Source organism: Heloderma suspectum, chromosome 2 (assembly GCF_057233095.1).
Source record: "Heloderma suspectum isolate Gila_16-S chromosome 2, 16-S_ref, whole genome shotgun sequence".
NCBI lineage: Eukaryota > Metazoa > Chordata > Lepidosauria > Squamata > Helodermatidae > Heloderma > Heloderma suspectum.
In genome coordinates, this window is record NC_139459.1 from 395,946,387 (window position 1) to 396,018,475 (window position 72,089).

Sequence of the window (72,089 nt, forward strand, 5' to 3'; positions counted from 1 at the left end):
AAGTTATGTGCTTTATGGGGTTACTGCGATTCCACTCAGTACCAATTTCATGAGCTCCAGTTATTCCCACTTACCAGGGACTGCCTCTGTTCTCTGGTACTGGGTAAATTGCTGTTCCATTTTGCCTTTGGGGGAAGATGTATGGGATGCTTCAACACTAAAGGACAGCTTGCTATGTCAGAAGCTGCAGCTAGCCAGTCCCCTTCTCAAATTTCAAGTGTGTGAAATATATGATAGTACAAAGAGATGGTTCTGCCATTTCCTTTATTAGAACAAACATCCACTTTTCTTTCCAAACATGTGAACAGAGAGAAGCTTCAGCAGACCACTGCTATCCCCTCTATCGCCGCCTCCATCACTGCCTATCATGATTATAAATGTCATTCTGGAAACCGAGTGCTATGAGGAACTGTTGAAAGAAAGAATAAGTATATTTAGCTTGGAGTAGAGAGGTTCAAGGGGAGATATCGTAGCTGTCATCAGATATCTATCATGCTGAAGACAGAGGCGACAAGTATTTTCATCTATTAAAAATGACATTGTGTGTGTGTTTCATGGGCAGTGCTAAATATAAAATATCTGAAATAGCTGGGGCAGAGGCCCATAGCATTCGTGATGGCACAGATTTGGACATAGGAATGTATATGTGCAAATAGATGTGCATACTTAGAAATATAGGAAGATGATAACGGAGTGACATCGACTAGACGCAGCTCCCAACTACACTGGGACAAGTGAGACTGCAAACATGAAAAATAATAAGAATCTATTCACTGTCAAAGGGAGGAGGGGATTAAGAAAGAGATGGCAAACTGTAAGTCCTGGAGAAGAAAAGTTGGAAAAGGAGAGGGAGAAGAAACCGCTTAGAATCGCAAGCTTCCTTCCCTCAAATGGGGCTACGTCTGCCGTGACTATCAAAAACAGTACTAAGACTTGAGGCATTGGCCTCAACCCCTATCAGCACCTCAGTCTGCCAAGAGATAGAAAGCAGCCTACTATTTAAAACCCCTGTGAAGGAGAATGCAGGAAAGCATAAATCTCTAGGACGGAAAGGAAACAGTCAGAAGGCACAATATGCTTTCCCTTCACAGTCGAATTGCCTTCTTCAACAGCTGGGTGAAATCTGCTTTTTATCTGCAGAAACTCTAATTTTAACTTTAGAGCATTTAAATAAAATTGAAAGGCAATTAGGAGCCTTAATTCAAATGTACGCTCACCCAGTACCCAAGTTAGAGCAAAGAGGTGAGAACAAGGAAGACACCATTGTTACATGCCCCCCTCTTTTAACCCTGAGCGAATGCAATATGTACAACACAAGACAAAAGGGAGAGTACAAAGAATAGTCCAAACAAATCAGGTCCTCATATGTTTCCCAAGGAAAGATGCACAGCTTTGGACCAATAAGAAAAGAATCCTTACCTCTCTGACAGAGTCCCTGAATTGTGTTATGCCCCCGTTGGATTTAAAACACTTCCACTTTCTGCCATCGCAAATGGACTGCAAAAGATTATTCCTAGACTTTAAAGCAACAACTGTGCCTTTGCAACTTTTCCACTCGGCACAGTACCTGAGAGGATATGGTATAACCCCTCAGAGAGTTTTTAAAGAGCTCGGAGTTAGAGCCCTTGCCACAGTTAGAAGGGTTATCTCTGGCACCACTTTCTCATCGACAATTCGGACAGCTGTGGAGGAGTCTAGCCATGATAAGAAAGATAAACTGCTAAAGAATAATTACCGTTAGCTGGCTGCTAACCACCCAGTCAAGCAGGATGGACTCTTAAAATTAAGGAACAAACTGCATGAGCTACTAATGCCAATGAGAATCAGATTACATGAAGAAGATCTGGCCTTGGAGAGAGATAGCAATACTTTAGAGCTTGACTCTTCTATCCAGACAAGTCTAGCCCTTACAAGCTCCCTGGACCTAAATTTGGGCACCCCTGATAATTAGGGATGGCGGAGAATTTCTCCCCGAAACTTCGGGGGGCTGAGCGCCAACGTGTTCGGCCCCCCAAAGAAGTTTCGGGGAGAAATTCTCCGCCCCCCCCGCCCCCGCACCCCCCCGGGACGGGACTTACCTTTCCCGAATGTCCCTCCCGGCGGTGGGTCCCGGCGGCGGTTCATCGGGTCTTCGTCAGGGGCGGGAGCGTCAGCCGGTCTTTCGACCGGCTGCCGCCGCCACCATTCCAATAAAAGTAAAAAAAACCCCAACGCCCCCGTGATAGGCTACGTGACGATTAACGTAGCCTATCACGGCTAGATTTGCAAAGTCAGCCATGATAGGCTACGTAGCCTATCACGGGTGACTTTAACAACAACAACAACAACAAAAAGCGCGTACGGCTAATGGCGGCCCCCATAGGGAGCCGCCATTCGCGTTCCTTATTTGGTCGCTGTAGTCTACGTAAAGCTGTGATAGGCTACGTTAATTGTCACGTAGCCTATCACGGGGGCGTTTTTTTTTTTAACTTTTTATTTCGCGGCCGGGCGAGGCAAGGCACCTCCTCCCTGGCCTGAATTTCGGCCGGGCGAGGCGGGAAGCCTCCCTCCCCGGCCTGAACTTCGCGGGGAGAGCAGCGAAGCACCTCCCCCCCACCGCGAAAAGCTGCGAGACCAGGTAAGTGGCTTTCGTGCACTCCTACTGATAATCATTTAGACTCTGATATGAAACCAGCTGATAATGTGGGACTGGATAATAGGCTGCTCCACTCCTTATTGATCAAGCAAAAGCCTATGGTAACAATGACCCCGGAAATAAGAGCCATTTCAAACCTACAATCGTATAGCAGAATGGCTAAACCTGATGCTGGAAATTCATCTGAGCTATGTATGCCACAGACTGCCGTAATGGATGATGGGGAAGTGGAACAAGAGATGGAGGCACTGATGGGGACAAGGGAGCTGACCCCAATAAGGCCACTTCCTGCAATGGAAAGGAAGAACTACAACTCCGATGTTATGTGTGAAACATCTTCAGTAGACCTAGAATGGATGCTGGATGAGATCCAGACCTGGAGGCCCTACTGAGAAACTTATAGAAGGATTACAAAATTCAACAAGTATTCAGCTTAGTACAGAGCCAGATGCTGCTGCAGAAGCAGCCTGCCAGGCCCCTCCGATACTCCAAGTCAGTGCCTCCAGACCTCAAGGGATGACTGGACACCATTTAAAATCAGGTGTGATATGTCCCCAAGTTGATTCCCCATTGGGAGAGAATTGGATGGACTCACCTGTCCCCTCAACTGGACTGGCCTCAGAGTTAACAAGCGAACTGAGTGAAGAAAAAAAAGGGTGCCCAGGAGTTGGCAAGTACCACCCCTGAGTCCCAGTGACACGCAAACAACCAGCATATAAATAGAATCAGCCTTACAACATGGAACATAAAAGGCTGGGCTGGAATCTTGCAGGACCCTGAATCAAAAGATGACCTTTTTTCCAAGGATATTGTACTGCTACAAGAAACATGGGTCCAGGGGAATTTGCTGTTTAATGGTTTTCAATCATACTCTATTGGAGCAGTCCCTGGGGAGGGACACGGAAGATGTAAAGGAGGTTTAGGAATCTTAATTGCTACGTCTTTGTGCGTAAGCACAAGGATGCTGCCATCCTATAAACAACACGCAATGACTGTCCTTGCTCATTTTGATCGATGGGATCTGTTGATAACAAATGTTTATCTTCCCCCTCAAAAGAAGAAATTACAGACTGGGGAAATTTGGGCAGAATTTGAAAAATACGTAGCAGATCTGCTCCAATCCTATCCCAATACATATGCAGTTTTGGGAGAGGTCCAAGTGGACATGCCCTATATTCCCAGCAAAAAGCTTATCCCCCTACACCTAGTATAAATGGCCTTCTATTGATTTGACAATCTAAAGATATAAAATCTAACGATTCTGGGCTTTTACTACATCAGTTGACTTCAAGGCTCAACCTGCACCCTCTTAATGGTGCATTCGGGAAAGACCATCTGGTGGAATTTACCTGTGTGGCGGGAACCAGAATGAGTCAAGTAAACTATCTTATTGTATCAACAAACTTGATTCCCTTTTTGAAGGACATGGAGGTCGTCCCAAAACTTCACAGTCATCTCCCGGAATGATTGACTTGGAAACCCCACACCCCTATCTACGAAGTGCTAATCTCTACATGCTTATGATACTCCCCTGAGGGGGAAGCTTACTGTCATGTCAAATGGGTCCCAAGGATAGACATGGAATTATGGGCTGTACTTGCATCAGACAACATGCAAAACATTAGGACATCTCTAATACTTAACACCCAAACAATGAGCCCGGTGGAATTATATCAGGAGTTAGCCCGAGAATTGAAACAAGCCTTCACTTGGAGAGCAAGGGTGCCTCAACAATGGCACCACCCACTCTTGAGGCCTTGGTTCAATAGGGAATGTGTTCAAGCAAAAAAAGCCTTCCAGAAGGCCTATCAAAAGTAGAAATTTAGTTCTGATCTGAAGGTGGCTCAAGATCTTCTTGAATAGAAAAAACCCTACAAACAGCTACTGCTACAAAAGAAAACAATGGCTTGGAAGGAGAACTCTGTGAAACTGATTCAAGCAGCCAAATCTAAGGATCCAACCATGTTCAGGCGGTTGATCAAGATCTCACCAATTTGTGGACCAACATTGCCAGACTGTTATATTCATCCAAAGGCTTGGGAGAAGCATTTCCATTAATTATACAAGGATTCTGACACTGCCACGTGGCCTGGAATATTGCGTTTGAAGATGCTCCACCTTGGCCCCCGGTCTTGGCTTCAGAAATTTATGATCTAGCTGCCCAGATGAAAATGGGCAAAGCACTGGGCAAAGATCTGATCCCTCCAGAGGTGGTCAAAAACAAGTTAGAATGGTGGGCCTCGGCTCTAGCGTCGCTATTCTCCTACATTGACATGACTGGGCAGATACCAGAAGATTGTGGCTCTGCCATTATTGTTCCAAGAAGGGAAAGAGAGACGACCCCGCAAGTTACAGGCCCATCAGTTTATGAAGTATTATTGGTAAATTATACGCCAGGCACATATATAGGAAGCTGAAAGACTGGCTGGAACAGGATATGATATTGGCGGAGGAGCAGGCAGGCTTCAGGGAGGGTCGCTCTACCATAGATCAATGCTTGGTGCAACAGCATCTCATCGACAAATACATCTCAAACAAGGTCACCTCACTCAATGTAGCCTTGATAGACCTTAAGGCAGCTTTCGACTCTATCTCGAGGGTCAAATCATGGAAGAAATTAGAGGCCTCTAACATTGATAGGCGCCTGCTCCTACTCATTCAGATTCTATATAGGGACACCTACCTTAAGGTCAGATGTAGTGCTCACGGCCATCTTACAAAGCCTGTCCCACCACAAAAAGGGGTCAAGCAAGGCTGCACTCGTGCCCCACTTTTGTTCAACTTCTACATCAATTCAATGGTAGACCAGCTAAACCATACCGATTTTCATCCCCCCAAAATTGCGGGGAGGCACACAACTACTATACTATACGCAGATGATGCCGCTGTTACCTCAAGGACTCCAACTGGGCTTACAAGAGCATTGCGGAAGTTGACTGAATACTGCGAGGAAGAAGATCTGATGATCAATGATCAAAAAACAAAAATCATGACTTTTGCAAATAGACCAAAAATCAGATCATGGATGATAAACCAGCACAAGACTGAGCAGGTCTCCCAATTCAAATATTTAGGGGTAGTCCTTCAGGCAAACGGTTCCAGGAAGGCTCATGGCAAAGATGTGGTTTTAAAAGCACAGAAAAGCTCATCAGCAATAGCACAATTTATGAGAATGAAAGGCAACCACTATATCCCTTTAGCCCTCCAATTATACCAAGCAAAAGTACTAGCGCAATTATTGTACGGCTCCCAATTGGGCCCTTTCCCGAATACCTAAGTATTAGAATGTATACAATCAAAATTTTTGAAGGCAGTGTTCCTAGAGATGTCCCCAATACAGCGATTAGGGATGTACGAAAGTGACTTACCTTTCTGAGGATTACATTGATGGTGGGAGGGAGGCATTCCGTCCCTCCCCCAGGAATCCTCGCTGGGGGTGAGGGGCTCCGTTCCTCCCCCCCGGAATCCTGGCCAGCAGGCTGTGCTCTGCAGCGATTCTGCGGAGCCGCCGGCCGGCTCCGCCAGCAGCCAGACATCCGACCGCTGGCTAGCAGGGACGCAAATGGCGGCGGCCGTAGCTGCCGCCGTTTGCGTCCCTGCAGTCAGCCGTGATAGGCTACGTAAATGTTTACGTAGCCTATCCCGGTGTTTTTTTAAAATCCAGCCATGATAGGCTACACAAATCTTTACGTAGCCTATCACTTATTTTGTTTTTTGTTTTTTTTAAACTGGAAATGGCGGTGGCAGCAGCCGGTCGGAAGACCAGCCACCGCCGCCGCCACACCGCTGCCGGAGCGGCCGCCGGAGCCACCGACGCCAGGAAGATCTGCCCAAGGTAAGTCTCATCCCGGTGGGGTGGTGGGGGAGTGGCGGGCCATTCCGCCACTGATTTTGGGGGGCCAAATGCGCTGGCATTCGGCCTCCCCGAGATCCGTGGTGGAACTTTCGTACATCCCTAGCAATGATAAGATTAGAGACTGGCCAGTTCAAAATTGAAGCTAGGGTTTGGGTGGCTATTCTTGTGTACCGGCTTAGACTGTCATATTTTCCTACTGGCCTTGCCCCATTAATTTTGCAAGACAATTTTAGATCCAATTGGATTCAGTCAATGGAACAGAAAATAGCTTTCTTGGGGCTTCCCTTGCGGACTTCATTAAATATGGGTTTTGAACAGGCAACGGAGACTATCAAGCAGCGCATTGCAGATACTGAGAGACAAAGTGACCTCAGTAGTGCCCGAGAATTCTATCTTAGGGAGGACTGCAGATACATCGTAATAGCTGCACCCTATCTTGAATGACTGGAACTGCATAATCATAGAAAGGCATTTACCTTGGCCCATCTAAATGGACTCCCCTCGGCAGATTTGGAGGGACAGTACAAAAAGATCCCCTGGTCAGACCGCCTTTGCCCCTGTGGCATGGAACTGATAGAAATTACAGATCACGTTTTGTTGTGGTGTATATTTGATAGCCCCTTCATGGATCACTGCCTTGTTGTGGAGAAGGGGCTTACATAACTCAGTGAAGCCAGAAGATATGCTGTCCAGGGCCACCCAAGATGGACAGGTCATGGTGGACAGTTCTGACAAAATGTGGTCCACTGGAGAAGGAAATGGCAACCCACTCCAGTATTCTTGCCAGGAAAACCCCATGGAACGTATCACAAGGCTAAAAGAGATGATGCCGGAAGATGAGCCCCTCAGGTCTGAAGGTGGCCAATATACTACTGGGGAAGAGCAGAGGGTATTTCCAAGTAGCGCTGTGGATGTGTCTGGTGGTGAAAAGAAAGTCCGATGCTGTGAAGAAGAATATTGTTTAGGAACCTGGAATGTAAGATCAATGAATCAAGTTAAGCTGGAGGTGGTCAAACATGAGATGGTAAGATTGAACATCGACATCTTGAGAATCAGTGAACTAAAATGGACAGGCATGGGCGAATTTAATTCAGGTGATCATCTTATCTACTACTGTGGGCAAGAATCCCTTAGAAGAAATGGAGTAGCATTCATAGTCAACAAAAGGGTGGGAAAAGCAGTACTGGGGTACAATCTCAAAAACGATAGAATGATCTCAGTACGAATCCAAGGCAAACCATTCAACATCACAGTAATTCAAGTCTAAGCCCCAACCACTGATGTCGAAGAAGCTGAGGTTGATCGGTTCTATGAAGACCTACAACACCTTCTGGAACTAACACCAAAAAAAAGATGCCCTCCTCTTCATCATAGGGGATTGGAATGCTAAAGTAGGAAGTCAAGAAATCACTGGGATAACATGCAAGCATGGCCTTGGTGTACAAAATGAAGCAGGACAAAGGCTAATAGAGTATTGCCAAGAGAACACGCTGATCATAGCAAACACTCTTTTCCAACAGCACAAGAGGCGACTCTACACATGGGCAACACCAGATGGTCAATATCGAAATCAGATTGATTACGTCCTTTGCAGCCGAAGATGGAGAATCTCTATACAGTCAGTCAAAACAAGACCTGGAGCTGACTGTGGCTCAGATCATGAGCTTCTTGTTGCAACATTTTGGCTTAAATTGAAGAACGTAGGGAAAACCACTAAACCATTCAGGTATGACCTAAATCATATCCCCTAGGAATATACAGTTGAGGTGAGGAATAGATTTAAGGGACTAGACCTGATAGACAGAGTGCCTGAGGAACTATGGACGGAGGTCCGTAACATTGTTCAGAAGGCAGCAATGAAATCCATCCCAAAGAAAATGAAAATGAAAGCAAAGTGGCTGTCTGATGAGGCTTTACAAGTAGCTGAGGAAAGAAGGGAAGCAAAAAGGAAGGGAGAAAGGGGAAGATATATCCAACTGAATGCAGAGTTCCAGAGAATAGCAAGGAGAGACAAGAAGGCCTCCTTAAATGAACAACGCAAAGAAATCGAGGAAAACAGTGGAATGGGAAAGACTAGAGATCTTTTCAAGAAAATCGGAGATCTCAAGGGAACGTTTTGTGCAAAGATGGGCATGATAAAGGACAAAGAAGGCAGGGACCTCACAGAAGCAGATGAGATTAAGAAGAGGTGGAAAGAATACACAGAAGAACTATACGGGAACATCTGAATGTCCCTGATAGCCATGATAGTGCAGTCACTGAATTTGAGCCGGACATCCTAGAGAGTGAAGTCAAGTGGGCCATAGGAAGCATTCCTAACACCAAAGCTAGCAGAGATGACAGTATTCCAGCTGAGCTATTTAAAATCCTAAAAGACTGATGATGCTGTTAAAGTGCTGCACTCAATATGCCAACAAATTTGGAACACTCAACAATGGCCACAAGACTGGAAAAGGTCAGTTTACATTCCAATTCCAAAGAAGGGCAGTGCCAAAGAGTGTTCAAACTACTGCACAATTGCACACATTTCACATGCCAGCAAGGTGATGCTCAAAATCCTACAAGCTAGGCTTCAGCAGCATGTGAACAGAGAACTACCAGAAGTACAAGCTGGGTTTTGAAGAGGCAGAGGAACTAGAGATCAAATCGCCAACATTCGCTGCATCATGGAGAAAGCAAGAAAATTCCAGAAAAGCATCTATTTCTGCTTCATTGACTACGCTAAAGCCTTTGACTGTGTGGATCATAACAAACTGTGGAAAATTCTTAAAGAGATGGGAGTACCAGACCACCTTACCTGTCTCCTGAGAAATCTGTACGAGGGTCAAGAAGCAACAGTAAGAACCAGACATGGAATAACCGAGTGGTTCCAAATTGGGAAAGGAGTACAACAAGGCTGCATATTGTCACCCTGCTTATTTAACTTATATGCAGAGTACATCATGAGAAACGCCGGGTTGGATGAATCACAGGTCGGATTTAAGATTGCCGGGACAATTATCAACAACCTCCGATATGCAGACGATACCACCCTAATGGCAGAAAGCGAAGAGGATCTCAAGAGCCTCTTGTTGAAGGTGAAAGTGGAGAGTGCAAAAGCTGGTTTGAAACTCAACATTAAAAAAAAGAAGATCATGGCATCTGGCCCCATCATTTTCTGGCATATAGAAGGGGAAGAAATGGAAGCAGTAACAGATTTTGCCTTTCCCCTCTGCAAGGGTGGCGGACCTATTAAAATGGTCCGCCCCCGGAGATTAATGGATTCCGATGGATTCCAGAGGGCTCTGGGGCATTTTTCTGCTGGTATGGCTGGTGCTCCTGTCGAAGCCTAGGTCGCTCCGTGGAATGCAGAGATGACTCGGGCGGTTGACACGATCGTGCCCAAGCGCCCTCTCCCTCTGAGCAGAGCCCAGCCAGCTCCTTAGTATACACCTGAGCTGAGGGCAATGAAGCAAGAGGGGAGATGGCTAGAACGCAGGTGGAGGAAAACTCGTGCTGAGTCTGACCGAACACAGGTAAGAGCCCACTATCGAGCCTACTCTGTGGCAGTGAGGGTGGCAAAGAGACAGTTCTTTTCCACCAGCATTGCATCTTCTCAGTGTCGTCCAGCGGAGCCTTTCTGAGTGGTTCGTGGCCTGTTACATTCTGGGTCAGGGAGAGAGACGGTGGAACCCTCGGTAGCATGCTGTGACAAGTTTGCACGGCTCTTTGAGGATAAAGTCGCTCAGATTCGTCATGAATTGGACACCACCATTAATGCAGTTCCATTGCTAGAGGCGTTCAGAGCACCGTCTGGTCCAGTTTTATTGGATGAGTTTCAGTTACTGAGGCCTGAGGATGTGGACAAGGTGCTTGGCCAAGTCCGATCGAACACTTGTGTGCTTGACCCTTGCCCTTCGTGGCTTATTAAATCAAACAAGGAGGGGTTGTCTGGCTGGGTCCAGGAGGTTGTAAATTCCTCCTTGAGAGAGGGAGTGGTGCCTGCCACTTTAAAAGAGGCGGTAATTAGACCACTCCTGAAAAAGCCTAACCTGGACCGAGAGGATGTTAACAATTATAGGCCAGTGGCCAACATCCCCTTCCTGGGCAAGGTGCTTGAGCGGGTGGTCGTAGGACAGCTCCAGGCACTGTTGAATGAAACGGATTATCTAGATCCATTTCAATCGGGCTTCAGGCCTGGTTTTGGAATGGAAACTGCCTTGGTCGCCCTGTGGGATGACCTCTGCCGGGTGAGGGACAGGGGGAGTGCGAACCTGTTGATTCTCCTGGACCTCTCAGTGGCTTTCGATACCATTGACCATGGTATCCTTCGGGAAAGGTTGTCTGGGTTGGGAGTTGGAGGCACTGCACTACAGTGGTTCCGCTCCTACTTGGATGGCCGATTCCAGAAGTTGGTGCTGGGGGATTATTGCTCTGTGCCATGGCAATTGTGCCTTGGGTTTCACAGGGCTCTATTTTATCCCCCATGCTGTTTAACATCTACATGAAATGGCTGGGGAGGTTATCCGGAGGTGTGCGCTGAGGTGCCATCAATATGCGGATGACACCCAGCTCTACCTCTCTTTCTCATCAAAACCAGGTGAGGCAGTGGCTGTTCTGAATCAGTGCCTGGGCACGGTAATGGACTGGATGAGGGCCAATAAACTGAAACTCAATCCAGACAAGACGGAGGTACTGTTAGTGGGTGGTTCGTCTGCCCGGCTAGGTGATATTCAACCTGTTCTGGAGGAGGTTGCACTCCCCCTAAAGGATCAGGTTCATAGTTTGGGGGTGCTCTTGGATCCAGAACTGTCACTTGAGGCACAGGTGAACTCAGTGGAATGGAGCACTTTTTATCAGCTTAGGCTGGTATACCAACTACGCCCCTATCTGGACAGAGATAGCCTAGCTACAGTTATCCATGCTCTGATAACTTCTCATCTGGATTACTGCAATGCGTTATACATGGGGCTGCCTTTGAAAACGGTCCGGAAACTTCAACTGGTCCAAAATAGGGCAGCAAGATTGTTAACAGGGACTGGCCTGCGAGCTCATATTACCCCAGTACTTTTCCAGCTGCACTGGCTGCCAGTCCATTTCCGGGCCCGATTCAAAATGCTGGTGTTAACATTCAAAGCCCTTAACGGCTTGGGGCCAGCTTACCTGAAGGATTGCCTCCTCCCATATGTGCCTGCCCGGACCTTAAGATGATCGTCAGCGGCCCTTCTCCGTGAGCCCCTGCCAAAGGAAGTGAGGCGGGTGGCTACTAGGAGGAGGGCTTTTTCTGCTGTGGCACCCCGGCTCTGGAATGAGCTCCCTAGTGAGGTTCGCCTGGCACCTACATTGTATTCCTTTCGGTTTTTATTTTCCCAGGCATTTTAGCATTTTAGCTTTCTAAATTTTTAGCTTTGCTGTTTTAACTCTGTATTTTAAACTCCTGCACTGCTGCTAGGTTTTATTGTGGTTGTATTATTATACTGTGGTTTTAATGTTCTATATATTTTAAATTGTTTTATTGTGGGTTGTTTGGTTTTAATTTTTGTGAACTGCCCAGAGAGCTTCGGCTATTGGACGGTATAGAAATAAATAAATAAATAAATAAATAAAAATATTTAAGCCGAAGTGACCCCCAGTCTGTGTTCCAAGGCAACACTTCTGATCCACGGCTGGGTGTCAAAGCTGGGAAAAGACCCTCCTCTCTCTGAGGTCTTGAAGAACTGCTGCTAGCTGGAATTAACAGGCATTCCAAGACAGCCCCACATGGAGCCTGTTACAGTTATACGAGCTTCAGTGATGGTCAATACAGTGAAAGGAACGTTTTTCCTCACCTGGTTGAGCCACGTGGGCCACACAAGATCATCCCTGTTGATGGAGAACTTTTGGTCTGGGGATCCCTGTTTTTCTATACTCCCAAATTTCACTCTCAACACAGACCTGTTGGGAAACACAATCCAATTCACGATGTCAAAGTCAACTGCCAGCTCTCCGCTTTTTTCCAAATACACTCTGCCCATGGAAGCATTGTAAAACCGGGAGTTCTTCAGGAAAGGGTGAAGCTAGAGTGGCAGAGAAAACACCAACATTTAAGGACACTGGAAACCCAGTTTGATATCTCACTTCTGTCCATTTCAAGCTTGGGTCATTCATTCATATCATTCAAAGATGTGTGTGTCTTTTTAACATTCGGAAAGGACCTGATTTCATTCCTGAACACCCTCAGCCTGCTTTAGCAGCTATTAGACATATAAAGCGGTGGTGAGATTACTGAAAGCTGGACCATCTTCCTTGGCCCTCCACAGGTCACCAATAAAAGTCAGGAAATACTCTCCTTTTATGAACTTTGGAATCCTATACCCCTGGGAGTAAGTCCCACTGGATTTCTTGCGACTTTCCTCTGAGTATACACACATCATATAAATGGTATAAAGAGAGAGACATTGTATTTCTTGCCTCAGGCAAGATTGTACGAGTTGATTTAAACAATGCCCTCAACACACAACTATTATCAGCTTGATAGAAAAGCATGTGGGCTCCAGCATCACACATTCCACAGAGAATAGAAGGAGAGAGGGAGGTGCCGGAGTCTCAAAAGCGCAGGCCCAGTCAGGAAGGCGCTAAGACAGCAAGCACAGCCTCCCTTGCCCAAGAGAACTCCCATGTACGTATCTGGTGGGAGTGGGAGTCCTATTCCCACAGTGGGGCTTTGGGAAAGGCCCAATGCAGACAGAGATGTATCAGTGTAGAGTTGTGCCAATGAGGGCGGGCTAGGACCAGTTGTGCTGTTTCAGGTCAAAAACCTGTGGTCCCTTCAGGAAGTGTGACTACAGAGTGGTTGCCAAAATGTTTTTCCAAGTTACTTTTGACAGAGAGAGGGTTTTTTTTTTTTTTTTTGGTCTTTAAACTGCTCTTTCCCCTTCACATTTCACCAATTTGTCCTTAAATTTGCAGGGTATATAAAATGAACATTTTTTCCTAGACCATGAACATTTTGGACTGATATGTCTAAACTTTTTGGACTTATATGGGTTAGAATAACCCACCTATCCACCTCAATTACCATTTTACATTCTAAAATGCTCCTTTTCCTGAAGGGGCTTAACAGGACACGCTGGTCTCATGTATAGGATTCTATGCTGCACCTTGCACTGCGGAGGCTGCATTGAGCTGGGGGTTGGAATGGGTGATCTCCAAGGCCCCTCCCAACTCTATAATGCTATGATGGTATAATCCCTCGAAAGGCCTGTGGAGTCAGAGAAGAAACAATGGAATGTTTCTGTTTCATTGGAGAGAGGATGACACTGCGACACTTTATTTTTCAGGAAAGGAGAGAAAGATACCTTGAAGATCCTATCCTTCTTGTTTGCCATCCATGATGTGAACAACAATCCCAGACTCTTATCCAACATCACCCTGGGCTACAACATCCATGGCAACTATTTCAATCCGAGAACGACTTCTGATGCCTTGGTGGACTTGCTCTGTACTGGGCATGCACACGTCCCGAACTACAAGTGTGGAAGAAGGAATCAGCTGTTGGCTGTACTTGAAGGGTCCAACTCTGATATCTCCATACAAATCTCATCCATGTTGAGCATCTACAAAATCCCACAGGTGTGTGTGTGTGTGTGTGTGTGGGGGGGGCATTTTAAGACTAAGAACCTGTCTGTAGAGCTTCAATGGTAACTTCCCCTCCCCCCAAAATTATGAGGCTGGAGGGTGTGTGATCTGGATTCATGGAGGGCACAAAGGGTTAACCCCCCCAGCACCCTCTCCCATGAGGGTCTCAACCTGTATTAGAAGATGGGCCACTATTTCATAAACAGGGGCTCTATTTGTGAAAGGAAAATCCTGCATTTGAGGGAAAGTCATGTAATTAACATTGTAGTTTTGTTCTTATTCATATGCTTATAGTCCAGAAAGCGATCATCATCACTGCAAATTGTATGTATGATAATATGTATTCTGCGTAAAAGGCCTTTTATGGAAATGGCAGCCATAAAGCCACCTATTAGAGGCATAAATGGTTCCTGGATGCTTGTCAAGCCATCCAGAAGCATGCTGGGGGCAGGGGGCGGTGAGGATTTGGTGAGCACCTGGTGAGCGTGGATGCAGTTAAATCCATCCATCCCTACTTACCTCCTAAGAGGCATAACATGGCCAGATTTCAGCCACATCTGATGAAGAACGACTGAGGTTTACAGAAGTGTGCTCATTTTGCGCTGATGTCAACTTACAGTTGCACCACTAGAGGAAGTATGGACAGAGTGAGCAGGAAGTTCTTGTCCCCATCCATGTGGTCTTCCTGTTGAAGGGTGGGATGAATGTTCATCCTGGTGACAACCACCTTCCCAGTCATTACAAAGCCATGTGTGGTAACCAACATTGGAGCTTTGATCTCTAACAAAATACAGCATTTCTCTCTTCCTTTCTTTGATAGGTCACTTATGCTTTTGTGCCTCATATCCAGAACACTAAGACTCAGTTCCCTTTTTTCTATGGAACTTTTCCTGAAGAAGGAACCCACTACCTGGAGATTACCAAACTTCTCCTGCATTTCAGGTGGACGATGACCATGCTCTTTGCTCCAGACACAAAGAATGGGGCCTTGTTCATAAGGACTTTGACCCCTGAGCTCATCAGGAACCATGTTTGTGTTGTTTTCTCACAGACCATTCCAGCTCTGCTCACACGCAAAGTCCCGTTCCAGGTTTCTTTGTTCATCAAGTGGAGACAAGTCAATGTTTTTGTTCACTACGCAGAGAGTCCCTCTTTTTTATATGAAATAGACACTGTACAACAGGTAGCTGAAAAATTTGTGAAACCGATTGTGGGGAAAGTCTGGATCATAACAGCTTTGTGGGATATCACCTTGGGTTTGATAAATACTGAATTCAATTCCCAGTACATCCATGGCATTTTTTCCTTCCTTATCCGCACAAAGAAAAGAACAAAATACAATGATTATTTGCTTTACAAGTCTATTATGAAGCAGTTTGTGACGAAAGCATTTAAGTGTTCCAGTTCAAAGCATAAATTGTATCTGAAAGGCTGGAATAGATGCCCAGAGACTAAGAAACTGAAGTTATTGCCCCAAGTGGACATTGATAGAATACTGTCTCTAGATAGCTACATCATTTACAGCACCATCCAGTCTGTGGCCCGTGCCTTAGATGCTGCCTATTCCTCCAGATCCAAGAGGGGATACAGGCTGGACGTTCAAAGGGTACAGCCATGGCAGGTATTCCCTTTTCCCTCACTGCTATCTCTGCATGGTCATAATGATCCATTGTGCAATTACAGAATCATTGTCTTGGGATTACTCTCTCAGAAAATGCCAAATGTAGCAGGGAGGTGAGATGTTGCGTATTCATGGAACAACCCCAACTGAGATACTCCTTGTCTGGGTCCCCCTTTTTGCTCCCTTACAATGGCCTCAGAGGACACAGCACAACTGGTCCTAGCCCGCCCTCATTGGCACAACTCTACACTGATACATCTCTGTCTGCATTGGGCCTTTCCCAAAGCCCCACTGTGGGAATAAGACTCCCACTCCCACCAGATACGTACATGGGAGTTCTCTTGGGCAAGGGAGGCTGTGCTTGCTGTCTTAGCGCCTTCCTGACTGGGCCTGCACTGTTGAGACTCCGGCATCTCCCTCTCTCCTTCCATTCTCTGTGGAATGTGCGATGCTGGAGCCCACATGCTTTTCTATCAAGCCAATAATAGTTGTGTGTTGGGGGCATTGTTTAAATCAACTCGTACAATCTGAGTACAATCTTGCCTGAGGCAAGAAATGCAATGTCTCTCTCTTTATACCATTTATATGATGTGTGTATACTCAGAGGAAAGTCGCAAGAAATCCAGTGGGACTTACTCCAAGGGGTATAGGATTCCAAAGTTCATAAAAGGAGAGTATTTCCTGACTTTTATTGGTGACCTGTGGAGGGCCACGGAAGATGGTCCAGCTTTCAGTAATCTCACCACCGCTTTATATGTCTAATAGCATTAGCTTCCCAAGCTGCTAAAGCAGGCTGAGGGTGTTCAGGAATGAACTCAGGTCCTTTCCAAATGTTAAAAAGACACACACGGCTTTGAACGATAAGAGGGAAACCCAAGCTTGAAATGGTCAGAAGTGAGATATCAAAATTGGATTCCATGTTGATGGAAACCAATGACCTAGGGAGGTAGTGGGCTCTCGCACACTGGAGGCATCGTAGATGAAGCTGGACAGCCATCTGTCAGGGATGCTTTTGACTTAGATTCCTGCACTGAGCAGTGGGTTGGACTCGATGGTCTTGTAGGCCCCTTCCAACCCTACTATTCTATCACTATTCTATGACTACTGCCCCTGTACAAATCTATGGGGCGACCACACGTGGAATACTGTGTACAGATCTGGTCACCGCACCTAAAAAAAGATATTGTAGAGCTGGAAAACGTGCAGAAAAGGGCAACTGAAATGATGAAGGGGCTGGAGCATCTCCCCGACGAGCTAGGATTATCATCTCCGGACAGCTAGGATTGTTGAGCTTGGAAAAAAGGAAGGTAAGGGGAGACATGATCGAGGTGTAAAATTAAGCATGGTGTGGAGTGTGTGGACAGGGAGACATTTTTCTCCCTCTCTGAAAATACTTGAACCTGGGGTGATCCATGAAGCTGATGGGTGGGAGATTCTCGAGAGATAAAAGGGGGGACTTCCTCACACAGCACATAGTTAAACTATGGAATTGGCTACCACAGGACATAGTGGTGGCCACCAATTTGGAGAGTTAAAATGATTGACATCCAGCCCTGAACGATAAGAGGGAAACACAAGCTTGAAATGGGCAGAAGCGAGATATCAAACTGGGTTTCCAGTGTCCTTAAATGTTGGTGTTTTCTCTGCCACTCTAGCTTCACCCTTTCCTGAAGAACTCCCGGTTTTACAATGCTTCCATGGGCAGAGTGTATTTGGAAAAAAGCAGAGAGCTGGCAGTTGACTTTGACATCGTGAATTGGGTTGTGTTTCCCAACAGGTCTGTGTTGCGAGTGAAATTTGGGAGTATAGAAAGACAGGGATCCCCAGACCAAAAGTTCTCCATCAACAGGGATGATCTTGTGTGGCCCACGTGGCTCAACCAGGTGAGGAAAAACATTCCTTTCACTGTATTGACCATCACTGAAGCTCGTATAACTGTAACAGGCTCCATGTGGGGCTGTCTTGGAATGCCTGTTAATTCCAGCTAGCAGCAGTTCTTCAAGACCTCAGAGAGAGGAGGGTCTTTTCCAAGCTTTGATACCCAGCCGTGGATCAGAAGTGTTGCCTTGGAACACAGACTGGGGGACACTTGGGCTTCAAGAATTTATTCATATATATTGTGTCATCAGTTTGCATGGCACGTCAGAGGGTGCAAGAGCACAGGTCCCTGCCCTGATGAGCTTACAGTCTAAATTGGACAGGAAAGGGAGGGAAGTGGATTTATGGGGGACACAGGAGAAGAATATGCAGTCATTTCATCTGGACATCAGTAGACCTATTTACAGGCTGCAAATCAAATGTGGGGCTTGAGGACCCTGGCTTCCTTTCTAGCTGTGCATCTCCTTCCTATAGAGAATCAGCACAACACATTTTCCTTGATGCTTCCTCTCTTTCTGTGTAGCCCCTGCCTCATTCCAGGTGTGTGGAAAGCTGTCGCCCTGGATTTGTCAAGGTGGTTCAGGAAGGAGAGCCCGTGTGCTGCTACAACTGTGCTGCATGCCCAGGAGGGACCATCTCCATTCGGGAAGGTGGGTGACTCTCGAGGAAACTTGGATCCTTTCTTGCACTATCCATAATTGATATCTCAAACTGAAATTTCAAATGAAAGGACTTGGAGGTGGCTAGAGGTTGTGGAAGGGGCAAGGATCAGAATCAACAGCCTACAAGTACCTTCTGCTCTTTAATGCTCATGCACCTTTCTTGCGTACAGGTTGAATAGGTAGGGTGAGAGTATACAGCCCTGCTGTACTCCTTTCCCAATCTTAAACCAGTCCATTTTTCCATGGTCTGTTCTTACCATTGCTACTTGGTCATTATACAGACTGTTCAGGAGGCATACAAGGTGACTTGGTATCCCCATACCACCAAAACCTTGCCACAATTTGTTATGATCCACACAGTCTAAGGCTTCAGAATAGTCCATGAAACAGAAATGGATGTTTTTCTGAAACTCCCTGGCTTTCTCCATTACCCAGCAGATATTGGCAATTTGGTCTCGAGTTCCTCTGCCTTTTTTAAACCCAGCTTGTACATCTGGCCATTCTTGTTCCATGAATTGCTGGAGTCTACCTTGCAAGATCTTGAGCATTACCTTCCTGGCATGTGAAATAAGTGCCACTGTTCGATAGTTTGAACATTCTTTGGTGTCTCCCTTGTTTGGTGTGGGGATATAAGTTGATTTTTTCCCAATCTGTTGGCCATTCTTGTGTTTTCCAAATTTGCTGGCATATGGCATGCATCACCTTGACAGCATCATCTCGCAAGATTTTAAACAGTTCAGCTGGGATACCCTCGTCTCCTGCTGCCTTGTTATTAGCAATGCTTCTTAAGGCCCATTCTACCTCAGTCTTCAGGATGTCTGGCGCTAACTCACTGACCACACCATCAAATCTATCCCTGATATCATTATCCTTCCTATGCAGATCTTCCATATATTCTTGCCACCTTTTCTTGATCTCTTCTGCTTCTGGCAGGTCCTTGCCATCTTTGCCTTTGATCATATCCATTTTTGCCTGGAATTTACCTCCGTTGTTTCTAATTTTCTGGAAGAGGTCTCTTGTCCTTCCTATTCTACGGCAGGGTTGTATACTCTCATCCTACCTATTCAACCTGTATGCAGAACACATCATGTGATGTGCTGGGCTTGATGAAGCCAAGGCTGGAGTTAAAATCGCTGGCAGAAACATTAAGAATCTCAGATATGCCGATGATACCACTTTGATGGCTGAAAGCAAGGAGGAGCTGAGGAACCTTCTGACCAAGGTGAAAGAAGAAAGTGCAAAAGCTGGGTTGCAGTTCAACCTCCAAAAGACCAAGATTATGGCAACCAGCTTGACTGATAACTGGCAAATCGAGGGAGAAAACGTGGAGGCAGTGACAGACTTTGTCTTTCTAGGCGCAAAGATTACTGCAGACCAGGAAATCAGAAGACGTTTACTTCTTGGGAGGACAGCAATGACAGATCTTGATAAAATAGTGAAGCGCAGAGACATCACACTGACAACAAAGGTCCACATAGTTCAAGCAATGGTATTCCTCGTAGTAACCTATGGCTGCGAGAGCTGGACCATAAGGAAGGCTGAGCGAAAGAAGATAGATGCTTGTGAAGTGTGGTGCTGGAGGAAAATTCTGAGAGTGCCTTGGACTGCAAGAAGATCAAACCAGTCCATCCTCCAGGAAAGATAGCCAGACTGCTCACCTGAGGGAATGAGATGAAAGGCAAAACTGAAGTCCTTTGGCCACATCATGAGAAGACAGGACACCCTGGAGAAGAGGCTGATGCTAGAGAAGGTGGAAGGCAAAAGGAAGAGGGGCCAACCAAGTGCAAGAGGGATGGATGATATTCTGGAGGTGACGGACTTGACCTTGGGGGAGCTGGGCATGGCAATGACTGATAGGAAGCTCTGGCATGGACTGCTCCATGAAGTCACCAACAGTTGGAAGCGACTGATCGAAGAAACAACAACTACAACAAACCCTTCTTGCATCCACCAGGACTGAGTCCAGTGTTAAAGCAGTTGATTCAGGTGAGGTGTCCAGAGAACTGCTCTTGGATGAGATCAATCATCTGGATCCATTTCAGTTGGATTTCAGGCCAGGTTCTCTAATGCCATAGAGAATTAGCACAACATATTTTCCGTGATGCTTTTGATCTTTCTGCTTAGCCCCTGCCTCATTCCAGGTGTGTGGGAAGCTGTCTCCCTGGATTTGTCAAGTTGGTTCAGGAAGGACTGTGATCTATGCCCAGAAGGGACCATCTCCACTCGGGAAGGTGGGTGAGGAAAGAGCAGCCCATGGCATTGTGCAAGGATTCACCCAGATATTTCCCATGGAAGAAATGTTAAAGCATTTCTAAACGCGATTCTGGTGTTTTACTATCCATAATGTATATCACAATGTGAGTAGCAAGGAATGCCCTCGGAGGATGGATGGGGCAGGGATCAGAATGGACAGACTACATGTGTCTTCTGCTCTTTAAATCGCATGCACCCCCCATGCCAAATATTGTTATGCTCACCCCACTTCTTTGATCAGTGAGAAGTTTCAAGGGTGCATCACAAGGACCGGGGGTTGGACACGATGATCTAAATGGCCCTTCCAGCTCTGTGATTCTGTTATTCTAATGCTTAGCAAGGTTCGATTTTTTACGTAAGGAAGTCAGGGGAGACAAAGTGACTTCTAAAACATGTATGTATGTATGTATTTATTTCATTTCTTTTTTGTTCACAAAAATCCAAACCAAAAAGCACACAGTAAAACAACATAAAATATGACAGCATTAAAACCACAATATAACAACCAGAATAAAACCTAGCAGCAATGCAAAGATTTAAAATATAGATTTAAACCACCAACGCTAAAAGACTAGGAAGTGAAAATACTGGGAGAATGAAAAGGTCTTCACCTGGCACCACAAGAAGTACAACCTAGTGCCAGGTGAACCTCTCTGGGGTGCTTATTCCACAGCCAGGGGGCCACAGCAGGAAGGGCCTCACTTCCTTTGGCAGGTTCTCATGGAGAAGGACTGCTGGGGATGATCTTAGGCTCTGGGCAGGAACATATGAGAGGAGGCGATCTTTCAGGTAACCTGGCCCCAAGCCATTAAGGGCACTGAATGTTAAGACCAGCACTTTGAATTGGGCCTAGAAATGGACTGGCAGCCAGTGCAGCTGGAAAAGTACTGGCATAATGTGATCTCATTGGCCAGTCCCTGTTTACAGTCTCGCTGCCCTATTTTGGATGGGCTGATGTTTCCAGACCATTTTCAAAGGCAGCCCCCTGTAGAATGCATTGCAGTAATCCACACGAGAAGTGATCACAGCATGGATAACTGTAGCTAGGCTCTCTCTGTCCAGATAAGGGCGTAGTTGGTATACCAGCCTAAGCTGATAAGAAGTGCTCCATGCCACTGAGTTCACCTGTGCCTCAAGTATAGGGATGTACGAAAGTCACTTACCTGGTCTCGCAGCTTGCTTCGGGGTGGGGGGGAGGCACTTCGCTTCTCCCCCTGAAGTTCAGGCCGGGGGGGGAGGCTTCCCACCTCACCCAGCCGAAATTCAGGCTGGGGAGAAGCGCCCCGTCTCCCCGGCCGCGAACTTCAACAGAAAAGTAAAAAACAACAACAACGCCCTGTGATAGGCTACGTGACGATTTACGTAGCCTATCACGGCTAGATCTGCAAAGTCAGCCGTGATAGGCTACGTTAATCATCACGTAGCCTATCACGGGTCACTTAAAAAAAAAAAAAAGCATGTACGCAAATGGCGGCCCCCATAGGGAGCTGCCATTCGCGTTCCTTATTTGGTCACTGTAGTCTACGTAAAGATTTACGTAGACTACAGCAACCAAATAAGGAATGCTAATGGCGGCTCCCTATGGGGGCTGCCATTAGCCGTACGCGCTTTTTTTTTTTTTTAAGTCACCCGTGATAGGCTACGTGACGATTTATGTAGCCTATCACGGCTGACTTTGCAAATCTAGCCGTGATAGGCTACGTTAATCGTCACGTAGCCTATCACGGGGGTGGTTTTTTTTTTTTACTTTTCTTGGAATGGTGGCGGCGGCAGCCGTTCGAAAGACTGGCTGCCGCCCCCGCCCCTGTTGAAGCCCCGCCGAACCGCCGCTGTGACCCGCCACCGGGAGCGACATTCGGGAAAGGTAAGTCCCATCTGGGGGGGGGGCTGCGGGGGGCAGGGGGGGTGCGGAGAATTTCTCCCTGAAACTACTTCAGGGGGCTGAATACGTTGGCACTCGGCCCCCTGAAGTTTCGGCGATAAATTCTCTGACACCCCTACTCAAGTAACAGTTCTGGATCCAAGAGCACCCCCAAATTACGAACCTGATCCTTTAGGGGGAGTGCAATCACCTCCAGAACCGGTCGAATATCACCTTGCTGGGCAGATGAACCACCCGCTAACATTACCTCCATCTTGTCTTGGTTGAGATTCAGTTTATTGGCCCTCATCCAGCCCATTACAGTGCCCAGGCACTGATTCAGAACAGCCACTGTCTCACCTGGTTTTGATGAGAAAGAGATGTAGAGCTGGGTGTCATCCACATATTGATGGCACCTCAGCCCACCCCTCCAGATAACCTCCCCCAGTGGTTTCATGTAGATGTTCAACAGCACGGGGGATAAAACAGAGCCCTGTGGAACTGCATGGCACAATTGCCATGGCACAGAGCAATAATCCCCCAGCACCGCCTTATGGAATCAGACATCCAAGTAGGAGTGGATCCACTGCAATGCAGTGCCTCCAACTCCCAACCCAGACAACCTATGCAGAAGGAAATCATGCTCAATTTCCATGGCACAGAGAAAACAGTAATAGAGGCAAGAAGAGGAGTGAAATCAATGAAAGATAATGGAAGAATCTGATATGGGGAGAAGGAGGAGGGAAAGGGTGGGGGGAAAGGAAGCACATGAAAAAGGGAGTCGTTGTGATCCTGCATTTAAACCAGAAGCGGAAAGCCCTGTTTTAAATGCAGGATTTTAGGTTGGGGTAGAGATGCCCTTAGATTTCCTCCTCTCAGGAAAGGGAGGGAGGACATGAAGATTTCCCAAGAAGGCGATCAGTTCCCAGAACAGACTGTAACTATTTCCTAGTCCCTGTGGGCCCTTACCTGTTAATTGCCTTAAGAAAGGAAGATATACACAGCAATGTTGGTTGTTCAGACATTAGTATGATGAACAGCAGGCCAGGGCCATGCCCTGCATGGCAGTATTGGGTGCTGTCAATCAAGTGAATGTTCTGTCCAGAATTCTCCAGCACAAGAAGTACAATGGTCTGGTCCCAGGGCCTGGTCTGAAGGCACGTGAAGCAGACACACTGCTGAAGCAAAGCAGGTCTGGGTCTGGCCAGTGCTTGGAGGGGAGACCACCTGGGAACCACATGTAGGCATTGAGTTCCATGATGGGAGAAAGATGGGACATAAATGAAATAAATAAATAAATAAATAAATAAAACAATACCAGAGATGCAAATACACCCAATAAGGGTCTTCCTACAATAGTCAAGACCACAAATACAAAGTCCCAATAATATATAAATACTATGTTTTATGAATATATACACTAATAAGATATGCATGTTTCAATGCATGCAAATCTGAAATTCAGTAGCTACTATTAGTCTGCAATTACAAATCACCGGTATAAGCCAATTTCTACATAAAGTCTTTTTCATGTAAACAATAAGCTTCTAATAATGGAGCAATCCAATCTCAAGGTAAGTCCTGCCCAACTAATCTTTTAGAGTTCTCTGAAATGGTTAAAATTAGGAATTAGCAGGAGTGTTGACGTTGTTATATGGACTTGCAAAAATCTTTTGCCAACGTCCTTCACCAAAGACTCCTGAGTGAACCTAGCCCCCCCACACACACAAATACAGCTTTCTAAGGCTAATAACATAAAGTTCACCAAACAATATAGGTTATAGGAAACTGACAATTTTAATAAACAATTAAAAACAAGGTTTTAATAAAATATTACAAAGAAGGTTAAAAAGAACTAGAAACAGTCCTCAAGTATTCCCTTCAAACATCTTATAATAATGATATCTATAATGGAGGAAAATTCTGAGAGTTCCATGGACTGCAAGAAGATCAAACCAGTCCATACTCCAGGAAATAAAGCCAGACTGCTCACTTGAGGGAATGATATGAAAGGCAAAACTGAAGTACTTTGGCCACATAATGAGAAGACAGGACACCCTGGAGCAGATGCTGATGCTAGGGAAAGTGGAAGGCAAAAGGAAGAGGGGCCAACCAAGGGCAGGATGGACGGATGATATTCTGGAGGTGACGGATTCGACCTTGGGGGAGTTGGGGGTGGCGACAGCCAACAGGAAGCTCTGGCATGTGGGCTGGTCCATGAAGTCACAAAGAATCGGAAGTGACTGACTGAATAAACAACAACAACATACCAGGCTGCACAAATTTTGCAATACCCCTGTCCCAGACTTGTTCTGACCTCATCATCATGGCGATCACTCGTGACCGAGTGAGACTGTCTTCCAGAGACAGAGTCTTAGCAGTGGGTCTGCAGGTGGCTGTGAATGCTGATTCTGGATCTACACAGCCTCCCACAGTGAGGACAGAGGTTTCCAGGTGGAAGGCAGTCACAGTGAGGGTTTGCTTGACGGTCCTTCCGCTGGGCTCGTTTCTCCCTCTCGCTCTGTACTCGTGCTTCTTCAAAGTCCATAGCGCCTTTAATATAGGCTGACCTCCAGCTGGAGCACTCATGAGTTAGAGCTTCCCAGTTCTCAATGCTTATGTTACATTTCTTTAGATTAGCTTTAAGAACATCCTTAAATCTCTTTTGCTGTCCACCAATATTCCATTCTCCATTCATAAGTTGGGAATAGAATAGCTGCTTTGGAAGACGATAATCAGGCATTTGAACAATATGGCCGATCCAGCGAAGTCGATGTTGGAGAATCATTGTTTCAATGCTGGTGGACTTTGCTTCTTCCAGTACGCTGACATTAGTTGGTCTATCTTGCCAAGTAGTTTGCAGATTTTTTTGGAGGCAGCATTGGTGGAATCTTTCGAGAAGTTGGGAATGACGTTTATAGATGGTCCATGTTTCACAGGCGTACAGTAAGGTTGGTAGCACAATGGCTTTGTAAACAAGCATTTTGGTCTCCCTGCAAATGTTCCTATCCTCGAACACTATACGCTTCATTCGGGAGAATGCTACACTCGCAGAGCTCAGGCGATGCTGAATTTCAGCGTTGATGTCGGCTTTTGTGGAGAGATGTCTGCCAAGAAAAGAAAAATGATCAACGTTTTCCAGCATCACGCCATTAAGGTGGATTGATGGTGCTTCAGAGGGATTGGTTTGTGCTTGCTGGTAAAGCACTTTGCATCTTTTTGATGTTAAGCGAGAGGCCGAGCTTTTCATATGCTCCTGGGAAGATGTTTAGGGTAGTTTGGAGATCTTCCTCTGAGTGTGCGCAGATTTCGTTATTATCAGCATATTGAAGTTCTATGACAGAGGTTGTTATTACCTTACTTTTTGCTTTCAGCCTACTAAGATTAAAAAGTTTTCCATCTGTTCGATATATGATTTCTACACCAGTGGGAAGTTTCCCTTCAACAAGTTGTAGAATCATAGCGATGAAGATAACGAATAAGTCGGCACAAAGACGCATCCCTGTTTAACGCCAGATCCCACTTTGAATGGATCACTTTGAGAGCCATTGTTATCCAAGACTGTTGCCATGATAATGCCATCATGTTGTCATGGAGGAGCCGCAAGATGTTTACAAATTTATTAGAGCATCCTATTTTCAGAAGAATGATCCAAAGAGCAGCATGATTTACAGTGTCGAAGGCCTTAGTCAGATCAATAAATGCCATGTACAGGAGTTGGTTTTGCTCCCTACATTTTTCTTGGAACCGTCGTGCGGTAAGGATCATATCCACTGTCTCCCTGGAAGGGCAGGAACCATTTTGGGATTCAGGGAGGATGTCTTCTGAGATAAATATAAGGGGGTTTGCAAGAATCCTTGCCAGGATTTTGCCTGCTGTAGCTAGAAGGGAGATACCCTTTTTACAGAGAGTGATAACTATGGCATCCTTGAAGCCTGCTGGGATCTCCTCCCTCATCCAGATTTTTTTTGATGAGCTTATGGAGCTGTTGTATAGCCTCAGGCCCATCTTCTTTAAAGACTTCAAGAGGGATCCCATTGGGTCCACTAGCTTTATTATTTTCATTTGGTTAATGGCTTTACTGACTTCCTCCAAACTAGGGGATACTGCAAGCTCATCTCTGGTTTGTTTTTGTGGGATTTGTGAGAAAACCTCATCAGCCACAATAGAATTACAGTTAAGAAGGTTGTGGTAATGCTCTTTCCCTTATGGTGCAGTAGACTCTTTGTCCTTTAGAAGTTCAGCACCATCTATTGAGTGTAAGGAGTTTGTGCCATAATTTGTTGGTCCATAGATGACCTTTGTGGCATTAAAAAAGCCCTGTGCATCATGAGCATTTACAAAATGCTGGATTACTTGAGCTTTCTTTAGGCACCAGGTGTTCTTAAGTTCTCTGGTTCTTCTTTGGACCTCAGCCTTTGCACTGGCATAGATTTTTTTCTTAGTGGTACAGTTGATGTCTTTTTGCCATATTTGGAAAGCTTTCTTTTTCTTATCAATAATATGTTCAATCTCCCTATCATTCTCATCAAACCAGTCCTGATGTTTCTTAGTTGGGTATCCAATAGTTTGTTCACAAGCTGCAATAATGGCAGTCTTCAGTTTATTCCAATGTTCCTCAACATTTTCAGGGGTTTCCATAAGTCAATGTTCCTTGAGAGTTGTTTGAAAGCAGGCTCACTTAATAGGGTCTTGAAAGGCTTGGGTGTTCATTTTATGCTTTTGTTTTCTTCCTTGGAGCTTACGTTGAGGGGCAATCATAATGGCCATCGTGGAACGAATTAATCGATGGCCTGTCCAACAGTCATCAGCAGTCATCATGGCTCTAGTGAGGAGTACATCACCATGATCTCTCGCATGGACAATTACATAATCTAGAAGATGCCAGTGCTTCGACTGAGGATGCTTCCATGATTTTTTAAAATATTTTTCTGGCGAAAAAGTGTGTTGGTAATGACAAGATTATGCTCTGCATATTTAGTCAGAGGTAGAATTCCATTCTGGTTGCTATTGCCAACTCCTTCTCATGCCCAACTCTTGCATTGAAGTCACCCAGGAGGATGATTTTATCCTCCTTAGGTATCTCTGATAAGATGGTGTACAGCTGGGAGTAAAAATTTTTTTGATGTCTTCATCAGCATCTAATGTTGGTGCATAGGCACTTAGAATAGTTGCCTGCTGGTTTTTGGCGAGTTTTATTTGGAGGGCTGAGAGTCATTCATTAATGCCAGTAGGAACTTCTGACAAGAGCTTCCTAAGATCATTTTTAATAGCAAAGCCTATTCCATGTATTGGTCATTCTTGTAAAGGCAGTCCTTTCCAAAAGAAGGTGTAACCTCCTTTTTCTTCCTTCAGTTGTCCCTGTCCTGCTCTTCGAGTTTCTTGTAGTGCTGCTATGTCAATGTTAAAATATCTCAGCTTCCTTGCAATGATGGCAGTCCTGAGTTCAGGGCATTCACTGTCTGTATTGTCCAGCGGTGTCCGTATATTCCATGTTCCAAAGTTCAATTGACTTTTGTGACTGCTAAATGTTGACCCCACTGGACGTGGTAATCCAGTCGGGGAGGATGAGGCAGACTACGTTTACTACGCACCTTTTCTAGTCCCTTCCCCATGCGGGGTGAGCAGAGTGGATCCTAAATAGGACTCATGGATACAGCTGCCGAACCACTCAACTGCCTCGGTCCTTGAGTCAGGATGACTGAGTCTGTATCAACTGCCCATATGCTGGGCCATGACTAGGGGCTTCTGGATTTCACAGTCCTGCCCCTGTTGCTAATCACCGATCGCCATGGGACTTTTGTTTGGGTTAGATGGAAGATGCCTATGCCTGAATTTGTTTTATGTGTGGAGATCAGTGCACAATGATCCACACACAGTCTTCGCAGAAAAAGGCTCTAATCCAATGGCATGGATATCATGACAATTGGGGGTCCTTTATCTGCTGCAGCCCTCATCCGTCTTCTCAGCCATTGTAACATACACCTTGTTATCTTCCGCCTGTTCTGCCATTGAGGACTTTCTTGGATCATTCTTTGTCTGGTTCCTCCCCCTTGACCTTACCGCCATGGGTAACCCTGCTGGGAGTACATGACTCCTGACAGCTTCGCTCACAGGGTTCATTGGAACACACAAGCCCACTCACCACAACAAGGTGACGATCCAGCAAGTGAACCTAATGTGGCCCTCATGAGTGGGAAAAGAAACACAAATCACAGCCCATATAATCACCAATTTCAAATACTGTCTCATAATTGCAGAGATTCTACATAAAGACGACAGTGTGTACACTAGTAAGATTGCTGGCTTCTCACCAAGTGGTATGTATGTGGGTCTGCTGGATAAGGGAGTCAAAACATTTCCTCCTGTAGCCAAGATGGGAAGAGAAGAAGTTCTTCCATCCATATATACTAAGCAGGATTATATCTAGCTCTATTCCAAGAAAGGAGAAGATTTTTAACACTACGTCCTACTCCACCATGCAGCCTGGACGCTGTGAGTGGCCTCCAATATATGACTGATTGGCTGCAATAAGTGCTTCCAAAAGTGAAGGAGACTCTGAAGCTGTATAGGCAGAGGGCCAGACCTCGATTCTAACAAATATTGCAACTGCAAGTATCGCCATCGAGCCATAGCAGGCACATTGTATTTGGCACGCAAAGCTGAGAACGACAAAGACTCCTTGTCAGCACCCACTACTTGATCCAAGGTAAGAATCAACTGATCTGTCCACATCGACCACAACGATGCTTTTTCTTAACAGTTTTTACATCTGAGTTTCCCCATAGACTAAGGAAGAGCTCTGGAGAATGGAAGTGAAACTAGCTTAATGAATATGTCAGCCAAGCATGCAGCTGTTGTCAAAAAGCCATTTTCATGTTGGGCATAATTAGAAAAGGAATCAAAAATAAAATTGCCCACATCGTAACTGCATTATGCAAACTTGGCATGCTGTGTAGGGTTCTGGTCACCACACCTCAAAAAAGATATTGTAGAGTTGGAAAAGTGCAGAACAGGGCAACCAGAATGATCAAGGGGCTGGAGCAACTCCCCTGTGTGGAAAAGTCCCAATCTTTGGGGCAGCTCACTTAATAAAAATGGTTAAAGGGGAAGATGGAAGAGGCATATGAAAGTGTCTTCTTTACACAGCACATCAATAAACTATGCAATTCCCCACCACAAGATGTAGGGATGGCCACCAACTTTGGTGGCTGTAAAGGCAGATTAGGGAAATGTATGGAGAGAAAGCTATTAGCGGTACTAGCCAGTTATTGTAGCGATCAGAATACATCCCCTGATCTGTTTGGCTTAATCTCCAGAGCCATTTTTACCATGCTTTAACAAAATAATTCCTGAATCACTAAGCAGGGTAAGGTTGATAAGATTTGTGCAGAATTCCACATTCTGGAAGTGTATTGGAACTTCATGACCTATGAGGTCCCTTTGAACTCATTAGAGCAGCAAAGAAGTAGCTTCAGGGTTGGTTTTGGATTGTAGAAACCTGAGGGGATTTCGTCTAAACAACAGGAAGAACTTCCTGGTGGAATGTGCTGTTTGACAATGGAACAGACTGCCTCAGAAAGTTGTGGACCTGTGTTAAAGATCTTTATGCAGAGTTGAAGGGACACCTATCTGGGATCCTGTGGCAGTGGACTTCCTGCATTTGCAGAGGCTTGGATTAGAGGACCTTGGAGGGCCCTTCCAGCTCTTTTATTCCACAAGTTCTGATCCCTGCTCATCCATGGATTGTAGAATGGGGTGACGTTAGCTGTCACTATTTTTCACCCAAACCATCCTCCCAGGGATATTGTGAGGATAATATGGGATAGGTACATGTATATGATGCAGAGCAGCTTGAAGGAAGTGTGCAATTAAATTCAATAGACAAATTTGTATTATTTATTCATTTGTTTATGTCATTTCTATGCTGCCCAATAGCTGAAGTTCTCTGGGCAGTTCACAACAGTTAAAACCACAAATATATTTTTTCCCTGATTCCTGCCCTCTCAAACATTCTTGGGTTTGAGTTTCCTGCCACCCCACGGATATTAGAACATGTAAAAACTGCCTTCTATTCACTCACATCAAACGGTTCTTCCAGGCGAACACTGCCTACAGTCACTGGCAGTGGTTCTTCTGTGTCTTTGGCAGATGGCTTTCACACTCTTGCTGCTTGATATCCTAGTTGGCTGAAGATGTGCAGGGGTGAAGCAGGAGTTTCCTGCAAGGAAAGCATGTCTTCCACCAGTGACTGGTTCCTCTTGTTGTTTCCAGATGCAGACTATTGCACCAAGTGTCCGGAAGATCAGCGTCCAAACAAGGACCGAGATCAATGTATCCCCAAGATTGTAACCTTCCTGGCCTATGAAGAACCTTTGGGGATCATCCTGGCTTCCTTGGCTCTATTCTTGTCCTTAACCACAGGCTTTGTGTTAGCAATCTTCATCAAATACTTAGAAACACCAATAGTCAAGGCAAACAACCGTGACCTTTCCTACACTCTCCTCGTCTCCCTCCTGCTTACCTTCTTGTCCTCCTTCCTATTCATTGGCAGACCAAGAAAAGCAACCTGCCTTCTTCAGCAAATGGTCTTCAGCATTATCTTCTCTGTTGCTGTGTCTTCTGTGTTGACAAAAACCATCACTGTGGTGCTGGCCTTCCTGGCCACCAAACCAGGGAACAGGGTGAGGAGATGGCTGGGGAAGAGTTTGGCAAATGCCATCGTCATTTCCTGTTCCAGTGTCCAAGTTGTCATCTGCACCATCTGGCTGGTCATCTCTCCCCCATTCCCTGACTCCGACATACACTCTCAGCCTGTAGAAATCCTATTGCAATGCAATGAGGGGTCTGTCACCATGTTTTATACTGCCCTTGGCTACATGGGCTTCCTGGCTGCCATCTGCTTCATGATGGCTCTCCTAGCCCGGAAGCTGCCTGGGGCCTTCAATGAAGCCAAACTGATCACCTTCAGCATGCTGGTCTTCTGCAGTGTCTGGGTGTCCTTTGTGCCCACCTACCTGAGCACCAAGGGCAAATACATGGTAGCTGTGCAGCTCTTCTCCATCTTGGCCTCCAGTGGTGGGTTGTTGTGCTGTATCTTTCTTCCCAAGTGCTACATCATTGTACTGAAGCCTGATCTAAATACAAAGGGGCATCTCATGATCAGAACTAAAGAGGTTGATTTTTTTAAAAGCTAGTTGGGAAAAGAAAATATGAGTAGTGATTAACAATATAGCTGCTTAGGTGCATTTTGCCTCTCCCTTCCTTGCACACCTGGTTATGTCACTCCCACTAGTGTGGATGGAATGTAGCAGGATGTACACATGGAAAATGTGCAATATCCCCTGAAGTGTAGGCAGTCAATTGAGATTCCACTTGTAGCTTACAGCTAAAGAGCAATGATAGATATGTGCTAGGAGCTGCCCGTCTGAGAGTACCTGTGGTGTGGACATGTGTTTTTGATTGGTCAAAGCTGGTTCTTTGGGTTGGTCAAGTTCTTGTTTGCACCTTCATCTCAGTTGCCCTTTGTACAACCTGGAACCTGAACAGCACCTCGTATTTAGCAAGCATATTAAGTTTGCAAACTCCTCCCTCTGTTGAAAAGCACCTGCTGACCTCTTTGAAGGTTTTTAAGCAGGCATTAAACTCTCTCTTATTCTGGCAGACCTTCCCTTTCTAGAACTCTTGTTCCTTTCACTGACTGTTGTATACTGTTTTTAAGCAGTGTTGTTTTAAGCTGTGTTGTTTTGTTGTTGGATTTTTTAAGTTCAAATTTGTAGGGATGGTGGAGAATTTCTCCCCGAATCTTCGGGGGGCCGAGCACCAACGCATTCGGCCCCCCCAAATCGGCGAATTTTTATTTATCAATGATATAAAATTTATCAATGATATAAAACCGCTTTTTACTCTCATTTTAAAAAATAATATAATCTGTAAATCCACTTAATTGTGCACGTCGTTGCTATATGATTAGGGATGTCAGAGAATTCTGCCATGGATCTCAGTGAGGGTGAATGCCAGTGCATTCGCCCCCCCCCCAAAATCTGTGGCGGAACAGTCTGCCATCCCCCCCCCCCGCAGATCCCCCCTGGGACGAGACTTACCTGGGGTGGATCTTCCGGGCGGTGGTGGCTCCGGCAGCAGCTCCAGCAGCAGCTTCAGCGGCGGCGGCGGCTGGTCTTCTGACTGGCTGCCGCTGCTGCCGCCATTTCCAGGCTTTTGAAAAAAAAAAAAAAAAGACATGATAGGCTAAGTAAATCTTTACTTAGCCTATCATGGTTGGGGGTGGGTTTTAAAAAAACAAAATGCGTATGCAAATGGCGGCTACGGCTGCCGCCATTTGCGTTCCTTCTTTTTACCATCTTAATCTACGTAACTATTTACGTAGACTATGATGGTGAAAATCAAGGGGAACGCAGATAGCATAGCAGGCACTATTTGCGTCCCCTTTTGATTTGCCGTTTTAGCCTACGTAAAGATTTACGTAGGCTAAAACAGTGATTGAAAAATGGACGCAAATAGCGCCCACTACGCTATTTTCGTTCCCCTTGATTTTCGCCATCATAGTCTACATAAATATTTACATAGATTAAGATGGCCAAAAAGAAGGAACGCAAATGGCGGCGGCCATAGCCGCTGCCATTTGCGTACACGGTTGTTTTTTGTTTGTTTTTTTACCCAGAGCCCTCCGCGGCCAGAAATCCGGCTGCAGACAGCTCTGGCGTGGCCAGACAGGGCCTGGCTGGCTGCTCCGCGGAGCTGCCGCGCGGCACAGCCGGCCGTTCGAGGATTCCGGGGGGAGGAACGGAGTGACTCCCCCCCCGGCCAGGATTCCGGGGGGAGGGATGGAACGCCTCCCCCCCCACCATCAACATAATCCTCACAAGGTAAGTCTCTTTCGTATATCCCTATTATGCTGGCCGTGCCAGGAGTCCTGGTCGTCAGCCCCACACCCTGCCCAGAGTGCCCACTCCTTGGCCGACTGGTGGCTGGGCCTGGGCTGCTGAGTAGGGATGTCAGAGAATTCCGTGATGGATCTTGGTGAGGCCGAATGCCAGTGCATTCAGCCCCCCGAAATCTGTTGTGGAACGAAGCCCCTGCACCCCCCAACCCACGAAAGGCGCGCGGGATGAAGTCCCCGCTGCCCTCAACCCACAAAAGGCGCGTGAAACGGAGCACTTACCTGCTCCCATCCCTGCTGCTTTGTGAATGGCAGCCATCCTGTGGCCGCCATTCGCTTCCTCTTCATAGCCATGATAGGCTACGTAAATACTTACGTAGCCTATCACGGCAGGAAGAAAAAAACCCAGTGTACGCAAATGGCAGTGGCTACAAATGGCGGTGTACGCAAATGGCGGTGGGTGCAAATGGCATCCCTGCGTTAGCCATAATAGGCTATGTAAGTATTTATGTAGCCTATCAGGGCTATATGTAAGAAGAGAATAGCGACCGCAGACACGGCTGCCATTCGCAAGTCAGCGTGGATGGCAGCAGGTAGGTGCTGTGTTCCAGGCCCGTTTCGCGGGGTAGGGGGGGCGGGGGGGGCTTCGTTCTGCCACTGATTTTGGGGAGCCGAATGCACCGGCATTTGGCCTCACCGAGATCCGTGGCGGAATTCTGACAGCCCTACCTGCCTGTCCTTTATCTGTACAGGATTGGGTGCCAACATCTGCTGGAGGAGTTCTGAGAAACAAAAAGAGGAACATGGTGGTGATGGTGATGATGAGAAGGAGCATCCCTTCCAAAGGGGGCGAGCTGAAATGTGAATCTGAAGTCTTCTTTGTGAATAGAAATGCAATTGACAAGAGAATAGCAGCCAGGAAAGTAGGGATGTGCGAAAGTCACTTACTTTTTTGCAGCTTGGATTCGCGGTGGGGGGGAGGTGCTCCGTCCCTTCCCCCGGAATCCTCCCTGGGCCGGCTCCGCTCCGTGGATGGGCTGCTGTGGACACAAATGGCGGCCACCATAGCGGCCACCATTTGCTTCCTGCGAAGCTGCTGTGGTAGGCTACGTCAGTATTATGTAGCCTATCACGGCAAGCAAAACCAAAAACAAAAAAACACAGCATACACAAATGGCGGCGGCTATGGCGGCCGCCATTTCCGTTCCCTATTTTTCGCGGTTTTAGCCCACGTAAATATTTTTATTTATTACGCCTGTTTTTTTAAATATTACGCCTGTTTTTTGTTTTTTTCCAGGCTATGTAAATACTTAGGTAGCCTATCTCGGCAGCTTCGCAGTTCGCAAATGGCAGCCGCAGCAGCTGGCCGAGAGACCAGCCACCGCCGGAGCCACTGCTGGAGCTGCCGCTGCTGCTGGAGCCCCAGGTAAGTTTAGTTCTGGGGCGATTTCGAGGGGTGGTGGAGGGTGGGAGGCCGTTCCACCACAGATTTCTCCATCATCCCTACAGGAAAGAAGGAAAGTAGATAAAGTATCACAACACCAGACACGGGCAATAACTCAGGGAAATCTGAAGAATTCTTACATTTCCTGAAGAAACTGAAATCCACAGTCCTCCAGAGCTCAGCCAGTCATGGAACTAGGAAGTAGGAACAGGGAATATTTCAATCCTATGCATCCTTACACAGATGTAAGCCCCATTGGGTTCAATGGGGCTTCCTCCCATGTAAGTGGGTTTAGAATTGCAGCCAACATCTCCCAAAAGAGTTCTGAGAAACAAAAAGAGGAATATTTAACAACAACAACAACTAGAAGGAGAAGGAGAACCCTTTCCAAAATGGCCAAGCTGAAATCTGAATTTGAAGACTGAATTTGAAGAAGATTGCCGGGAAGCAGTGAAATTGGGGTGGTGGGGGAGATCTGGAGGAATGGGTAGACAAAGAAGTCTTCAAAGTCAGATTTCACACTGCTGGTGCTGGCACAAAACTGGGGGTTTGTGGCATGAAATGGACGAAATGAGTACAAAACTTTGGCAAAAGGGGATATGACAATGCGGATGTTTCAGCCTTCACCAGGCCCCACATCGGAGTATGTCATGTTTGCACTATTGCTGTGAAACTGGGGATTTGTGGCACAAAATTGCACCAATTAGCACAAAACGTTGGCCCCAGTTTGGAGGTGATATGACAATGCGGATTTTTCAGCCTTGGACAGATCACTCAGAGGGGTAGCTCATTTTCCCTGTTTCCATGCCTGCACAAGACAAAACCCTGGATTCATGGCAAAAAACAGCACAAATTAGCACAAACTCTGGCACAAGTTCAGAGGTGATATGACTGGCACAAAACTAGCACAAAAAAGTTGGCATAGGTTTTGAGGAGATATGAGAATGTGGATTATTTTTTAATCATTTGCTATGCCACACCTAAGGGAATGTCATTTTCACAGTTCAGCTACTGGCACAAAATCTGGGATTTGTGGCACAAAATTGCACAGAGCTAGCACAAAACTTTGGCATATGTTTCGAGGAGATCCTAGTTTTGGGGGTTCATTGTTAACAGAACCCCCTTCATTCAAGACCTCATGGATAAGAACATAAGAACATAAAAACATAAGAGAAGCCATGCTGGATCAAACCAAGGGCCCATCTAGTCCAGCGTTCTGTTCACACAGTGGGCAACCAGCTGTCGACCGGGAACCCACAAGCAGGGCATGAGCGCAACAGCACCCTCCCACCCATGTTCCCCAGCAACTGGTGCACATGGGCTCACTGCCTCTGGTACTGCAGATAGCACATCGTCAACCAGAGTTGTAGCCATTGGGTAGCCTTTTCCTCCAGGAATTGGTCTAACCCTCTTTGAAAGCCTGGGTGCCTGATTCCATCTGGGGAAGTGGAATTCCATAGTTTATCTGTGCGCTGTGTGAAGAAGTAATTCCTTGTATCTGTCCTGGATGTCCCACCCATCATCTTCATGGGATGACCCCTTTGGGTTCTAGTCTTTTGAGAGAGGGAGAAAAATGTCTCCCTCTTCAACTTCTCCATATTATGCCTAACTTTGTAGACCTCCATCATGTCTCCCCTTACCCTCCTTTTTTCCAAGCAAAACAATCCCAGCTGTCGTAACCTTCTCTCCTAGGGGAGATGCTCCAGCCCCTTGGTCATTCTCGTGGCCCTTTTCTGCACTTTTTCCAGCTTGCAATATCCTTTTTTAGGTGTGGTGTCCAGAACAGGACGCAGTCTTCCTTGGCTCATTGCTTCTGTGCTGCAGGGACAGGGTCAGTCCCACTTATGGTGCTGAGCAGCCACTCTTCCGCCCCTGCAGGTGAATCCTTCTGCCTCTTATCCCCACTGCTACCTTCTATCCTGGAGGTAGCAGCAGGGATGAAAAGTGGAGGGGTTTGACACTCAGCTCATGGAGATCAGCATCCGCTCCTTCCCAGACATGGGTGAGTCCCACCCCCTCACCTCCAACCAACCCAAACCAGTTCTGCACACCTGAATAAAAGAAAAATCCATTGAATTCTGTGGGCTTCTTCCCAAGTCACGTTAGTTTGGCCATTCTAATTATGAATCAATACACAAAAGCCTCTGATGGTGAGGGGCATAGTAACAAGGACCTTGGTGTGCCTGAGCTCCTTCATCAGAACTGTTTTCAACTTGATTGGGCCAAAAGTGAAATAAGTGAATAAAATCTAAGGTGTGTATAGTTTCATTGAATGATAGAATAGTAGGATTGGAAGGGGCTTATAAGACCATCTTGGAGAGTGGCTGAGGGGAACTAGGACACTGTGAATCTCCCTGTCTGTAACCTATGGTCAGAGACCTGCAGCTTCCTGCAACGCCCCCGAGTGTGATTGCTGTAAGCTCCCCCACAGTTTCCAGCCTGCCCTCATCGTTCCAAGTTCGATGGGGGTCAACATGGGGTATGTCAGGAAGTGTTTTGCTGGTCCCATTTTGAGTACATCCTAAAGATGCACCCACGCCTCACAGAGTAGACAATACGGAGTTGGATAAAAAGGTGGCACTCCTTATCTCACTCCTTTCACTTAGCATGTGCAGGAATATTCCTCAGAATTCAAAGAATCATACAGTCATAGAATAGTAGGGTTGGAAGGGGCCTATAAGACCATCAAGTCCAACCCGCTGCTCAATGCAGGAATCCAAGTCAAAGCATCCCTGACAGGGGGCTGTCCAGCCTCGTTTTGAATGCCTCCAGAGTGGGCAGTCAATTCTTCAATTCTTCTTCAATTCTTAAAGAAAAATATACCAGTGGGTTACACAAGCATGTTTGTTCTCCAGTCATGCACCTTCTCCTTGAGATGAAGAAAGAGTTCAGGAAGTTTCAGAGGTGATGCAACTTCTTCCCTTTCAAATTATCAAAATCATAGTGATTGCTGCTGCTTCTTGCCCAACCTCAAGGGAGTTTTCCAAAGGCTGCCTTGGGGTCCAATGGCATAAACACCAGATTCAAGAGCAACACGAAGTGATGTCTTGCATCCCAGGCTGAAAGGATTGGCTCACATAAATGCCTCCTGGGCCACGGAGTTCTCGCAAGGAGGGCAGGCAGGGGCTGTGCTGCTGAGCTTCCTAGCATCCGCCCCAGATGTAAAGCCCTGGCTGGCTGGGCTCCATCTCAGTTAGGAGAACCACCGAAGCCTGCAATTTGAAGAGGTCTTTGGCATCTTTGAATTGTTCTTCTAAATTGTTGTGAGTAGCAGGACCAAACATGGAGGCTGTACCAGGTGCACCCAGAATGATTCTGCTGCTGCTGTTGCTTCCCCACGCTACCTGTGGGAAGCTGAAGGCACAGTGCCTCCTTCCTTTGAAAGGGAGTGGACTTCACCCGAAGAATTATTACCGGCCAGGAGACCACCTCCTTAGTGGAATCATCTCTTCAAGACGTATTCTGTTTGAAGAATTCCCATTCGACACACCTCCCAAGATCAACGCGCACACGTAAGTGATGTGCTTTATGGGGTTACTGCTATTCCACTCAGAACTGATTTAATGAGCTCCATTTATCCCCACTTACCAGGGACTGCCCCCGTTCTCTGGTACTGGGTAAGTTGCTGTTGCATTTTGCCTTTGGGGGAAGATGTAGGGGATGCTTCAACACTAAAGGACAGCTTGCTATGTCAGAAGCTGCAGCTAGCCAGGCCCCTTCTCAAATTTCAAGTGTGTGAAATATATGATAGCACACTCCGGGAGAGAGCAGAGGACAGGAAATCCTGGTGTGCTATGGTCCATGGGGTCACGAAGAGTCGGACATGACTGAACGACTGAACAACATCAACAGTGAACAACAACAAAGAGATGGTTCTGCCATTTCCTTTATTAGAACAAACATCCACTTTTCTTTCCAAACATGTGAACAGACACAACTGTAGCAGACCACTGCTATCCCCTCTATCGCCGCCTCCATCACTGCCTACCATGATTATAATTGTCATTCTGGAAACCAAGTGCTTTGAGGAACTGTTGAAAGAATAGGTATATTTAACCTGGAGTAGAGAGTTTCAAGAGGAGATAACTGTTTTCAGATATCTATCATGCTGACGATGGAGGCGACAAGTATTTTCATCTATTAAAATTATATTGTGTGTGTGTTTCATGGGCAGTGCTAAACATAAAATATCTAAAATATCTGGGGCACAGGCCCATGGCATTCGCGATGGCACAAATTTGGACATAGGAATTTCTATGTGCAAATAGATGTGCATACTTAGAAATATTTACTATAATTTAAATTTTATAGAAGGCAAATCAATTCACTGCTTGCCTGCTTTCAGGACAGAACTGTTGTTGTTGTTGTTCAGTCGTTCAGTCGTGTCCGACTCTTCGTGACCCCATGGACCATAGCACGCCAGGCCTTCCTGTCCTGCGCTCTCTCCCGGAGCGTGCTCAAGTTCATATTCATTGCATCCGTGATGCTATCTAGCCATCTCATCCTCTGCCGTCCCCTTCTCCTTTTGCCTTCAGTCTTTCCCAGCATCAGGGTCTTTTCCAGGGAGTTTTCTCTTCGCATTAGGTGGCCAAAATATGGTCACAAATTGTCCTTCTTACACCTGACCCTCCAGGCACCCACACTTTTCCTTGGTCTTTCAGGCTGAAATCCAGATGGGGAGGATGGAGTGCCTGGGACCAGCAAACAGCTGTATACAACTTAAGTATCTAGTTTTCACGGCAAGAATATTGGGGTGGATTGCACTTACCTTCCCCAGGGATCGTACTAGTCTGACCTCTCTGCCATGACCTTCCCATCTTGGGTGTCCCTTTGCGGTTTAGCTCATGGCACATTGAGGTGCTCAAGTTCCAGCACCACGACAAGGTAACGATCTCCTTTGCTGGATCTCCTTTGCATGGTTCCCCAGTGGAAACAGCTGTATACAACTTAAGTATCTGCAGATAAATTGCAAACTGAACATCATGGTGCTGAAAGGGGAAGGTTCTTGAGCATGTCTCTAATATAAGCTTTTATTCTGGAATGGTGTCTCCACTTTTTCAAATGAGTGAGAGTTAAAATCCTCATTCTTTCAAGTAGAGGTGCTCACTAGTAAATGTGTGAGTTGTGCCCCCACCATTGAATCATCCTCTGAATCGTCTTCAGAAAAAGTCTGTGTCCTGCTTTCCATACTGGGGCTGAGTAGGACAAAGAAAACCCCACACCAGTGTGATCTAGTAGCAAAAGTGTTGGCCTGGGGTCAGGAAATCCGGGTTCTAGTCTGTACTCAGCCACAGAAGCTCACTGGGTGACTTTGGGCCAGTCAGAGACTCTCAGCCCAACCCACCTCACAGGATTGTTGCTGTGAGGATAAAGTGGAGAGGAGGAGGATTATGTACGCTGCCTTGGGGTCCTTGCAAGAGGAAAAAAGGAGGGATAAACATGCAATAAATAAATACATAAATACATAAATAACCCAAAGAGCTGTATGGCACCTTTCATATTTGCCAATGAAGCACAGACTGAACATGGCACACTGGCAAGGGAGCATGTAGGAATGTTGCAGAGTATAATAACCCATATTCTTGGGCTGCAAATTACACAATTACTAGGGTGTCACCCCCATTAAGTGGAGTGGGATTTCCTCCTTCTACATGGCAGTTTGGTAACTCCTGACAATGGTGGCTGCTCCCTATCTCGCTCCTTTCCTGAGCATGTGCAGAATATTCTCAGAATTCTAAAAGAAAAATATACCCGTGGGGTACACTTGTCTATCATTACATGTAAAACAACAACAACATATTTGAAAGACTAAATGAAATGGGGCGTCCCAAAATAATAGTTTCCCACCAATAGAAAGTCATCATTGTTTCAGGTCAAAAACCTGTGGTCTCTTCAGGAAGTGTGACTACAGAGTGGTTGCCAAAATGTTTTTCCAAGTTACTTTTGACAGAGAGAGGGTTTTTTTTTTTGGTCTTTAAACTGCTCTTTCCCCTTCACATTTCACCAATTTGTCCTTAAATTTGCAGGGTATATAAAATGAACATTTTTTCCTAGATCATGAACATTTTGGACTGATATGTCTAAACTTTTTGGACTTATATGGGTTAGAATAACCCACCTATCCACCTCAATTACCATTTTACATTCTAAAATGCTCCTTTTCCTGAAGGGGCTTAACAGGACACGCTGGTCTCATGTATAGGATTCTATGCTGCACCTTGCACTGCGGAGGCTGCATTGAGCTGGGGGTTGGAATGGGTGATCTCCAAGGCCCCTCCCAACTCTATAATGCTATGATGGTATAATCCCTTGAAAGGCCTGTGGAGTCAGAGAAGAAACAATGGAATGTTTCTGTTTCATTGGAGAGAGGATGACAATGTGACACTTTATTTTTCAGGAAAGGAGAGAAAGATACCTTGAAGATCCTATCCTTCTTGTTTGCCATCCATGATGTGAACAACAATCCCAGACTCTTATCCAACATCACCCTGGGCTACAACATCCATGGCAACTATTTCAATCCGAGAACGACTTCTGATGCCTTGGTGGACTTGCTCTGTACTGGGCATGCACACGTCCCGAACTACAAGTGTGGAAGAAGGAATCAGCTGTTGGCTGTACTTGAAGGGTCCAACTCTGATATCTCCATACAAATCTCATCCATGTTGAGCATCTACAAAATCCCACAGGTGTGTGTGTGTTTTGGGGGGGGCATTTTAAGACTAAGAACGTCTCTGTAGAGCTTCAACGGTAACTTCCCCTCCCCCCAAAATTATAAGGCTGGAGGGTGTGTGATCTGGATTCATGGAGGGCACAAAGGGTTAACCCCCCCAGCACCCTCTCCCATGAGGGTCTCAACCTGTATTAGAAGATGGGCCACTATTTCATAAACAGGGGCTCTATTTGTGAAAGGAAAATCCTGCATTTGAGGGAAAGTCATGTAATTAACATTGTAGTTTTGTTCTTATTCATATGCTTATAGTCCAGAAAGCGATCATCATCACTGCAAATTGTATGTATGATAAAATAATTCTATCCACTGCTGTGAAGTTTGGCAGAAATAACTTACCTGTATGGATGTGGCAGGCATCCAATACAAGGTCGGAGTCCAAGGGACTCCAGCCTGCTTGGCCTGGTGGACTGGAGCCCATGGACCCTGCCAGGAGGCCACCCCTGCTTACAATGTGAGCCCCTGGATGGCCCAATAAGCACCACATGGCCACCTGGTCCATTTGCGTAAAAATGGCAGTTCATTATTCTGCGTAAAATGCCTTTTATGGAAATGGCAGCCATAAAGCCACCTATTAGAGGCATAAATGGTTCCTGGATGCTTGTCAGGCCATCCAGAAGCATGCTGGGGGCAGGGGGCGGTGAGGATTTGGTGAGCACCTGGTGAGCGTGGATGCAGTTAAATCCATCCATCCCTACTTACCTCCTAAGAGGCATAACATGGCCAGATTTCAGCCACATCTGATGAAGAATGACTGAGGTTTACAGAAGTGTGCTCATTTTGCGCTGATGTCAACTCACAGTTGCACCACTAGAGGAAGTATGGACAGAGTGAGCAGGAAGTTCTTGTCCCCATCCATGTGGTCTTCCTGTTGAAGGGTGGGATGAATGTTCATCCTGGTGACAACCATCTTCCCAGTCATTACAAAGCCATGTGTGGTAACCAACATTGGAGCTTTGATCTGTAACAAAATACAGCATTTCTCTCTTCCTTTCTTTGATAGGTCACTTATGCTTTTGTGCCTCATATCCAGAACACTAAGACTCAGTTCCCTTTTTTCTATGGAACGTTTCCTGAAGAAGGAACCCACTACCTGGAGATTACCAAACTTCTCCTGCATTTCAGGTGGACGATGACCATGCTCTTTGCTCCAGACACAAAGAATGGGGCCTTGTTCATAAGGACTTTGACCCCTGAGCTCATCAGGAACCATGTTTGTGTTGTTTTCTCACAGACCATTCCAGCTCTGCTCACACGCAAAGTCCCGTTCCAGGTTTCTTTGTTCATCAAGTGGAGACAAGTCAATGTTTTTGTTCACTACGCAGAGAGTCCCTCTTTTTTATATGAAATAGACACTGTACAACAGGTAGCTGAAAAATTTGTGAAACCGATTGTGGGGAAAGTCTGGATCATAACAGCTTTGTGGGATATCACCTTGGGTTTGATAAATACTGAATTCAGTTCCCAGTACATCCATGGCATTTTTTCCTTCCTTATCCGCACAAAGAAAAGAACAAAATACAATGATTATTTGCTTTACAAGTCTATTATGAAGCAGTTTGTGACGAAAGCATTTAAGTGTTCCAGTTCAAAGCATAAATTGTATCTGAAAGGCTGGAATAGATGCCCAGAGACTAAGAAACTGAAGTTATTGCCCCAAGTGGACATTGATAGAATACTGTCTCTAGATAGCTACATCATTTACAGCACCATCCAGTCTGTGGCCCGTGCCTTAGATGCTGCCTATTCCTCCAGATCCAAGAGGGGATACAGGCTGGACGTTCAAAGGGTACAGCCATGGCAGGTATTCCCTTTTCCCTCACTGCTATCTCTGCATGATCATAATGATCCATTGTGCAATTACAGAATTGTTGTCTTGGGATTACACTCTCAGAAAATGCCAAATGTAGCAGGGAGGTGAGATGTTGCGTATTCATGGAACAACCCCAACTGAGATACTCCTTGTCTGGGTCCCCCTTTTTGCTCCCTTACAATGGCCTCAGAGGACACAGCACAACTGGTCCTAGCCTGCCCTCATTGGCACAACTCTACACTGATACATCTCTGTCTGCATTGGGCCTTTCCCAAAGCCCCACTGTGGGAATAAGACTCCCACTCCCACCAGATACGTACATGGGAGTTCTCTTGGGCAAGGGAGGCTGTGCTTGCTGTCTTAGAGCCTTCCTGACTGGGCCTGCACTGTTGAGACTCCGGCCCCTCCCTCTCTCCTACCATTCTCTGTGGAATGGTTGATGCTGGAGCCCACATGCTTTTCTATCAAGCCAATAATAGTTGTGTGTTGGGGGCATTGTTTAAATCAACTCGTACAATCTGAGTACAATCTTGCCTGAGGCAAGAAATGCAATGTCTCTCTCTTTATATCATTTATATGATGTGTGTATACTCAGAGGAAAGTCGCAAGAAATCCAGTGGGACTTACTCCCAGGGGTATAGGATTCCAAGGTTCATAAAAGGAGAGTATTTCCTGCCTTTTATTGGTGACCTGTGGAGGGCCATGGAAGATGGTCCAGCTTTCAGTAATCTCACCACCGCTTTATATGTCTAATAGCTTTAACTTCCCAAGCTGCTAAAGCAGGCTGAGGGTGTTCAGGAATGAAATCAGGTCCTTTCCAAATGTTAAAAAGACACACACAGCTTTGAACGATAAGAGGGAAACCCAAGCTTGAAATGGTCAGAAGTGAGATATCAAAATTGGATTCCATGTTGATGGAAACCAATGACCTAGGGAGGTAGTGGGCTCTCGCACCATGGAGGCATTGTAGATGAGGCTGGACAGCCATCTGTCAGGGATGCTTTTGACTTTTTTCCTGCACTGAGCAGCGGGTTGGACTCGATGGTCTTCTAGTCCCCTTCCAACCCTACTATTCTATCACTATTCTATGACTACTGCCCCTGTACAAAGCTATGGTGCGACCACACGTGGAATACTGTGTACATATCTGGTCACCGCACCTAAAAAAAGATATTGTAGAGCTGGAAAACGTGCAGAAAAGGGCAACTGAAATGATCAAGGGGCTGGAGCATCTCCCCAACGAGCTAGGATTATCATCTCCGGACAGCTAGGATTGTTGAGCTTGGAGAAAAGGAAGGTAAGGGGAGACATGATCGAGGTGTAAAATTAAGCATGGTGTGGAGCGTGTGGACAGGGAGACATTTTTCTCCCTCTCTGAAAATACTTGAACCTGGGGTGATCCATGAAGCTGATGGGTGGGAGATTCTCGAGAGATAAAAGGGGGGACTTCCTCACACAGCACATAGTTAAACTATGGAATTGGCTACCACAGGACGTAGTGGTGGCCACCAATTTGGAGAGTTTTAAATGATTGACATCCAGCCCTGAACGATAAGAGGGAAACACAAGCTTGAAATGGGCAGAAGCGAGATATCAAACTGGGTTTCCAGTGTCCTTAAATGTTGGTGTTTTCTCTGCCACTCTAGCTTCACCCTTTCCTGAAGAACTCCCGGTTTTACAATGCTTCCATGGGCAGAGTGTATTTGGAAAAAAGCAGAGAGCTGGCAGTTGACTTTGACATCGTGAATTGGGTTGTGTTTCCCAACAGGTCTGTGTTGCGAGTGAAATTTGGGAGTATAGAAAGACAGGGATCCCCAGACCAAAAGTTCTCCATCAACAGGGATGATCTTGTGTGGCCCACGTGGCTCAACCAGGTGAGGAAAAACGTTCCTTTCACTGTATTGACCATCACTGAAGCTCGTATAACTGTAACAGGCTCCATGTGGGGCTGTCTTGGAATGCCTGTTAATTCCAGCTAGCAGCAGTTCTTCAAGACCTCAGAGAGAGGAGGGTCTTTTCCAAGCTTTGATACCCAGCCGTGGATCAGAAGTGTTGCCTTGGAACACAGACTGGGGGACACTTGGGCTTCAAGAATTTATTCATATATATTGTGTCATCAGTTTGCATGGCACGTCAGAGGGTGCAAGAGCACAAGTCCCTGCCCTGATGAGCTTAGAGTCTAAATTGGACAGGAAAGGGAGGGAAGTGGATTTATGGGGGACACAGGAGAAGAATATGCAGTCATTTCATTTGGACATCAGTAGACCTATTTGTTGTTGTTGTTGTTGTTGTTGTTGTTGTTCAGGCTGCAAATCAAATCTACATTTCGGTAGTACATACCCTAGTCTCCTCTCGTTTAGACTACTGTAATGTGGTCTACATGGGGTTACCCTTGAAGACGGTTCGGAAACTGCAGCTGGTGCAGTGCGCAGCGGCTCGCCTGCTTAAAGGCAGCTGCCGGTGAGATCACATCACTCCAGTGCTGAAGGAGTTGCACTGGTTACCAGTTGTTTTCCAGGCCAAATTCCAGGTGTTGATTTTGAACTTTAAAACCCTATATGGTTCCGGTCCAGCGTATCTTAAGGAGTGCCTCCAGCAACACCAGACAGGCCGCTTAACAAGATCAGCCTCGGATGGCCTTCTCTCTGTCCCATCAGCCAGGACAGCTAGACTGGTGGGGATGAGGGAGAGGGCCTTTTCTGTGGTGGCCCCTACTCTGTGGAACTCCCTCCCTAGGGAACTCCGCCATGCCCCCTCTTTAATGAGTTTCCGACGTGCATTAAAAACATGGTTGTTCAGGCAGGCATTTGGGGTGGGTTAGGGTACTTTAGAAAATGTTTTTACTGTAGAATTTTATTGGTTTATACTTTTTATTGTACATTGTACATCGCCCAGAGTGGCTGGGTGACCAGCCAGATGGGGGATAAAAAATTTAATAATAAAATAAATAAATAAAATGTGAGGCTTGACGACCATGGTTTCCTTTCTAGCTGTGCATCTCCTTTCTATAGAGAATCAGCACAACACATTTTCCTTGATGCTTCCTCTCTTTCTGCTTAGCCCCTGCCTCATTCCAGGTGTGTGGAAAGCTGTCGCCCTGGATTCGTCAAGGTGGTTCAGGAAGGAAAGCCCGTGTGCTGCTACAACTGTGCTGCATGCCCAGGAGGGACCATCTCCATTCGGGAAGGTGGGTGACTCTTGAGGAAAGGGCAGCCCATAGTGTGGTGCAAAGATTCACCGACACGCTTTCTATGAATCTACTATTAAAGGCGGTTCTTAACTTGGATCCTTTCTTGCACTATCCATAATTGATATCTCAAACTGAGTTAAATGAAAGGACCTTGGAGGATGGATTGGGGGGTGGCTAGAGGTTGTGGAAGGGGCAGGGATCAGAATTAACAGCCTACAAGTACCTTCTGCTCTTTAATGCTCATGCACCTTTCTTGCGTACAGGTTGAATAGGTAGGGTGAGAGTATACAGCCTTGCCGTACTCCTTTCCCAATCTTAAACCAGTCTGTTGTTCCGTGGTCTGTTCTTACCATTGATACTTGGTCATTATACAGACTCCTCAGGAGGCAGACAAGATGACTTGGTATCCCCATACCACCAAAACCTTGCCACAATTTGTTATGATCCACACAGTCCAAGGCTTCAGAATAGTCCATAAAACAGAAATAGATGTTTTTTCTGTAACTCCCTGGCTTTCTCCATTATCCAGTGGATATTGGCAATTTGGTCTCGAGTTCCTCTGCCTTTTTTAAACCCAGCTTGTACATCTGGCAATTCTCATTCCATGAATTGCTGGAGTCTACCTTGCAAGATCTTGAGCATTAACTTCCTGGTATGTGAAATAAGTGCTACTGTTCGATAGTTTGAACATTCTTCGGTGTCTCCCTTTTTTGGCATGGGGATGTAAGTTGATTTCACATGGAAGAAATGTTAAAGGTATTTCTAAACGCAGTTCTGGTCTTTTACTATCCATAATGTATTTTACAAAGTGAGTCCCAAGGAATGCCCTCGGAGGATGGATTGGGCAGGGATCAGAATGGACAGACTACATGTGTCTTCTGCTCTTTAAATCGCATGCACCCCCCATGCCAAATATTGTTATGCTCACCCCACTTCTTTGATCAGTGAGAAGTTTCAAGGGTGCATCACAAGGACCGGGGGTTGGACACAATGATCTAAATGGCCCTCCCAGCTCTGTGATTCTATTATTCTAATGCTTAGCAAGGTTCAATTTCTTACGTAAGGAAGTCAGGGGAGGCAAAGTGACTTCTAAAACATGTATGTATGTATGTATTTCATTTCTTTTTTGTTCACAAAAATCCAAACCAAAAAGCACACAGTAAAAAACATAAAATATGACAGCATTAAAACCACAATATAACAACCAGAATAAAACCTAGCAGCAATGCAGAGATTTCAAATATAGATTTAAAACACCAACGCTAAAAGACTAGGAAGCGAAAATACTGGGAGAATGAAAAGGTCTTCACCTGGCACCAGAAGAAGTACAACCTTGTGCCAGGTGAACCTCTCTGGGGTGCTCATTCCACAGCTGGGGGGCCACAGCAAAAACGGCCTCACTTCCTTTGGCGGGTTCTCATGGAAAAGGACTGCTGAGGATGATCTTAGGCTCTGGGCAGGCACATATGAGAGGAGGTGATCCTTCAGGTAACCTGGCCCCAAGCCATTAAGGGCACTGAATGTTATGACCAGCACTTTGAAACCGGCCCAGAAATGGACTGGCAGCCAGTGCAGCTGGAAAAGTAGTGGTGTAATGTGATCTCATTGGCCAGTCCCTGTTTACAGTCTCGCTGCCCTATTTTGGATGGGCTGATGTTTCCGGACCATGTTCAAAGGCATCCCCATGTAGATTGCATTGCAGTAATCCAGACATAGAGATGTACAAAAGTCACTTACCTTTTGCGGATTATGTTTATGGTGTGGGGGGGAGGCGTTCCGTCCCTCCACCCAGAATCCTCGATGGGGGGGGAGGCGCTGGCCAGGCTCTGGCCAGGCCCAGCCAGGCCAGAGCTGTCCACAGCCGGATTTCTGACAGCAGAGGGATCTGGGGACAAAAAAACCCCTGTGTATGCAAATGGCAGCAGCTATGGCCGCCGCCATTTGCGTTCCTTAGTTTGGGCCATCTTAGTCTACGTAAATATTTACGTAGACTAAGACGGCGAAAATAAGGGGAACGCAAATAGTGTAGTGGCCGTAGCCGCCGCCATTTGGGTACACTTTTTTTTTTTTTTAACCCAGACATTTTAGCCTACGTAAAAACTTACGTAGCCTATCACGTCTGTGTAAAAAAAAAAAAACTGTGAATGGCGGCAGCGGCAGCCGGCTGGAAAACCAGCCGCTGCTGCCAGAGCCGCCGGCGGAGCCTGGAACATCTGCCCCAGGTAAGTCTCGTCCCGGGGGGGATCCGCGGGGTGGCGGGGGGGGTGGCAGTCCATTCTGCCACAGATTTCAGGGGGCTGAATGCACTGGCATTCGGCCTAACCATGATCCGTGGCGGAATTCTCTGCCATCCCTATCCAGACGAGAAGTGATCACAGCATGGATAACTGTAGCTAGGCTCTCTCTGTCCAGATAAGGGCGTAGGTTTTATACCAGCCTAAGCTGATAAAAAGTCCTCCATTCCACTGAGTTTGCCTGTGCCTCAAGTGACAGCTCTGGGTCCAAGAGCACCCCCCAAATTATGAACCTGATCCTTTAGGGGGAGTGCAAGCCCCTGCAGAACAGGTCGAATATCACCTAGCCGGGCAGATGACCACCCACTAACAGTACTTCTGTCTTGTCTGGGTTGAGTTTCAGTTTATTGGCCCTCATCCAGCCCATTACAGTGCCCAGGCACTGATTCAGAACAGCCACTGTCTCACCTGATTTTGAGAGAAAAATACGTACAACTGGGTGTCATCTGATGGCACCTCAGCCCACACCTCCAGATAACCTCCCCCAGCATTTTCATGTAGATCTTAAACAGCATGGGGGATAAAATCGAGCCCTGTGGAACCCCATGGCATAATTGCCAGGGCACAGAGAAAAGAGTGAAAGAGGCAAGAAGAGGAGTGAAATCAATGAAAGATAATGGAAGAATCTGATATGGGGAGAAGGAGGGGGGAAGGGGAGGGGGCAAGGAAGCACATGAAAAAGGGAGTCATCGTGATCCTGCATTTCAACCAGAAGCAGAAAGCCCTGTTTTAAATGCAGGATTTTAGGCTGGGGTAGAGATGCCCCTAGATTGCCTCCTCTTAGTGAAGGGAGGAAGGACATGAATATTTCCCAAGAAGGCGATCAGTTCCCAGAACAGACTGCAACTATGTCCTAGTTCCTGTGGGCCCTTAACTGTTAATTGCCTTAAGAAAGGAAGATATACATAACAATGTTGGTTGTTCAGACATTAGTGTGATGAACAGCAGGCCAGGGCCATGCCCTGCATGGCAGTATTGGGTGCTGTCAGTCAACTGAATGTTCTGTCCAGAATTCCCCGGCACAAGGAGTACAACGGTCTGGTCCTGGGGCCTGGTCTGAAGGCACGTGGAGCAGACACACTGCTGAAGCAAAGCAGGTCTGGGTCTGGCCAGTGCTTGGAGGGGAGGCCAGCTGGGAACCACATGTAGACATTGAGTTCCATGATGGAAGAAAGGTGGGATATAAATGTAATCAATCAATCATTCATACCAGAGATGCAACTACACACAATAAGGGTCTTCCTACAATAGTCAAGACCAGAAATACAAAGTCCCAATAATATATAAATACTATGTTTTGTGATTATATACAATAATAAGATATGCATGTTTCAATGCATGCAAATCTGAAATTCAATAGTTACTATCAGTCTGCAATTACAAATCACCGGTAGCAGCCAATTTCTACATAAAGAATTTTTCATGTAAACAATAAGCTTCTAATAACAGACGGAGCAATCCTATCTGGATCACTTTCTCTCAAGGTAAATCCTGCCCAACTAATCTTTTAGAGTTCTTTGAAATGGTTAAAATTAGGAACAGGAGGGTTGACGTTGTTTATATGGACTTGCAAAATTCTTTTGCCAACGTTCTTCACCAAAGACTCCTGAGTGAACCTAGCCACACACACACACACACACACACACACACGAAAATACAGCTTTCTAAGGCTAATACCTAAAGTTCACTAAACAATATAGGTTATAGGAAACTGACAACTCTAATAAACAATTAAAAACAAGGTTTTAATAAAAAATTACAAAGAAGGTTAAAAAAATCTAGAAACTGTCCTCAAGTATTCCCTTCAAACATCCTATAATAATTGGTATCTATACCAGGCTGCACAAATTTTGCAATACCCCTGTCCCAGACTTGTTCTGACCTCATCATCATGGCGATCACTCGTGACCGAGTGAGATTGTCTTCCGGAGACAGAGTCTTAGCAGTGGGTCTGCAGGTGGCTGTGAAGGCTGATTCTGGATCTACACAGCCTCCCACAGTGAGGACAGAGGTTTCCAGGTGGAAGGCAGTCACAGTGAGGGTTTGCTTGACGGTCCTTCCGCTGGGCTCGTCTCTCCCTCTCGCTCTGTACTCGTGCTTCTTCAAAGTCCATAGCGCCTTTAATATAGGCTGACCTCCAGCTGGAGCACTCATGAGTTAGAGCTTCCCAGTTCTCAATGCTTATGTTACATTTCTTTAGATTAGCTTTAAGAACATCCTTAAATCTCTTTTGCTGTCCACCAATATTCTGTTCTCCATTCATAAGTTGGGAATAGAATAGCTGCTTTGGAAGACGATAATCAGGCAATCGAACAACATGGCCGATCCAGCGAAGTCGATGTTGGAGAATCATTGTTTCAATGCTGGTGGTCTTTGCTTCTTCCAGTACGCTGACATTTGTCTGTCTATCTTCCCAAGTAGTTTGCAGAATTTTTCAGAGGCAGCATTGGTGGGATCTTTCGAGAAGTTGGGAATGACGTTTATAGATGGTCCATGTTTCACAGGCATACAGTAGGGTTGGTAGCACAATGGCTTTGTAATCAAGCATTTTGGTCTCCCTGCAAATGTTCCTATCCTTGAACACTCTACACTTCATTCGGGAGGAGGCTACACTCGCAGAGCTCAGGCGATGCTGAATTTCAGCGTCGGCTTTTGTGGAGAGATGGCTGCCAAGACAAGAAAAATGATGGACGTTTTCCAACATCACACCGTTAAAGTGGATTGATGGTGCTTCAGAGGGATTGGTTTGTGCTTGCTGGTAAAGCACTTTGGTTTTTTTGATGTTAAGCAAGAGGCCGAACTTTTCATATGCTTCTGGGAAGATGTTTAGGGTAGTTTGGAGATCTTCCTCTGAATGTGCACAGATTTCGTTATCATCTGCATATGGAAGTTCTATGACAGAGGTTGTAATTACCTTACTTTTTGCTTTCAGCCTACTAAGATAAAGAAGTTTTCCATCTGTTCGATATATGATTTCTACACCAGTGGGAAGTTTCCCTTCAACAAGTTGTAGAATCATAGCGATGAAGATAACGAATAAGTCGGCACAATGACGCATCCCTGTTTAACGCCAGATCCCACTTTGAATGGATCACTTTGAGAGCCATTGTTATCCAAGACTGTTGCCATCATGTCGTCATGGAGGAGCCGGAAGATGTTTACAAATTTATTAGGGCATCCGATTTTCAGAAGAAGAGCAGCACGATTTACAGAGTCGAAGGCCTTAGTCAGATCAATAAATGCCATGTACAGGGGTTGGTTATGCTCCCTACATTTTTCTTGGAGCTGTTGTGAGGTAAAGATCATATCCACTGTCTCCCTGGAAGAGCAGAAACCATTTTGGCATTCAGGGAGGATGTCTTTTGAGATAGATAGGAGGTGGTTTGTGAGAATCCTTGCCAGGATTTTGCTTGCCATAGCTAGAAGGGAGATACCGCGATAGTTTCCACAACCTGTTCTATCCCCCTTTTTACAGAGAGTGATAACTATGGCATCCTTGAAGTCTGCTGGGATCTCCTCCCTCATCCAGATTTTTTCGATGAGCTTATGAAGCTGTTGTATAGCCTCGGGCCCACCTTCTTTAAAGACTTCAACAGGGATCCCATTGTGTCCACTATAGGGATGTCAGAGAATTCTTCCACGGATCTCGGTGAGGCCGAATGCCAGTGCATTTGGCCCCCCAAAATCTGTGGCAGAACGGCCTGCCCCCCCGCTCCCCCGCGGATCCCCCCTCTGGGATGAGACTTACCTGGGCCGGATCTTGCGGGCGGTGGCGGCTGTGGCGGCGGCTCCGGTGGCGGCTTTGGCAGTGGCAGCGGCAGCGGGTGGTCTTCTGACTAGCTGCCACCGCCGCCATTTCCAGGCTTGGGGAAAAAAAAAGAAGACGTGATAGGCTATGTAAAGATTTATGTAGCCTATCATGGCTAGGTTTTAAAAAAAGAAAAAAATACGTAATAGGCTATGTAAATCTTTACGTAGCATATCCTGTTTCGGGGTGGGTTAAAAAAAAAAACGTGTACGCAAATGGCGGTGGCTATGGCCGCCGCCATTTGCGTTCCTTCTTTTTGGCCGTCTTACTCTACGTACATATTTACGTAGACTATGACGGCGAAAATCAAGGGGAACGCAAATAGTGTAGCGGGCACTATTTGCGTCCCCTTTTGATTCGCCATTTTAGCCTACATAAAGATTTACGGAGGCTAAAACGGTGAATGAAAAAGGGACGCAAATAGCACCCGCTACGCTATTTGCGTTCCCCTTGATTTTCGCCGTCATAGTCTACGTAAATATTTACGTAGATTAAGATGGCCAAGAAGAAGGAAGTTGTTTGATTGTTTGTTTTTTTACCCAGAGCCCTCCACGGCTGGAAATCCGGCTGCGGACGGCTGTGGCCTGGCCGGGCCGGGCCTGGCCAGCTGCTCCACGGAGCTGCTGCGGAGCACAGCCGGCCATTCGAGGATTCTGGGGGGAGGAACGGAGCGCCTCCCCCCCGGCCAGGATTCCGGGGGGAGGGACGGAACACCTCCCTCCCGCCATCAACATAATCCTCCAAAGGTAAGTTACTTTTGGACATCCGTAATCCACTAGCTTTATTATTTTTCATTTGGTTAATGGCTTTACTGACTTCCTCCAAACTAGGGGATACTGCAAGCTCATCTCTGGTTTGTTTTTGTGGGATTTGTGAGAAAACCTTATCAGCCACAATAGAATTATGGTTAAGAAGGTTGTGGTAATGCTCTTTCCAGCATGGTGCAATAGACTCTTTGTCCTTTAGAAGTTCGGCACCATCTATTGAGTGTAAGGAGTTTGTGCCATAATTTGTTGTTCTGTAGATGGCCTTTGTGGCATTAAAAAAGACCTGTGCATCATGAGCATCTACAAAATGCTGGATTTCTTGAGCTTTCTTTAGCCACCAGATGTTCTTAAGTTCTCCAGTTCTTCTTTGGACCTCAGCCTTTGCACTGGCGTAGATTTTTTTCTTAGTGGCACAGTTGATGTCTTTTTGCCATTTTTGGAAAGCTTTCCTTTTCTTATCAATAATATGTTCAATCTCCCTATCATTCTCATCAAGCCAGTCCTGATGTTTCTTAGTTGGGTATCCAATAGTTTGTTCACAAGCTGCAATAATGGCAGTCTTCAGTTTATTCCAATGTTCCTCGACATTTTCAGGGGTTTCCATAAGTCGACGTTCCTTGAGAGTTGTTTGAAAGCAGGCTCGCATAATAGGGTCTTGAAGGGCTTGGATGTTCATTTTACGCTTTTGTTTTCTTCGTTGGAGCTTACATTGAGGGACAATCTTAATGGCCATCGTGGGACGAATTAATCGATGGTCTGTCCAACAGTTGTCAGCAGTCGTCATGGCTCTAGTGAGGAGTACATCACCATGATCTCTCGCATGGACAATTACATAATCTAGAAGATGCTAGTGCTTCGACCGAGGTTGCTCCCATGATTTTTAAAAATATTTTTCTGGCAAAAAAGTGTGTTGGTAATGAGAAGATTATGCTCTGCACATTTAGTCAGAAGTAGACTAAATGTAGTAGAATTGCATTCTGGTTGCTATTGCTGACTCCTTGTCACGCCCAGCTCTTGCATTGGAGTCACCCAGGAGGATGATTTTATCCTCCTTAGGTATCTCTGATAAGATGGTGTACATCTGGGAGTAAAAAAAATTTTGATGTCTTCATCAGCATCTAATGTTGGTGCATAGGCACTTAGAATAGTTGCCTGCTGGCTTTTGGCGAGTTTTATTTGGAGGGTTGAGAGTCGTTGGTTAATGCCAGTAGGAACTTCTGACAAGAGCTTCCTAAGATCATTTTTAATAGCAAAGCCTAAAGAAAAGATTTATGAAACCTATCACGTCTTTTTTGTCTTCTTTTAAAAAACCTAGCCATGATAGCCTATGTAAATCTTTACGTAGCCTATCACGTATTTTCTTCTTCTTCTTCTTCTTCTTCTTCTTCTTCTTCTTCTTCTTCTTCTTCTTCTTCTTCTTCTTCTCCTCCTCCTCCTCCTCCTCCTCCTCCTCCTCCTCCTCCTCCTTCTTCTTCTTCTTCTTCTTCTTCTTCTTCTTCTTCTTCTTCTTCTTCTTCTTCTTCTTCTTCTCCTCCTTCTTCTTCTTCTTCTTCTTCTTCTTCTTCTTCTTCTTCTTCTTCTTCTTCTTCTTCACAAGCCCTGAAATGGTGGCAGTGGCAGCCGGTTGGAAGACTGGCCGCCACTGCTGCTGCTGCCGCCGGAGCCGGAGCCGCCGCCGGAGCTGCTGCTGCCCGGAAGATCCGCCCCAGGTAAGTCTTGTCCTGGGGGGGATCCACAGGGGGGCAGGGGGGTGGCAGGCCATTCCGCCACAGATTTCAGGGGGCCAAATGCACTGGCATTTGGCCTCACCGAGATCCGTGGCGGAATTCTCTGACATCCCTAGTAGAATCCTGAGGGGATTTCGGCTAAAGAACAGGAAGAACTTCCTGGTGGAATGAGCTGTTTGACAATGGAAGAGACTGCCTCAGAAAGTTGTGGACCTGTGTTAAAGATCTTTATGCAGAGTTGAAGGGACACCTATCTGGGATCCTGTGGCAGTGGACTTCCTGCATTGGCAGAGGCTTGGATTAGAGGCTTGGACCTTGGAGGGCCCTTCCAGCTCTGTCATTCCACAAGTTCTGATCCCTGCTCATCCATGGATTGTAGAATGGGGTGCCGTTAGCTGTCACTATTTTTCACCCAAACCATCCTCCCAGGGATATTGTGAGGATAACATGGGATAGCTACATGTATATGATGCAGAGCAGCTTGAAGGAAGTGTACAATTAAATTCAATAGACAAATTTGTATTATTCATTCATTTGTTTATGTCATTTCTATGCTGCCCAATAGCTGAAGTTCTCTGGGCAGTTCACAAAAATTAAAACCACAAATATATTTCCCCCCCGATTCCTGCCGTCTTAAACATTCTTGGGTTTGAGTTCCCTGCCACCCCACTGATATCAGAACATGTAAAAGCTGCCTTCTATTCACTCACATCAAACGGTTCTTCCAGCTGAACGCTGCCTACAGTCACTGGCTGTGGTTCTTCTGTGTCTTTGGCAGATGGCGTTCACACTCTTGCTGCTTGATATCCTACTTGGTTGAAGATGTGCAGGGGTGAAGCAGGAGTTTCCTGCAAGGAAAGCATGTCTTCCACCAGTGACTGGTTCCTCTTGTTGTTTCCAGATGCAGACCATTGCACCAAGTGTCCGGAAGATCAGTGTCCAAACAAGGACCGAGATCAATGTATCCCCAAGATTGTAACCTTCCTGGCCTATGAAGAACCTTTGGGCATCATCCTGGCTTCCTTGGCCCTATTCTTGTCCTTAACCACAGCCTTTGTGTTAGCAATCTTTACTAAATACTTAGAAACACCAATAGTCAAGGCAAACAACCGTGACCTTTCCTACACTCTCCTCATCTCCCTCCTGCTTACCTTCTTGTCCTCCTTCCTATTCATTGGCAGACCAAGAAAAGCAACCTGCCTTTTTCAGCAAATGGTCTTCAGCATTATCTTCTCTGTTGCTGTGTCTTCTGTGTTGACAAAAACCATCACTGTGGTGCTGGCCTTCCTGGCCACCAAACCAGGGAACAGGGTGAGGAGATGGCTGGGGAAGAGTTTGGCAAATGCCATCGTCATTTCTTGTTCCAGTGTCCAAGTTGTCATCTGCACCATCTGGCTGGTCATCTCTCCCCCATTCCCTGACTCCGACATGCACTCTCAGCCTGTAGAGATCCTATTGCAATGCAATCAAGGGTCCGTCACCATGTTTTACACTGCCCTTGGCTACATGGGCTTCCTGGCTGCCATCTGCTTCATGGTGGCTCTCCTAGCCCGGAAGCTACCTGGGGTCTTCAATGAAGCCAAACTGATCACCTTCAGCATGCTGGTCTTCTGCAGCGTTTGGGTGTCCTTTGTGCCCACCTACCTGAGCACCAAGGGCAAATACATGGTAGCTGTGCAGCTCTTCTCCATCTTGGCCTCCAGTGGTGGGTTGTTGTGCTGTATCTTTCTTCCCAAGTGCTACATCATTGTACTGAGGCCAGATCTAAATACAAAGGGGCATCTCATGATCAAAACTAAAGAGGTTGATTTTTTAAAAAGCTAGTTAGGAAAAGAAAATATGAGTAGTAGTAAAAAATATAGCTGCTTAGGTGCATTTTGCCTCTCCCTTCCTTGCTCATCTGGTTACGTCACTCCCACTAGTGTGGATGGAATGTAGCAGGATGTACACATGGAAAATGTGCAATAACCCCTGAAATGTAGACAGTCAGTTGTGATTCCACTTGTAGCTTACAGCTAAAGAGCAATGATAGATATGTGCTAGGAGCTGCTCCTTTGAAAGTACCTGTGGTGTGGAGTGGACATGTGTTTTTGATTGGTCAAAGCTGGTTCTTGGAGTTCATCAAGTTGTTGTTTGCATCGTCATCTCAGTTGCCCTTTGACAACCTGGAACCTGAACAGAACCTAGCATTTAGCAAGCATTTTAAGTCTGCAATCTCCTCCCTCTATTTCTCTGTTGAAAAGCACCTGCTGACCTCTTTGAAGGTGTTTAAGTAGGCATTAAACACTCTTATTGCGAGCGGAGAGGGGTCAAAGAAGATGCAGACAACAAGCTTGGGTTGAAAATTGGGCCACATTTATTGAAATACCTGCAAAGGGGTAACTAGGACAGGCATCTAACTGTGTCAGCGGCTAGCTGGCACTTCTTGGGCGAAAACACACCCAGCCTGAGGGGTGGCGGTGATCTCGCCATCCCTCGGGACTGCCCCTTCTGGGGGAGGTAGACCTTCCGGTGTCACCCCCAACCCGGTGCCGCACAACACCTGGGTGAATGAGTAGGGTTGGTCTCCCAGGCAACCCTTATCCCTCCGCCGAGCCGCACAACCTGTTCGGGGGGCCTCTGGCGTCACCTGTCACCATAAGGTGCCTCTGCATGCACACCATCCCTACTTTCCTGTTTTTGCCTGTCCTAGCCGCCACAGGAGTCACAAGCCTAGAGCCTGTGAAACTCCCCCCACCTGCACAGAAGAACTTCCCGCAGGCCTCTTTGCAGATCAGATAGAAATATGTTATTCACTAAATGAGACAGGCGGACACCGTCCTTCCTGTAACGCTCCCTCCATGTCCACAGAATTCCCTGGCGGGTGGTGCATCCATCACCTCATTCGCATAGGCCATAAGCCATTTCTCTGTGCACTTTTGAACATGCCCTACCACTGGCAACGTCATTCCATTCCTTCCCATTGATCCATGGGAGCAGGGAGGGCTGCAATAGGCTACTTCCGGCCAGGTATGTTTGATCACCAAATATGTAAATGGGTTACATTGGGCCACACCTGTACCTTGAAGCATATCAAGGCCCTCCGGGACAAGTTGGTCTTGGGAGCCCAGACCAACCCTGAATTCCTAAGGGGGGGGGTTGAAGAAGGCCATTATGGCTGCTACGTGGAACAGGGAAACATCTTACTGGAAAGCTCAAATGGAGGGCCATTACCCCCGGAGCCCAAAAGGGGTATCCGGAGAGAGAGGGTGGCTAATTTACTAAAGCAGGCAACATCTGTGCCCAACCCTATATTGCACGCCGAACCCAAAATCTGACATGGAGTCAGTGAATCCCATCATTGTGGGCCAGAAGGCTAAATATCCAGCTTGCGACTTATGGTCCCAGATAGTCTGTTGTTCCTTAAGGAGGCGCAAAATTGCAGCCCATGATCTATAGGTAAGGGCCATGAATCCTATCGCTGAAGCTTTGCCTAATGCACGGCACACCCTACCTGCTCTGTTGCAGGCGGCTCCTGTACGGAGAGCCATGGAATGCAGGCTGGCATGCCTGGCTTCAGTATCCCGGTCTCCCATAGTACTGCAAGGATGGGATCTGGGAATGGAGCACCCGCAGGGCTAAGGCCCGGAAGTCGTTGACCTAATTTAATGACAAAGCATCGACAATTGGGTTTGCCTAACCCGGCACATGGTGGACCCAGAACCAGATGTTGTAACACCGACTCTGAAGCGCGAACACACTGACACATGACATGACCCTCCGATTTCAGGAGGACGGAGAATGAATAACATGGTCATGTTGTCATACCAAGGGGGGGGGGGGTCCTGACTTGGCTATAAGGTCATCCAAAATGTGCTTGGTGGCGGCAGCCTCCACTCTACAGGCCACTACCCACAGCATGATCGGACCTGCCCTAAGAGTCTGAAACCCCTGGGGTAGCGGCGGAACCATGTGAATCTGCAGTCCGGCTTTGAGGAGAGGCTCACGCCTCCGCAAGGAGGTGCCATTAAAGCCCTACTAAGTTGAAGCCATGCCCATGGATACATGCGCACAGCAGAAGTGACCCTGGTTTGATGGTGCGGCAGCCGCAGTCCCTGCACTGCCCAAACTGAGCTGGCGCGAGAAGGCACGGTCAGGGGTTGCTACCCTAACTGTGAAAAGAAGATGCCCTACAATATCTTGCATGGCCCCCCAAAGGAAAACCCTTGGAAGATGTATAACTGCTTGGAGCTGTGCCCAAAGGACCTGAAAGTTGTCCTGAGGGAGGCGAGAATAACACCTAAGGGTATCGGACTGGCTTCACCGAATGTTGATGTGGGAGACAGGCCCTCAGCCTTTTGTGAGCTAAGGGACACCGAGGTAACAGGAAAGGGGAGCAATACTTGCGTTAGGTCAGAACATTGACCACCGACTTTGGACTCCATGTAGCACATGCCCATCAGGGACCCATGGCCGGGATCCCAGACCAAGACAGCTGCCTCATCGAAAAGATGTATCGCACTGAGCACAGATGATCAGGGATCTCGTGATTAACAGACTGGCCCTCAGGGAAGAGAGGTTACGAATCAGGATAAACTCCCTAGAGGATTTCTTGGGCACCCTTTCGAGAAGGGAGATCCCTAGACTAGATATCGGGGTGTGGAAAAAAAAGGGGGGGTAAAACCCTTCTTCCAGTACTGCCTAGAACCTAGCATAAAACGTTCTGTCCTAGAACCTAGCATAAAACTGTGTTCCAAGTTAAGACGCGTTCCCCCTGTTGGGGTAGTGTCTTAAAGCCAGAGTAGCGGTGCCAACCTAACCGGGCATAGGCCAACCAGAGCTTCCTACTGCCTCGGCCTTTCCAAAGGGGACCCTACCATCCCTAGGCATTGGACAAGAGGTGCACGAGTGCTGACTGCTACAAGGGAGCACTCACGACGGAAACGGCACGTGTTCTGGGAGTATGTGCCCTTGGGGTTGTATTCCCAGCACAGACAGCGGTGCTGAAGCAGCGGACCTGCCATAGGCCGAGGGCCAGTGTGGGAGACAGCCTGGTAAATGTGGCCACTGCCAGATCTGTCGCTGAACCCGGACGGGAAGGAGTCAAAATTGGAGCGAAAGGCCCTGGTCCAACAGGTCCCTGCGCAGAAAAGGGCAATGGTGGCCCTCCTATGAAAGGCCTCGATGTAAGCCAGTCACACACCTCCTCAGGTGAAAGCCATTACGAGAAGGAGTAGCCCTGGTGGCATTACAACTCGCCAGATTAGCGTAGGGATCTGATATGCCACTTACGTGGATGCCCGAGCAGGCGGGGGCAGGCGAGGGATCCTAAATTAATCGAGCAAAACCCTATAAGATGCTGTGTTAAGTGGCTGGGGTTACTGTGGGGTGTGACTGATGGAGCTGCAGGCGGCCCGGGTGTCGTACAGGGAAATGACATTGGGAGGGACAGCCGCCCCAGGGAGGTAAGCTAAGGCAGCAACCCCACGGCCCTGAAAGTCGCCCATCTGGACAAGTGGGGAAAGGTGCAGTCATCTCACCCATATCCAGGGCAGCCATGTCCGGGTCCCCGGGAGCAAGGGAGACGATGCCGCTTGCAGCGCTCCTGACAGAGATGCCCCATGAGGGCGGTCCGCCTCCAGCTGTGGTGTGTTGCCTGGGCGAAACCACAAGGAGGAGGATGTTGCTTGGATCCCTGCTGACGGAGATGCCGCAGGAAGGTGGACTGCCTACAGTGGTGGAGTGCTGCCATGGTGAACCTGCGAAGGCGAGATGGAGGCCTCAATGGCGTCCGGGTGCCCTGAACCCAGAGACGAGCTGAAATAGAAAGAAGTAGCGAGCGTTGGGTCTGCTCTCGCGTTCGCTTAGGCTGGATCACTGGGGGTTTCTTAGGCCTGGCCAGGGGAGGGGGAAGGGATCCCCGAAGAACGCTCAGCAGCTTCCAGACGAGCAAGAATTGACGCCAGAACCGGGTCCGTTTCATCATCAGACTCGGAATCGGGCCTTGGCAACGGGCCTTGACCCATTCCAACACACCAACCACCACCCCTGGAAGTAAATGCGGCAGGAGTCAGAGCACATAGCGGGAGGTTCCAGTGGGCTGCTCACTGGGCACCCCGGGCATCAGGCAGCAGCGCCGCCACTACCGCTAGACAGGAGGGGCACCCTCTGTGTCCGGCAGCGGCTAGAGAGGTGAGTGCAAAAACATATATCCTCTTTCTGTATGGATCTGTGTGTTCACATTTAAGACACCGTGTGTCTAGCCATTAACCTTATTAGCTTATAGGGCAGGGGTGGAGAATCTGTGGCCCCCCCAATGGCTCTGCCAGGGGTTCAGATAGGGGTTTCCTAGCCCTACCTGGAGATGCCAGGGACTGGACCTGGGACCTTCTGCATGCCCAGCAGGGGCTCTAGCCCTGAACTATGCCCCTGGAAAGGAGACTAGAACCTGGGTCTCTCAAGCCCCAGTCCAGCACTCTAGCCACTACAACACAGTGGCTTTTGAAGGGGGCGCAATTGCCGCCCTGCTGCAAGCCCAGCGCCCAAGAGGCACGGCAAGGGCCCGCGGCCACGGGAGCTGCTCCTGAGCATGGGCGCCCCCAGCCAAGAGCACCCGCGACCCAGGAGCCGTGGTGGGTGCACAACAGGGAGCCGCGGCTGTGGTTGTTTTTGTTTTGTTTTGTTTATTTTGTGTGTTTGTTTTTTTGGGGGGATGCACGTGCCGCCACCACGAGCACCCCACGCTCATGGGAGGCGGCGAGAGCCGGAGCCGATTTGCTCGGCGCTCAGGCCCGTGCGACCGCCAGCGAGGAAAGAAGCGGCTGGGCAGGCACGTCGCCGCTGCAAGCACCGGCACCCCTCAAGGCCGGTAAGCACCCGCAGCCACTGGCGCTGCGCATGAGCGCGCGCCAAAAAAAGGGGGGCGGGCGTTCGGCTGCTGTGAGCGCCAGCACCCCAGCAGGGAAGAACAGTTAGTTTGAGCTAACGAGAAGAAGGGTGGGCGCGCTGCCGCCGCAAGCGCTGGGGCCCTCAGGGGGCAGAAAGTGCCAGTGGCGGCAGGCGCTGCGCCCTAGCACGCGCCGCCACCAACGCCGTCATTCCAGCTGGTAGGGCAGGCGCCGGCCACGATGGAGCCGCGCCAGAGTGCTCGCGCCCCACCGTGAGCGCCAGCGAGGCTTTGGGCGCGCAGATCGCACGCCAAGTCCAGGTGGCTGGCAAACGACGACGCTGGTCTCCAGGAGGCAGGTGTCCTTTGTTGTTTCTCAGCGGAGCTGTAGTTCTCTCTAGCTGCGTCGAGCCAGAGAGCTGAGATTGGGAGGGGGGCTGATTTTAAGTCAACTCAGCCTGCCCCTCCCTGCATGGTGGTGCCACTGGGGTGCACCAATCAGAGGCCCCTGCGTCTTGTCACCCCACCCGCCCGCAATGCCCCCCCCTTTCAGCCAGACAAGCTGGCGCCGGGGTGAGGGCATTTCTGGCAGACCTTCCTTTTCTAGAACTCTTGTTCCTTTTGCTGACTGTTGTATACTGTTTTTAAGCAGTGATGTTTTAAGCTGTGTTGTTTTGTTGTTGGATTTTTTAAGTTCAGATTTGTTTTTGGATATATGTTGTTGGTCTATATTGTCTGTATGCTTTTATGTAAATGGTTTTTAATTTTTGTATACTGTATTTCAATGTTTTAACTTTGGAAACTGCCCGTAGAGCTTTGGCTATGGGTTTTTATATAAATCTAAATAACAATAACAGTAACAATAAAATTTCAAGAATGGAACTAAATGCAGACATTGTCGCCTCAGTATCAGGCCAGTTTCTCCCCTCTCCCACATTTTGCTTAACATCCTGCCTGGTGAAGAGGTCTGGAGAGCACAACTGTTAACTCTGTTCTACCTCTGCAGCGGGGAGGGGGGAGCTATCAGTCACCTGATTTTCTAGAGCAGCGATCTCCAAATACTTTTGACCGCACACCCCATCAGTGAAAAAACAGTGAGCACAACCCACCAATTGATCTATATTTATTTATAAATTATATACATATACTACTGTACTAATATATTACGTACATTATAAAACATACACAAAACATAAAAATTAAACGGGATGAGATAAAGATGAAATAAACAATATTTTAAAAATGTATGTATGTATGTATGTATGTATTTATTTCATTTCTATACCGCCCAATAGCTGAAGCTCTCTGGGCGGTTCACAAAAATTAAAACCAAACAACACACAATAAAACAATTTAAAATATATAGAACATTAAAAGCACAATATAACAATACAACCACAATAAAACCTAGCAGCAGTACAGGAGTTTAAAATACAGATTTAAAACAGCAAAGATAAAAATTTAGAAAGCTAAAATGCTAAAATGCCTGGGAAAACAAAAAGGTCTTCACCTGGCACCGAAAGGAGTACAATGTAGGTGCCAGGCGAACCTCAATAGGGAGCTCATTCCAGAGCCGGGGTGCCACAGCAGAAAAAGCCCTCTTCCTAGTAGCCACCCGCCTCACTTCCTTTGGCAGGGGCTCACGGAGAAGGGCCGCTGACGATGATCTTAAGGTCCGGGCAGGCACATATGGGAGGAGGCGATCCTTCAGGTAACCTGGCCCCAAGCCGTTAAGGGCTTTGAATGTTAACACCAGCACTTTGAATCGGGCCCGGAAATGGACTGGCAGCCAGTGCAGCTGGAAAAGTACTGGCGTAATATGAGCTCGCAGGCCAGTCCCTGTTAACAATCTTGCTGCCCTATTTTGGACCAGCTGAAGTTTCCGGACCGTTTTCAAAGGCAGCCCCACCTTTAATGCATTGCAGTAATCCAGACAAGAAGTTATCAGAGCATGGATAACTTTAGCTAGGCTATCTCTGTCCAGATAGGGGCGTAGTTGGTATACCAGCCTAAGCTGATAAAAAGTGCTCCATGCCACTGAGTTCACCTGTGCCTCAAGTGACAGTTCTGGATCCAAGAGCACCCCCAAACTATGAACCTGATCCCTTAGGGGGAGTGCAACCCCCTCCAGAACAGGTTGAATATCACCTCGCCAGGCAGACGAACCACCCACTAACAGTACCTCCGTCTTGTCTGGATTGAGTTTCAGTTTATTAGCCCTTATCCAGTCCATTACCGTGCCCAGGCACTGGTTCAGAACAGCCACTGCCTCACCTGGTTTTGATGAGAAAGAGAGGTAGAGCTGGGTGTCATCTGCATATTGATGGCACCTCAGCCCACACCTCCGGATAACCTCCCCCAGCGGTTTCATGTAGATGTTAAACAGCATGGGGGATAAAATAGAGCCCTGTGGAACCCCATGGCACAATTGCCATGGCACAGAGCAATAATCCCCCAGCACCACCTTCTGGAATCGGCCATCCAAGTAGGAGCGGAACCACCGTAGTGCAGTGCCTCCTACTCCTAACCCAGACAACCTATCCAGAAGGATACCATGGTCGATGGTATCGAAAGCTGCTGAGAGGTCCAGGAGAATCAACAGGGTTGCACTCCCCCTGTCCCTCTCCCGGCAGAGGTCATCCCACAGGGCGACCAAGGCAGTTTTTGTTCCAAAACCAGGCCTGAAGCCCGATTGAAATGGATCTAGATAATCCGTTTCATTCAACAGTGCCTGGAGTGTCCTACGACCACCCGCTCAAGCACCTTGCCCAGGAAGGGGATGTTGGCCACTGGCCTATAATTGTTAACATCCTCTGGGTCCAGGTTAGGCTTTTTCAGGAGTGGTCTAATTACCGCCTCTTTTAAAGCGGCAGGCACCACTCCCTCTCTCAAGGAGGAATTTACAACCTCCTGGACCCAGCCAGACAACCCCTCCTTGTTTGATTTAATAAGCCACGAAGGGCAAGGGTCAAGCACACAAGTGTTCGATCGGACTTGGCCAAGCACCTTGTCCACATCCTCAGGCCTCAGTAACTGAAACTCATCCAATAAAACTGGACCAGACGGTGCTCTGAACGCCTCTACCAATGGAACTGCATTAATGGTGATGTCCAATTCATGACGAATCTGAGCGACTTTATCCTGAAAGCGCTGTGCAAACTTGTCACAGGGTGCTACACAGGGTTCCACCCTGGCCCAGAATGTAACAGGCCATGAACCACTTGGAAAAGCTCTGCTGGACGACACTGAGAAGATGCAATGCTGGTGGAAAAGAACTGCCTCTTTGCCACCCTCACCGCCACAGAGTAGGCTTGATAGTGAGCTCTTACCTGTGTTCGGTCAGACTCAGCACAAGTTTTCCTCCACCTGCGTTCTAGCCGTCTCCCCTCTTGCTTCATTGCCCTCAGCTCAGGTGTATACCAAGGAGCTGGCCGGGCTCTGCTCAGAGGGAGAGGGCGCTTGGGCGCGATCGTGTCAACCGCCCGAGTCATCTCTGCATTCCACAGAGCGACCTGGGCTTCGACAGGAGCACCAGCCATACCAGCAGGAAAATCCCCCAGAGCCCTCTGGAATCCATCGGAATCCATTAATCTCTGGGGGGGGGACCATTATAATAGGTCCCCCACCCTTGCAGAGGGGAAAGGCCGCCAGGAGCCTAAACCTCAGCAGGAAGTGATCTGACCATGACAAAGGGACAGATGTGAATTCCTCCACTTTCAGATCACCATCCACCTGCCCAGTCGAGAAAACCAGATCAAGCGTGTGCCCTTTTATATGCGTTGGGCCGATGACATGTTGGGACAGCCCCATGGTTGTCATGGCGGCCATGATGTCCTGAGCCGCCCCGGATACAGCGGCCTCGGCATGGACGTTGAGATCCCCCAGGACCATCATCCTGGGGGTCCTCAACACCAAGTCCGAGACCACCTCCGTCAGCTCAGGCAGGGAGTCTGATGGGCAGCGGGTGGGCGGTACACCAACAGAATCCCTAACCTGTCCCGGGTACCCAACACAAGGTACAAACACTCAAGATCTGCACTCGAATGAGCAGGAAGCCTGGAGAGGGAGATTGAATTCCTATAGACCATGGCAACCTTCCCTCCCCGACCCTCAAGTCGGTGTTGGTGCTTCACCGAGTACCCAGGAGGGCACAGCTGGGAGAGAGTGACCCCTCCCAGTTCCCCCACCCAGGTCTCAGTAATACATGCCATTTTTATCATTTTTATTTATTAATGATACAACCCCCCTCTTGATTCTCATTTAAAAATATTATTAATATAATCTGTAAATCCACTTAACTGTGCATGTTGTTGCTATATGCTGACCATGCTAGGAGTCCTGATCGCCAGCCCCACACCCTGCGCAGAGAGCCCACTTCTTGGCCAACTGGTGGCTGGGCCTAGGGATGTCAGAGAATTCCGCCACGGATCTTGGTGAGGCCGAATGCCAGTGCATTCGGCCCCCCAAAATCTGTGGCGGAAAGGCCAGCCCCCCCGCCCCCCCGCGGATCCCCACCGGGACAAGACTTACCTGGGGCGGACCTTCCGGGCGGCAGCAGCTCCGGCAGTGGCTCCGGCGGCAGCGGCTCCGGCGGCAGCGGCGGGCGGTTTTCTGACTGACTGCCGCCGCCACCATTTCCAGGCTTGTGTGAAAAAAAATAAACACATGATAGGCTATGTAAATCTTTACGTAGCCTATCATGGTTGGGGGTGGGTTTAAAAAAAAAACACCCCGTACGCAAATGGCCGCGGCTATGGCCGCTGCCGTTTGCGTTCCTTCTTTTTACCGTCTTAATTTATGTAAATATTTACGTAGACTATGATGGTGAAAATCAAGGGGAACGCAAATAGCGTAGCGGGCGCTATTTGTGTCCCCTTTTGATTCGCCATTTTAGCCTACGTAAAGAGCACCCCACTTTGGAGACCACTGTTCTAGAGGAGGGCTGGGCCAGAAGGGCTGGCCGGCCGGTGCAGGAGCCTGGCTATTGGTCTACGCATCTCTCCTGCTGATTGGCTCAGGTGCAGACATGGATGTGGACAATAGCATGGGAAGGGCAGGAGACCAACAGTGGTCCTAGCTGAGCGTTGTGAGCAATGAGAGGCAGCTAGCAAGTCAGTTATATCCCTGCAGCCACGTGAACCCAAGGAAGAGGCAGAAAAAGCAGGGAACAGCTGACAGAGTTCCCCAGAAAAGCAGGGGAAATGATGGAAGCAAAGAGGGGGTGTCTGACAAGCTCATGGACTTGCCAGGACAAACACACTAAGGGGGTTGTGTCCTACCTGTTCTTTCTCTGTACAGGATTGGGTGCCAACATCTGCTGGAGGAGTTCTGAGAAACAAAAAGAGGAACGTGATGATGGTGATGATGATGATGAGAAGGAGCATCCCTTCCAAAAGGGGCGAGCTGAAATGTGAATCTGAAGTCTTCTTTGTGAATAGAAATGCAATTGACAAGAGAATAGCAGCCAGGAAAAAAGGAAAGAAGATAAAGTGTCACAACACCAGCCATGGGCAATAACTCAGGGAAATCTGAAGAACTGCTTCTGAAGAATTCTTCAGATTTCCTGAAGAAGCTGAAATCCACAGTCCTCCAGAGCTCAGGCAGTCATGGAACTAGAAACGGGAACATTGCAATCCTATGCATCTCTACTCACCTCCTCCCATGTAAGTGGGTTTAGAATTGCAGCCGACATCTCCCAGAGGAGTTCCGAGAAACAAAAAATGGAAACATTTCACAACAACAACAACAATGAGAAGGAGAACCCTTTCCCAAATGGCCAAGGTGAAATCTGAATTTGAAGACTGAATTTGAAGAAGATTGCTGGGAAGCAGTGAAATTGGGGTGGTGGTGGTGGGGGAGATCTGGAGGATTGGGTTGACAAAGAAGTCCTCAAAGTCAGATTTCACACTGTTGGTGCTGGCCCCAGGGGTTTGTGGCACGAAATGGACAAAATGAGCACAAAACTTTGGCACACTTTCAGAGGTGATATGACAATGTGGATGTTTCAGCCTTCACCAGGCTCCACATCGGAGCATGTCATTTTTGCACTTTTACTGTGAAACTGGGGATTTCTCGCACAAAATTGCACAAACTAGCACAAAACTTTGGCACCAGTTTGGAGGTGATATGAAAATGCGGATTTTTCAGCCTTGGACAGATCACTCAGAGGGGTAGGTCATTTTCACTGTTTCCGTGCCCGCACAAAACCCTGGATTCATGGCAAAAAACAGCACAAATTAGCCCAAACTCTGGCACAAGTTCGGAGGCAATATGATTGCCACAAAACTAACACAGAAAAAGTTGTATAGGTTTCGAGGAGATATGAGAATGTGGATTTTATTAAAAAAATCTTTTGCTATGCCACACCTAAGGGAATGTCATTTTCACACTTCGGGTACTGGCACAAAATTTGGGATTTGTGGCACAAAATGGCACAGAACTAGCACCAAACTTTGACATATGTTTCGAGGAGAGCCTAGTTTTGGGGGTTCATTGTTAACAGAACCCCCTTCATTTAAGGCCTCATGGATAAGAACATAAGAAGATAAAAACATAAGAGAAGCCATGCTGGGTCAGACCAAGGGCCCATCTAGTCCAGCATTCTGTTCACACAGTGGCCAACCAGCTGTTGACCAGGAACCCACAAGCAGGGCATGAGCGCAGCAGCACTCTCCCACCCATGGTGCCCAGCAGCTGGTGCACATAGGCTCACTGCCTCTAGTACTGCTGATAGCACATCGTCATCAAGAGTAGTAGCTATTGGTAGCCTTTTCCTCCAGGGATTGGTCTAACCCTCTTTGAAAGCCACCCCAATTGGTGGCCATCCCTGCATCTGGTGGTAGTGAATTCCACAGTTTAACTATGCACTGGGTGAAGAGCAGCCATTGTGTTTCCAGGAGGCGCGTGCCCTTGTTCTGGATCATGACACATTGTGGTTGTACCAGAAAGCAGCAGTTCAAATGTTGATTAACATGATATTGTTAGGGGTAGGGGTGGCGCAGGCGACTGATTCCATCTGGGAATGTGGAATTCCATAGTTTATCTGTGCGCTGTGTGAAGAAGAACTTCTTTTTATCTGTCCTGGATGTCCCACCAATCAGCTTCATGGGATGTCCCCTTTGGGTTCTAGCCTTTTGAGAGAGGGAGAAAAATGTCTCCCTCTTCAACTTCTCCACATCATGCCTAACTTTGTAGACCTCCATCATGTCTCCCCTTACCCTCCTTTTTTCCAAGCAAAACAATCCCAGCTGTCATAACCTTCTCTCCTAGGGGAGATGCTCCAGCCCCTTGGTCATTTTCATGGCCCTTTTCTGCACATTTTCCAGCTCAACAATATCCTTTTTTAGGTGTGGTGTCCAGAACTGGATGCAGTCTTCCGTGGCTCATTGCTTCTGTGCTGCAGGGACAGGGTCAGTCCCACTCATGGTGCTGAGCAGCCACTCTTCCGCCCCTGCAGGTGAATCCTTCTGCCTCTTATCCCCACTGCTACCTTCTGTCCTGGAGGTAGCAGCAGGGATGAAAGGTGGAGGGGTTTGGCACTCAGCTCATGGAGATCAGCATCTGCTCCTTCCCAAACATGGGTGAGTCCTACCCCCTCACCCCAACCAACCCAAACCAGTTCTGCACACCTGACTAAAAGAAAAACCCATTGAATTCTGTGGAGCTTCTTCCCAAGTCACGTTAGTTTGGCCATTCTAGATATGAATCAATACACAAAAGCCTCTGATGATGAGGGGCATAGTAACAAGGAACTTGGTATGTCTGAGTTCCTTCATCAGAACTTCATCCCTTGAAGACTGACTAATCCATATGGCACGGTTGCCAATGTATATTCTAGAAGACTGTCTCGATCCTGGTTCATATGACAGATTTCCATCAGTGTAGCCAGGCCAAGTTCACCTTTTCACCCCAAACTCAAGATCATAGGGATGTCAGAGAATTCCGCCACGGATCTCGGTGAGGCTGAATGCCAGTGCTTTCGGCCCCCCAAACTCTGTGGTGGAACGGCCTGCCCCCCCACCCCCCCACGGATCGCCCCTGGAACAAGACTTAACTGGGGCGGATGTTCCGGACGGCGGCGGCTCCAGCGGTGTCTTCGGTGGTGGCGGCGGCTGGTCTTCCGACCAGCTGCCACCGCTGCTGCCATTTGCAGTCTGTTTCCCCCCTTACGTAGGCTTACGTAGCCTATCACGTCTGGATTAAAAAAACAAACAAACGCGTACACAAATGGCGGCGGATATGGCTGCCGCCATTTGCGTTCCTTATTTTTGGCCATCTTAGTTTATGTAAATATTTACATAAAATAAGATAGTGAAAATAAGGGTGAACGCAAATAGCGTAGCGGACGCTATTTGCGTTCCCCCTTATTTTCGCCATCTTAGTCTATGTAAATATTTACGTGAAGTAAGATGGTGAAAATAAAGGCGAACACAAATAGCGTCCACTACGCTATTTGTGTTCCTGTTTCTTGTCTTCGTCTTAGTCTACATAAATATTTACATAGACTAAAACGGCCAAAAATAAGGAACGCAAATGGCGACGGTCGTAGCCGCCACCATTTGCGTACGCGTTTGTTTGTTTTTTGTAAACCCAGACGTGATAGGCTACATAAGTCTTTACATAGCCTATCACGGCTGAATTCAGGGATGCAAATGGCGGTGGCTATGGCCGCCGCCATTTGCGTCCCTGCTAGCCAGCGGCCGGATAAAAATATAAATATAAAAAATATAAAGTCAACTCTTCTCTGAAGCTTTATTTTTTTCTGCTGGCCAAAGAAAGAAAACAGTCTCTACTAGGGATGGTGGAGAATTCCTCCAGGTATCTTGGTGAAGCAGAATGCCACTGCATTTGGCCCGCATAAATCCGTGGCGGAACGAACCCTCCGCCCCCCCACCCCGTGAAAGGCGACCGAAACAGAGCACTCAGCTGCTGCCGTTTGTGCTACACTTTGAATGGCGCCTGCGGCCACCGTTCGCTTCACCATTTCAGCCATGATAGGCCATGTAAATATTTACGTAGCCTATCACAGCAAAAAAAAGGGACTCAAATGGCAGCTATGGTGGCCGCCATTTGTGTCCCTGCGCAGCCCAGCAGCGGTCGGATGTCGCTACGGGCTGCCCCGGCCGGCGGATCCGTGGAGTCACCGGAGAGCGGAGCTGGCCCTCGAGGATTTTTGGGGGAGGGATGGAGCACCTCCCCCCACACCGTGGATGTACAAAATGAAACAGGTAAGTCATTTCGTACATCCCTAGTCTCTACTCCGCTCACTCCAGCTCTGCGGCGATCTTCACAAGGTGGATCAGTATCCAGCAACACAGGAACTTTGTTAAACAGTCCTTTATACAATATAAAAGCACATAAACAAACAAGGAACTCATAGTGTTTGTAAAAAGATCATAACTCTTTAAAAACATTTCAAATGGAAACCTCCCTACTAACTTGTCTCAAGGGTTCAGGGTCTTACAGGGAGGAGAAAGCAAGCTTCTTCCACACTGCAATTTTGGTAACTGCCTAAAAAGGTGGCACTCCCTATCTTGCTCCTTCACCTATTTTGTGCAGGAATATTCCTCAGAATTCATAGAATCATACAGTCATAGAATAGTGGGGTTGGAAGGGGCCTATAAGACGATTGAGTCCAACCTGCTGCTCAATGCAGGAATCCAAGTCAAAGCATCCCTAACAGGGAGCTGTCCACCCTCATCTTGAATGCCTCCAGGGTGAGCATTCAATTCTAGGGATGTACAGATCCCTTACCTTGCTCCGCTGATGGGCATCCGTGGTGGGGGGAGGAGATCCGTCCCTCCTCCCAGAATCCTTCCATCTGCTGCCGGGCTGTGCCAGCCATAAATGGTGGCTGCCATAGCAGCTGCCATTTGAGTCCTGCGGAGGCTGTGATAGGCTCCATATATATTTACGTAGCCTATCACGGCAAAAGGCAGGAACACAAATTGCATCTGCTACGCCATTTGTGCCCCTACCTTTTGCCATGATAGGCTACGTAAATATATACGTAGCCTATCACGGCCTCAGCAGGGACACAAATGGCAGCTGCAATGCTGTTTGCATCCCTGCCAAGCCATGATAGGCTACGTAAGTAGCGGCCTCCGTTTGTGGCCGCAGCCTGGCAGTGGCCAGAATATGTCCTGGAGCTGCTGGCGCTGCCGCCGGTGCCAGAGCTGCCAATGCCACC

At 47.2% G+C, this 72,089-nt stretch overlaps 1 protein-coding gene across 2 annotated transcripts; it reads left to right on the forward strand.

The window, feature by feature from the left end:
* Window positions 1–22,246: 22,246 nt before the first annotated feature.
* LOC146356535 (vomeronasal type-2 receptor 26-like) lies at window positions 22,247–46,534 on the forward strand. Of its 2 annotated transcripts, none has more exons than XM_084841260.1 (4): window positions 22,247–22,365; window positions 34,560–34,688; window positions 45,018–45,123; window positions 46,310–46,534. In XM_084841260.1, the coding sequence occupies exons 2-4, from the start codon at window positions 34,609–34,611 to the stop codon at window positions 46,442–46,444; spliced, it is 321 nt and encodes a 106-aa protein (XP_084697386.1). In that variant the 5' UTR covers window positions 22,247–22,365; window positions 34,560–34,608; the 3' UTR covers window positions 46,445–46,534. The 2 variants fall into 2 exon arrangements, with proteins under 2 accessions (XP_084697386.1, XP_084697385.1); XM_084841259.1 differs by lacking the exon at window positions 22,247–22,365 and adding an exon at window positions 33,070–33,248.
* Window positions 46,535–72,089: the final 25,555 nt, after the last annotated feature.

Coding starts and splice junctions, on each gene's coding strand:
- LOC146356535 (XM_084841260.1), top strand. CDS start 34,609: ATGGCAGCCGCAGCAGCTGGCCGAGAGACCAGCCACCGCCGGAGCCAC. Junction 34,689..45,017: donor CGCTGCTGCTGGAGCCCCAG/GTAAGTTTAGTT, acceptor GTTTCCCAACAG/GTCTGTGTTGCGAGTGAAAT. Junction 45,124..46,309: donor GGCCCACGTGGCTCAACCAG/GTGAGGAAAAAC, acceptor CTTTCTGCTTAG/CCCCTGCCTCATTCCAGGTG.